We start from the raw sequence: 71,383 nt of genomic DNA on the forward strand, positions 1-71,383 counted from the left end.
GAAGAGCCATACCTTTAGTAGCAAAATCATCTTCATGCATGACAATCCACCGTCTCATGCTGCAAGGAGTACCACTGTGTCATTGGCTGCTATGGGCATAAAAGGGGAGAAACTCATGGTGTGAAACTCATCCTCCTCTGACCTCTGACCTCAACCCTATTGAGAACCTTTGGAGTTTCCTCAAGCAGAAGATCTGAGGGTGGAATGCAGTTCATATCAAAACAGAAGCTCTTGGAAGGTTTTCTGACATCCTGCAAAGAAATTCAAGCAGAAACTTTCCACAAACTCACAAGTTCAATGGATGCAAGAATTGTGCAGGTGATATCAAAGAATGTTAATATGTAACTCGGTCTGTTAAGATGTTTTTGATTGAAATAGCTTTTGATTTTAGTACACATGACCACTTAATGCTGCACATTCAAAGAATGACTGTTTGCAGTTCTATATAATCCATAAAATGTTTAGAAAATCTGCTGTGCATAATAATTTGGAGCAGTGCATTTTGAGTTTTTTATTTTTGAAAAAAATACTGGGGAGCTTTGTTCAGTAAAATTTGATTTATACTGTAATAGTTCATGACTTGAAAATTGTACTGACCGTCATTTGCATTGACCATTTAAAAAAATCTGAGAAAATATCACTTGCATAATAATTTGGAACACGGTGTACAGTATATCCAGTGTCTATTTTAGGAAGCAATGAACCGTCTAGTAAGTCATATATTCAGCTTAGAGTTTAATAGGTTGGCTAAAACTTTGGGTTTTCATTATGAGTTCTTCACCTGACTGAGAACCTGCATTAGTTTCCCAGTGGTAACTACAGATGCTCAACTGGAAGGTTGATGCAATATACAATGATGTGGATGATGGGCTGAGAGGAATCTAATTAGACAGCCATTCAGGCCATTTTAAAGGAGTTGTAAAGCAAGTTAGGACAGGAAATTGTATTCTAGGTTGGCTGCTCTGGCTTTCACCACATCCATCATGTTTATTTATGGAGATAATATTGTGTTTCCATCTAAAGGGTTTTGCATACAATGCTCAACGACTAGATGAAGCATTTTTGATAACTGAGAATGGACAAATTTTAGTGCTTATCTCATGTCATTATGCTACAGCATCTAAGATTTAGAGCTGGGGAAGGTAACTTTTAAAAAAAGTTTCTTACATATGTGTTAAAACTGTCACCATGTTGTGACAATACGAGACAGATGATGTGTGAAAACATCAAGTTCCTCCACCTCCTCCCTGAGCTACTACTGCCTTCAGTAGAAATTAACCGCTCCTGATCAAAACAACCAATCAGAGCCAAGAGGAGTGTCCTAGCGCTGTCAATCAAACTCATGCACATGCTGTTAAATGTGCTAATAGCAAAGAAACAACTGAAACATTGTTTATCTGCTGTCATTGGCCATGCTAACTAGCCATAGCATTAATAACAGGCTCTGCTGATGTGGAGAAGCTGCAGTGTAGCATGGAGGAGAGTGTGAGCAGCGTATACACAAGAGTGATCGTCAGCGCTAAGCCTCTCCTCCTGGCTCTGACTAGTTGTTTTTGATCAAACTCTCCACAGACATCATCTGTCTCATACTGTCACAACATGGTGACAGCTTTAGCAAATATATAAAAATATGTATTTTTTAAATACTGTAGCTTTAAATTTTGACTTTAAGACTTTAAAGTTGTTGGAGGATGGTGGCACAGCATGTTTGTTAATGACTTAAAACATTTTTAAATTATGTTTCTTATTTAATGGAAGCTGCAAATTCAAAATTGTGTTTTTTCAATCTACAAAGTTTTGCGCACATTTGCCATGGAAATGCAGCTAACAACTTTATTTTCTCATCTGTTGGGCATAATGTTTTGACTTTTGGTGTCGTTTAGCCTACTTCATGTTGTAACTTGAGTGCTTTTCTTTTTAGTCATTTTGATTTTAGAGGTCTGGCACAAATTTGAACTAGGTGTAACCAATGAAATTCAAAATCTTTTAAAAATATATAATTTATTCGAGCGGGGGCAGTTACTTTTCACTGTTTTTGTGGAATTTTTTATTTAGAAATAAAATCCTCCTTTGAAAACTGCCTTGTGTGTAGTTTGTTTGGATATCAAATATTTAAATGTGACAAAAAGAAAAACTTGATAAAACTGTAAGCTGGTAAACATTTTTTCACAGCCTTACATTCAGACTTAAACTTTGTCCTATATAACAGGGAAATTTCTTAATACATCCGGCTTGTTATATAGCTATATTCTTTATTGCAGTGATATTTTTCTCATCTTTTGTTGCTGCAGCCAACCCAAGTCGTCCCTCTTTATTAAAGATAAAAAAGAGCATCATATTGGATTCCAGCTTGAGTTAAGCTGAAATGCTGGACGGTGCCGGAAGATGAAATGCTGCATAAACAGGGTGAAAAATATCAGCCTTCAGAAAAATAATAAATTAAAGGCTGACAAATTTGGACGGAAAATGGGATGTGATGCAGTCAGCCCTGCAGGCAGCCAACTGCGGATTACAATGAAATCTTTTGTGCTCCTAAAAAAAACATTGTAAACTGTGTCAATTTGCAAAACGATGGACTTAGCAGGTTCTCCATCCATTCAGCCATTCAGCTCACAGCAAACCAAGTTAAAAGTTTCCTTTCCAGTGATGTTTCCAGTGGAAAAACATCACTTAGAGCTTAGAGTTGAATCACAGGTCAAGTGTGAAGTAGCTACAGGACACTGCGAGTCGCCAACACAACTTGTCGCACATCTGCTTGCAGTTATGTGACAGACCCCCTGCTGGGGCCAAAACGGCCTCTGAAGTGTCTCAGCTCTGCCAGTGATGAGGGCTGCTGAAACCATAGAGAAGTAGATTTAAGGTAAGGTAATTATATTTATATTTTCATCAACAAAGCAATTCAAAGTGCTTTACATGAATTAGAGGAAATACAAATAAAACAACAAACCAAAAGAAATTAAAAAGGTAAAAGTATAGAACTACATATTGGTTCCTCGTGTTCAATAAGAATAAGAATAAATCATACATAAAGTAGTGGTCTCTGGATTCTTGTTCTGATAAAACTAACTGTTGGTTCTCCATGTTTGATTCTATTAGTAAATATAAACCTAAATGTTGGTTGTCCTTGATTCTTGTTCCGGGTTGTTAAGTAGACATTACTTTCTAAGTTTGTTCTAGATTTGTAAACTAGCAGGAGTTTCTCTAGATCTTGTTCTGACATTAAAAGTATAAAGATAAATTAATAAATACTCCACAATTTCTAAAATAATTAAGTTCTTGTCTTTTTATAATATACAATTCTTATCTTTTTGTCATGTATTAGTACTTATGTGATGTGCGAACCATCTGCTGTTTATGTTGTGTTTTCTCCACGTCGCATTTCACTGTACTGAGTGACAAATAAAACTAATCTAATTTAATCTTATCTACTATTTTTTTTCAATTTAAAATCTAGAAATAGAAATAAGATGGCGATCTTTAAAAAATGACAACAAATTTCCAATATTATAATTTGTATTTTTTTTTTAAAAGGTCATGTAACTTTAGTGTCTCTAACAAGTTTTATATTGCAGGTAAAAATTTGTCTTTGGATTTGAATCCATCCATCCAGCTTCTTTCTGACATTCTTCTGATTATGAATAAACTACACCGAGTTGAACAGGAATCCGGAGCTCTACTTGAATGACTTTAATGCTGTTTTAAAGAGCTCCTTCAGAGATGTTTATGTTCACCATCACTACTCAGTTTATGAGCCGTACAGCTGCATGTGACTGGAACTGATAGTTATGCACCTCTCAGTGATGCCCTGTAATTTCTCATTAGATCCAACAGACTCTGTGTCGCATGCTTGCCAAGTGAGTCGTGGGGGGCTCTCACCATGATGCTGGAAATTGCTTTTAATATACTATTAGAGGTCTGTCAGTCAAATGCGTACTATTTCACTCCTTTGAGCGCAGAAGTGGAGGGGACTCGGCGGTGGCGATGTTTCATTTTTCTTTTTCTCTTTCAGGTTAAGAGCCAGTTGACACCGGACATGAAATACAGCAGACTCAGAATATCCTCCACTTCACCTCTGCGAAAGGGAGTGTCAAACATTCCCTCAGAGGCCGTGTTCCCGGTTTGAAGTGCTGACACCTGAAGCAGGCTGTCATGTCCTCACTACTCAGAGCTTCTTATCGAGGACCTGCAGGCTGCTTTTTCACTCAGCAGACCTCAGTCCAGATCTGCTGTTTTCAGCTTCCAGAGAGACCAACTCTAGGTGTTTTATGCACTTTGAATGTGCAGAGGGATTTAATTCATCTTCACCGGCCAGGTGAGCTGCAGTGAGTGTATTAAAGGTGACCATGCTTCCGTGAACAGGTTAGGATTGGTCTATGAGCTTTTAAATCTTTTTGCACAAAATTATTCTTGGATAAAAAAAATTTCAGTCTGATCAGCTCTGGCCATTTATAACTCCTTTCAGAATGAGTTGTTTTAGGGCCTCTGTCACTTTAAATTGAGCTACGCTACTGCTGGCCATGCCCTCCAATATCAATGTTTACACTCGCACATAAAATTGGCTGCAAGCAATTTACAAAGCATAAGTAGAGCCTCCTGCACAACCAACAAGAATGCATTAAGACGTTTCAGGATGATAAGTCAACGACAAAACCCTTATCTTTTCCAGCAGCCATTGTACAGTAGTAAAACCAAGTGAACCACATGAACATATTGCCAAAATATGTCTGGGTGTTTCTTTTGTAAGTGCTAAGGGTGTTTTCAGAAGCAGTAAAAACCCAAATGGAAGTATAAAAACGTATAAAATGTGAATTTTGCATAATAGGTTGCCTTCATAATCACTTCTCAGCTGACTGGCTTACAAAAGGGATGCTGATATCTACTGCTAGGAATCTCCCTGTCATGAATGGGCTTATATTTGAGTTGCTGTAACATTTATTGCCCTTTGGGACTTGAATAAAGCCAAACTGGACTGAACTGTCTGTCTACTTTGACTCCAAGTCAAAACTAAATTGAGCTTACGTGTAGCCTAAATGTCAAAATCATGTCTGATGCTTAGTAGGGTGAGAAATATCTGTAAAAAACCCAAAGGAAATAAAAATCCAATATGTTAGAGCTGCATTGGTAGGAAACATTTAGAGAAATGTCTTTTTCCATATTTGTTGTAACTGTCACCATGTCGTCACATGCAAAAATAAATTATCTTCTCCACCTTCTCCTTAAGCTATTATTGCCGTATGAAGAAATGCGCCAAAAAACAGCCAATCAGAACCAGGAGGTGGGTCTTAGCGCTGTCAATCAACCATGTAAACGCTGCTAAATGTGCTAGTGGCAACAACAACTTACTATTACAGGAAAACATTTATTCGCCATCATAGGTGGCTATGCTAACTTGCCTAGCACGACAGGCTCTGCTGAAGGTGGGATTGATTGACAGCATTAAGTCCCGCCTCCTGGCTCTGATTGGCTGTTTCTAGTTAGCACCCTGAGAAGGCAGAGGAGCTCAATTTTGTCACATATTGTCAGTCTCATACTGTCAGAAAATAGTGACAGTTTAAAAAAACAAAAAAAAAAAAACTTTTATTTTATTTTATTTTATAAAAGCTACATATGGCAGCTTTAATAAAAAAAAGGGAACAATATAAAAAAACAAGCTTGAACCAACATTACATCCACTGCACAACATCTCTAACCTGGTGAGATAAAAATATTCACATTGGTTCAGATCAGAGAAGCAGAAATCAGCTCACAGTGATGTCCTCCTTTCAACTGCAACAATAACTGGTTTCCTGCCAGAGAGCCCAGTGAGCTGACATTCCCACCAACGCCTGCTGGCACATCAAGAAGCCGGTGGTAATTTCTAACTCGGTTAATAATAGAAGAGGAAGTGATCTGATCCCGAACTCTCAGATCCAAGCTTCATCTTTTTCACTTCAGCCCCCAACCCCCTCAGGTTCAGCCCTCAGTTAATGTTGCTTCTTGCTGTACACTCATCACATAATCATTGTGAAACTCTGGGGGATTCGCAGTCTTGATGGTTGGCAGAACATTTAGAAAACACTGAGAGTGCACGTCATTAAAATCATATTTTCTCTCAAGCAGCAAATCCGTATTTAGGCGGGGATATTCAGAGCTGCTGCTGATGTTGATTCCTGTCGTTTAGATCTGGCTCTGGGACAGACGTGATGATGCCAAATAGGACGAAAAAATCTACATCAAACAGGAAATTAATATATCTTTTTCTACATTTATATGTGATTTATTTGGGTGAGGGAACTGGAAAAAGTTGCAGTATCTAACTTTTATAAAAAATATATATTTTTTACATAATTTCTGAAACTATCACTACACTGTGAATGTATGTTATGAAACAGATAATCTATGAAAATATTTAGCTCCTCTGCCTTCTGCCAGTGTGCTCAATGTTAACTGGAAACAACCAATCAGAGCCAGGAGGCGGGTCTTAGCGCTGCCTATCACAATCTCCTGTGGCACTGCTCATGACCCTCCCTCATTTCCTCTCTGCTACAACAGCTAGCATACCTGTAACTATTGTAGTTACAGTTATGCTAGCTATTGCAGCATAACTGCAATATTAGTTAGTTAGTCTCCAAACACATGCTAGTGTTTGGAGACCAAACATGCCGGTCTGTGAATGCTAAGGCTAGTCAGCATAGCATTGTTAATGCTAAGGCTAGCTAGCATAGTATGAAATGACAGCAAATAAATGGCTTTCCAGTAACGGTAAGTTGTTTCTCCACCATTAGCGCAGTTAGTAGCCAGTACATGATATTGATTGACAGCGCTAAGACCCTCCCCGTGGCTCTGATTGGTTGTTTTTGGTTGGAAGCGATGGATTTCTTCAGATTCAATAGTTGGATAGATTATATGTCTCATAACAAACTGTCACTAACAAATATTCTTTATAAAAGTTACATACTAAGATAATAACACATAATGACAAAAATAAACATTTTAAACTGTCAATCTGTCAGATTCTTAAAACTGATTGATATGGAAAGTTTGTAGCACCAGTGGAGCAGGAGTTATAATCCATATCAGCCATCTTCTGTCTTCCCCAAACTCACCTGTGTATGAAATATTCAAGCTGGCCTCTCTGAGATCACACAGATTAGGACAGATTAGATTAAATCCATTATAATTTGATGTTTGCTCCTGGGTTTTAATGACCATGTTGTTTATAAGAGGCTCGCTGCTGTTAAATTATGATCTCAATCGCGGCAGCACAGCGCCATCATCTGGATGATTGAGTACCTGCACAGACATTCCTGGTATCCTGGTATGAATTGATAAAAAAATTAATCTTCTTTTAAAAATTCAATTAATTGATAAGAACTGTTTATTACCCAACCCCACGTTATACATTCAACACTTGTACTTATTCATATTTTCCTTTGTGTTAGATTTTATCCACTTTTCTTTCATATTTACTTTTCAAAAGTAAATTTTTTTATGCTGATTGCTCAGGCTTTGCCAAATTCATTATTACGAGTCAAACATTAACACTGCAGATGCTCCTATAGAAGAAGAGTTACAGGGAAATTTATGTATCTTTTATGCATGAAATAACCAAATACAATATTTTTAATAGTGATATTAAAAGGTTTTATTGGAGGTGTTCATATTCTCCACAGTTTCAATGGCCCACCATCATAAACTGTGCAGCCTTTATGCTTACATTTTTATATTTTATCTTCCTAAATTATATACTTACTACATTTATTACTATCTTCCTTACTATTTGCTTGTCCAGCAGGGTGACAAGTAATAGGAAGGACATAATATTTATAACACAGAAAAACAGGAACCATTCTTTTCTAATTAGGAGCTGAACATATGACCTCATAACAATAAAAAGTTAAATCACACATTAAGAAAATGCAGCTATTTAAGGGGTTTGGCTATAATTTTGTTGAAAACAATTATTACTCAATGTATATTTATGTTTATGTGCTTTTCATTTTCAGCTTTTTCCTGCAGTTTTAGACATTTTCCACATATTTTAAGATATATTCATCAAATAATAAGGTAAATCTTGTCAGATTAAGAGTAACAATGGAAGCACTTTTTGCAAAGGACCCTCACTAAGCCTAAACCTAATTTCTGTTGACTGACAGTCATCTGACTCAGATTTCCAGGAACTGCAGCAATCCTCATGCAGAATGTTGTCTGGTTCACTACAAACAGCACAGAGTTTCCAAACACAAGCTGCGGACTATTTTGGATTTTTAAGACAAAAATATCACATAATTTTATCTTGATAAAGCCAATTTATTGCTTCAATACAATCTGTAATTGATACCAGTCACATCAGACAATATAACATATCTGTATTCCTATTTTTCACATCTTTAAATTCACAATTTATTCCATTTAGAGGAAATTATCCAGTTATGTTTAAGGCTTGTATACAAACAACTGTTGCTTCAGCATAAGCTGTAAGTGTGACTCTGTCTGTTCTTTTTTAATTAAAACATGATTATGCGTGATTTCATTATGTAACAAGAGACGATAGAGTAGTCAGAAATTGAAGTCAAGTCAGAGTAAGAGTTCAAAATGATATTACTCAAATAGAGATGAAACATACAGTGCAGTAAAATTACTCATAAGTAATTTTTTTCTTTAAAAAGTTACTCAAGTAAATGCAACAAAATATAACTTGTTACTATCCACTTCTGGGAATAGCAAACCTTTGAATTTGAAGAAAGTAACAAAGAATAAACATCTCTTTCTGTTCTAGTTTTGGCATTTAGTAAATAAAAAATATTTTGTGAATTATGGCCTAAAAAGAAATGAGCCTGATGCCTGTGTCTTTAATACATTAAGTATTTGGTTGCAACTATAGTGTTACAAAACCATCATGTTAATGAAGACAACTCTGATAGAGACCACAAATACACTTTGGGACAAAGTTATACTCATTTCCATGTATTTTTAAGAGAAGTTTAGTATTTATGTGTTAATAAAAATACCAGATGAAAATACTGAATGCTATATAAATAAATAAGGCTGACACATTAAATAATATTTAAAAATGGATTGTGAAACTGCTAAGTCAACAATACTCTTCCTCATCATGCTTGAAAATGTGGCGGTCACCGCAGGTGTTACTGAAATTTTCTCAGTAAATGATTTGCCCAAAACTACTGCTGCAGATATCGACCAATCAGAGGCTCTGATGCTGTGATCTGACCAATCAGGAGAGGTGAGGGGCGTTTCCGGCCTCATTCTGGTCTGCTGCGTGAACCACAACAAACGCCGAGCATTTGCAGCGGATGGGAGACAGGTTCGGATAAAACCCATCAAAGGTAAGACGTTTGAAGAAAAATCCACCTGTGCAGTTTTTCTTTTATTTAGATTTAACGGTTTGGATTAGAGGCTAATCTCGCGCGACATGCGTCGTCGAGCAAACGTTTTAGTCGTGAAATGTAATTTTAAGCATCTTATTAACGCCCCCCAAAGAATATTCAGTTTCTTCTAAATGTGGAGGAATAAACTAAATAAAATATCAATCGCGTTTAGTGTTGAGATTAAAAGAAGTCTAGCTATTTTTTTGTTCACCGGCTGGTCGATAGGTTGTGTTGTTGGTTAGCTCCAGCGGCGGCAGCATGGCGGAGGCCTGGTGTGTTTTAATATTCAAACATTTTACTGACACGCCACGGCCTGTTTTCATCGCTCATCATTATGTATGTCCGGTTGAAATGAGTTAAAGCTCTCAGTTAATGAGGTCGACAAAGGTTGGTGTAGCCTAAAAATCAGCAGACGACAACAGGCTAAACCTATTAAACTATTAAGTGGACGGAGCCGTGGCTTTACAGCCAGATTTTCCACATAAAAATAACCAAAAGGCGCTTCTAGAAAAGTTTGTAACAATAATAATGGCACACCGAAATCAAAAACTGCATCAGAATTTTACAAGTTTTAATAAAATAGGTTGATATGGTGGATGCAATTAGAAATATTTATATTCCTTTTCCCTTGTAAATTTATGTTTAAACTGGCTCTGTATAAAAACATAAGCTAATTTTAAAACATAATTTTTTTAGCCCACTTAATTTTAAAGACTGCTCCTCCTAATGCTCCAGAATGTAACTTTTGTAAAGATTTTTTTTTTTACATATTTGTTAAAACTGGCACCATATCATGCCAGTATGTTGTGAAAAAATGTAGCTGTCTGAAGAAATGCAGCACAATCGAGTCATCCCAGCCAATCAGAGCCAGGAGGAGGGTCTTAATGCTCTCAATCAATTTAATGTATTCGCTACTTAATGTGCTAATTGTGAAGAAACAACTTACTTCTTCAGGAAGACTGTTTATTCGCTGTCGTTGGCGGACATGTTAACTAGCCTGGTAGGCTGTGCTAGCTGCAGCGCCACAGGAGGGGTTATTGACAGCGCTAAGACCCTCCTCCTGACTCTGATTGGTTGTTTTTAAATGGCACTAGAAGAAGCAGTGTGAATTTTTTTCCCCCACAGACTCTGTATTATAACATACTCTCACAACATAGTGACAATTTCAACAAATGCTTAAAAAATAATTTTTATAAATTTACATCCTGCAGCTTTAACTGTTGACAGTTGAAAACTAAAGTTTACATACATGAAATAAAAAGTTGCACACCTTTTAGCCTTGAAGTTAAATCAGACCAATTTTCTCTTATTTCGGCTCAGTTTTACAAAGATGATTTCTATTTGCTAATGACTCAAAAATAAGAGAGAGGGAGAGAATAGTGTACAATAAATATTAGAATATTGAAATAAGTTTAAGTTTACTGTTAATTATGGTGGTTTTCCATTTACGGATATTGAAAACATTTAAAATGAGAATATTGCATCAGACCAATAAAAAAACTTGATGAAAAGTATGTTTATAATATCTGCATAAACATTATTTTCAAAAGCCTGTTTTAATCTGAAAAATGAGTTATATTCTAAATTATTGAATATAAGTTGTTTTTTATATTAGATGCTTTCAGAATGAGAGGTTGTATTTTGAACTCTTTGACTTGGGTCAAATTTGTTGATTTCCCTTCAACTCCTGGAGTTCTGACCCATTCCTCCTGACAGAACCGGTGTAACCGAGTCGAGTCATTTCTGCCCACAACTTCTCTACAGGATTAAGATCAGGGCTTTGTCATGGCCAAGCCAAAATATTCATTAGAACATTTCAGCAGTTCAAAGTGCTTTACATGATAAAAATTTAACACAATGATGAAAAACAAGAAAGAAACATCACATTACAATGGGGAAAAGGCATATTAATGCCCAAATTATACAAATTTTGCACAAATTGAACCTTGTCTTCCTTCTTTGTATCACAAAAAATTGGCATTTTTTACTTTAGTTATATTCTAAATATTTTTATTATTGATTGTTTGCACATACTTTCCTAATAAAGCAAAATATGATTCTAATATAAATTAATTTATAAATAAAAGCTTGCAAATGTGCATGTCGGGTTAGAAAAGTGCCGTTTACAAAACTTTACATTTAAAATGATTGAATTGAACTGTTTATGTTGTTCTCATTCACAACAAATGACATCTAGAGAAACTTTACAAGAAAATGGGTCTAAGGCATATTATTTGTATCATAAAAATAAATGTGTTGGTCAAGACAACAAGCTTTGAGGACTGGAGGGAAATTCAGATTTGATTGCATGCAGCCAGGCCCATTTCATATTAGATATTAGTTTTTATAAAGACCCAGCTACCCGTCTTTAACACCTGAGAGTTGGATTGAGGTGTTTTTGGAGATCAGAAATAATTTTTCTCTAAACATTATGCTCTGGATTACAGCCAGACATTTATATTATGAGCTCATATTTTCAAAAAATACCGATCCTGAATTTTTTAAACCAAACACAGGGGCTTTTTTTTTTCCGACTTTTTTTTCAGCTTTTTAGTATTTTTCTAACAATTCTGTCATGAACTTTAATATTTAACATGCTAACTGAGGCTGAAATTGAGCTTCAGTTTGTTCAACATGACTTCAAGGTGAATTTGCTGGGACTTGCTGTTGAACAGTTAATGAAGTGCATTTTATTAGCAACACCTGGATGGGTTTTCTGGGTTTTTTCCATCTCCTGAATCTGGTAGAGCCAGTTTTGTTCTTATCTAATGCACGTTGACGGTGTGGAAACTGCTGTTTTGTACATTTATGGTTACATTTAAAGAAGTCCTGGAAAAAGAAGAGTGGGCTCTTCTATTCACTATGACGTCATTCAAATTTAATTATGCAAATCGTGTTATTGAAATACTAGAAAATACTGCTTCAGACTTGCCATCATTGTATGAATATGTTAAAAAACAAATGAAGCAGAAACATTTTTTGTCATTAATGAGACTCTGTCAGTAAAAACAAACTGATTCTGACTCAGGAGTTAATTTTGTTGCACTGTGATGAATTCACCTAAGAAATTGTCTGTTAAACTTTTGTTTTTGTGTTGGAACCAAAACATATTGATGAAACCAGCTGGAATGTAAGTGTTGAGAAAATATGTACCCACCACAAAGCCTACTATTGACAAAGGGCAGTTTTAAAGCTAATTAAGAAGTAATTATGCCTATTAAGCAGTTGGCAGCAAAATAACAAAAGTACTAGTACATCCAAGAAATATTTGATTTAATAATAAGCTTAGTGTTTAGTGTCACAAATCATCATTTCATTTGCACCAGCTGCAGCTTCTTCTCCTGGGAAGTATTTCCTGGAATCGGTCCAAGTTTCAATTTCACATCCAAATGGTTCCCTGGCATGTTAGTCAACCGTCATGCTCTTCTGTCTCACTTCCTCTCGCTCTGTTATCTTTTCTGTTTTCAGCAGCAGCAGCAGCCATGGGCATGCCACAGTCATACTTGGCCAAAAACAAAGACGAGAGTCAAGACGCGCTGACGGCTGCTGGCGAGTTCAGAGACGGTCAAACGGAGGACGATGGGAAGCATGGAGACGTGTCTCAGTTCCCGTACGTGGAGTTCACTGGACGGGACAGCGTCACGTGCCCGACATGCCAGGGTACTGGCAGAATCCCACGAGGTAAACGCTTCATTTTATACAAGGCTTGATTGTTTAGCAAGAAGGTCCTGACCAGCAACTGCTGAAGTGGATTTTGTGTAATTATGTAATGCAAAGTTTTGGTGTCTGCAGTGAGAATCTCAGATTGTCAAACATCTGGGATGCAAGCTAAGATTTACATGTTGGGTTTTGGGCAAAAACGATTAATTGTGATTAATTGATTTTTGAATTAATCATTAATTTTTTAACTGTCAGACAAGTTTATTTGGATAGCACATTTGAGCATACAGGCAGTTCAAAGTGCTTTACATCATAACAATACAAACCAGTAAACATTGCATTTTGTCAAGTGCCATCGTTACACATCAAAATGTTGACCGTTTCATTTACTATGGTTCACAGCAAATTAATCATATTAATCATTAACTGGAGCATAAAGACTCAAATAAGGCAATTTGCTGAAAAACTACTTTCCCAGAGCAGTAATTAAGCCAAAACTGCACAAAAATATATACATTTGCATTTACATAAATTAGGGGTCAAATGATTAATCGTGATTAATCGATTATTGAATTAATCATCAACTAATTTAGTAATTGATAAATTGTTAACTGGACTATACAGAAAAAGGACCTTTTTGCTAAAAGAACAATTATGGCAGTAATTAAACCAAAACTGTATAAAAAATACAAAAATTGAGAATTTAGTCTCAAAACAAATATTATCATTTATCGCAATAATTACAGGGGCAATTTATCGTCCAGCTAAATTTGCTATAGTGGCAGCCCTATTCTAAATATAATGTAAAAAAGAGTGATGTCACTCAGAGCATAGATGTAGAAAGAATAGAGCTGTTGTGATAGATCGGCACATTATCACAGATATCTAGAATTTTTTTAAAATACCGGGGCCAATGCAGATATTAATATCAGACTGGTGAATTAAAAACACTGAAACATTTAGCATTAAGTTCTGTTTACTGTAAAATGCTGTTATCTTGTTCCTTACTCAGTCTGCTGCAGGACACTTAGCTGTTTTGTTTTTCCAACAGGTCAGGAGAATCAACTTGTGGCTCTGATTCCATACAGTGACCAAAGGCTGCGGCCAAGCAGGACGTAAGTCTGCACTCTGACCCCGTTTTATGGATTAGCTGTTGTAGTTTTCCGTCTGATGAAATGAAACGCGCTCAGCAGCCAGAGTAGGAAGTGGTGCGAAACCATCAGCTGGTTTCAGGTTCTCACTACTTGTTTCTTTTCTCCCCCAGGAAGCTTTACGTCACCATATCTGTGGCTCTCTGCCTCCTGCTGTCCGGCCTCGCCGTTTTCTTCCTCTTCCCGCGCTCCATCGATGTCACGTACGTTGGAGTCAAGTCTGCCTACGTTTCCTATAATCAGGAGCAGCGAATTGTCTATCTCACCATTACAGTAAGAATTAACTTCATTTATTTTTGTCATTTTTAACATTTCCATGAACCAGGCTTTACTTGTGTTCCCATCGGGCTAAGCACTGCTCTTTTTTTTTTTTAATGTTTGCATTTTTTTAAGACTTTATAATTGGCAATGAGGTATTAACCTTCCAATTTTTTAATAACAAATAATTATCAACTGTTATTTTCAAATTTCCTGCCAAATTTTAACTCAAAAACATGACGGGCCACAGGATGAATGACTGTGGCGAGCCGCCCAACCGCCAGGCTCACCAGGTTTTCTGGGGGAAACCTTTGGTTTCCTGTGGTCAAAATGCTCACCACGTTAGATTAAAATGTCCAAATAGCCTGGTGATGTTGGGTGACAAATTCCACCAACCAAAGTTGGCTTTTTAAATGTTTGTACGAGTTTTGTGTGAGAATAATTTTATTTCCACTTGAATCTCTTCCCAACAGAACACTCTGAACATCACTAATAACAACTACTACGCCATATCTGTGACCAACATAACGGCACAGGTGCAGTTCTCCAAGACGGTGATTGGGAAAACCAAATTCAACAACACGACGGTGATCATGCCTCTGGATGAACGGCAGGTAGGCCCAACACCAATAACTACACGGGTCAATGGAAACAGCGTTTAAAAGATGGAGTAGCAGTCACCTGCTTTAATCTGAAGCAACTACAGTGAAGAAAATCCAATCAAATGTATAATGATGAAAAAGTTCTGGTTCCATTGACGGATAAATTGACTTATAAAATGGGAAAAATGTCTTTGCAAGTGAAATAATCTGCCAATGAAACTAGCACTTTTTCATCAATGTCATGGAATTATGTACTTGGAAAAAGCTCCTGTATCTCTCTGAAAAGTTGCTTTTAAGTTTGTTTTGTTTTATTTCAAGTGTACTGAGATATTTCCGCTAGACCAAAATACTTGGTGAGATGTTGTGTTTTTGCGGTGTAGGCCGAGTCTGAAAAGTTCTTGAAATCTAATTTTTAAAGCATCTCAAAGGATTCTGCTCTCAAAATTTGAGATGCACCAATATGATGTTAATGTTTGTATTGGTTCTGATATTTAACAAGTTACTGCTTCAGGTATCGTGACAATCCATTAGAGCAGATCTATTCAGTCTAATTCTATGCTTACCGGTCTGAGCGATGTAATGCTTTATTGTTTATTTTGCATCATATTGAGGATTCCTAATTGCACTTTCTGAGTCATTTCAAAGACAGTTTGTTGAAGTTTATTTTTACATTTCTTTTGCCAGTTTCAGTTTCTTCATTATTTATTTTTGATTGACTGTTTTACTCCTAACTGGACAAATTAATGTTTTTTACATGTTTAGTCAAGCTTGTGAAGTTATCGATGTGTTTAATTGTGCTGAGTTCTCTAAATGTCTTGTGTATTTTGCAGCTTGATTACACCGTTCCCACAACCATCGCTGATGAGATGAGCTACATGTTGTGAGTATCTGGGTTATCTTAAATATTAGTAAATTCTTTATATGTTTCATACTAAGTTGTTTCTTCTGTCCTTTAGTGATTACTGCACCTTACCAACTATTAAAGTCCACAACATAGTGGTCATGATGCAGTAAGTATGGCTTTAATTTGAAGTTCTTGTAACAGTGAGGTATTTCTTTGAGCCTCATTAGTTCTGAGTATTTTCCTGCTCCACCCTCACATTGTTGCACCCACACATGTTGAAGAACCGCCTGGAGCCGAAGCAGCCCAAGACTTCTGCTTCCTCCTCCATTCATCATCTTTATCAAAGCAAACATTTCTCCAGAGCTTAATTAGCTCACCTAATTTTATTTGCTCAGTCATGCAGCAGGTCTCTATCTTAATATGATCACACTGAAGTGCAGAAGCAGAGAAATCCAGAACGTCTCCGGCTGCTTTTCATTAGATTTGCAGCTAAACCTTGAAACATTTCATTTATCCGTCTTTAAATGTGATTTTTATGGCGTTAACAAGGGCAAAAAATGGATCTATCCATCCTTCAAGAAAAACTACTGTATTTAGATGTGAGAGATATGGAATTAGAATTTATCACAATATTTTGTAGCACTTTTATGATAATGATATATTTTTTTAAGTGATTGCATGACACAGTATTCATAGGCCCACAAACATAAATACTCCTCTTGGGAAACATATCTACTTTATTGGCTTCTTTAGAACACCAGTCACATAAAGAAGTATGATTTTTATATCACTAAACTATGATGGTATATTAGAGCCATTTTAGATACAACAAAGAGGAGTAAATTTCTACCAAAAAACTCAGAAATTTAGAAATTAATCTAAAAAAAATTCCTACGTTTTTTGGGGGAAATTTCTGAGTTGAATAGTTAAAAAATTGCTAAATATATATATATATATTTCTTTTTTTTAAATCTGAAATTTTGAGATTAATTTCAGGAATAAAAAAATTTCTACATTTCTTAATTTGAAGTCAAAAGTTCAGAAACGTTTAGATTAATTCCAGAATTTTTTGAGGATTTTTTTTGTTTGTACATTTCTGAATTTGAACAGTTGAAAATTTGCTACAAAATAAATTCTGAAATTTTCAGATTGATCTCAGAAATCTACTAGAAAAAAAAATTATGTAAAAAAAAATTTACTGAATAATTTAAAAACAAAAATTATGATAAAAATTGATAAAAAAATAAAAAATAAAAGTGGCCGCCCACTTTAAAAAAAGCACTGCATTGAGGCCAAACTTGAAAACCAGTCAGTGAGGAGTTGTGCATAAATCACTCACTTTTTTGTTTTTGTTTCAGGGTCACGGTAACGACGTCGTACTTCGGTCACGCGGAGCAGGTCTCTCAGGAAATGTACCAGTACGTGGACTGTGGCGGGAACACGACCTCCATGCACGGCCATGTTCAGGTCTACCAGTAGGAAGGAAAAAGTCTCCATCAGCAAAACTCCACGTGTAAACTCATTTCTCAGTAAAGATAGTTTCTCCTAAAATACTCATCTGGCCTAAAACGCTGACCTCCTCCACTGTATTTTGTGCTTTGAAATTGAACCCCTTTTAGACTGGAGTGTTCCTCACTGCAACAACACAAAACCTGACCAAGTATTGCTGCTCTAGTTTCCAGTTCAAATATCTTGGTAGACAAAATTAGCTTACAAGTAACTTTTCAGAAAGATATAGGAGCTTTTTTTTAAGTCAATAATTCCTTCTTACTGTGCCGTTACCTAGCAACCAGAGCCTAGCTCAGCCCGTTGCCTAGCAACGCAGTGTTAGTTCCACTCGCAGGTTATTTCACTTTAAGGTAAAATAATCTAGTACTTTTTCATCAATATTAAGGGCTTATTTACTTAAAGTAAGCTCCCATATCTTCCTGAAAAGTTACTTGTAAGTTAGTTTTGTCTTATTTTAAGTGAGCTAAGATATTTGCACTAGAATTTAGACCAAAAGTACGGGGTAATATTTTGTTTTTGCAGTGTTCCTCCATGTTAAATCTGTTGGAAAGCAATAGATTTGATGCACTTTAGAGCGTTTTAGTGGAAGTTGGATTGTTACAAACCTCTTTCCGCTGTCGGTAAGCTGAGACAGAAAACCACTGAACTACATTTCTACCCATACATAACCTTTATTTTATTATTTTATTTCATTTATGGTACTTTGATGTAAATTAGTGCAATATTAACAGCTATCTCATGTCACTTTTTCTTTTCTTTCTGTTATCATCAACCACAATTAAAGGCAAATGTGAAAAGTTTTAAAGTAAACTGATTTTATTTAGTGATTAAAAAGAAGAAAAATTGTGTGTAAAAGGGAAAATGTTGTTTTGATCCAAATCAGCACAGTACAAAATGCTAAAAATAGAGGAATGTGCAAATGTACTCTGTTTCTGGGTTGTTTTAATAAAAATGTAACTTCAATCAACTTTATTCCAACTGAACGGGAGCTTTGTACAGTTTGCTTTTCTTTTTTTATCCACTCTGCACTGTGTAACTTTTAATACTCAATCATGAGTTCACCTCCTGTTTGTTGCTTCCCTTTTTATTTTATTTTAATCCATTTAATGTGTTCCGAGACTATTAGTTTTTCCAACTAAACTTAAGTTTTTCCATCTAACTTGATTAGTAATAATCCGGGTTGATTAATGTTGAAACCTTAATGTGACTTTTCCTACCATTTTTACACTCTAAGCGCCGTCGTTATTATCATAACAGTATAGATGTGCATAGTTTTTAACATCAGCAGTTTGTTTTTTGTGGCTTTTGATGCATGAAGTGGAAAATAAAATTATAAGTCGATTCTGTAAGTTTCTGTGTTTCTATTGGGGAAACTGTTGGTTTTCCTTGTTGCCACTGGGTGGCGCCAAGTCCATGTTGCTTTATTAAAGAAAGGGATTCACGTTAGTGAATATTGAATCCTGTAAAAGTGCCAGATTTAGCCATTTATTTAAACTATGGCATTTCTGTTTCTACAGTAAAATGAAATGTTTACACATCTTGATAAATGTTCATATAACAGGTGAATTTGACACAGTACATTCAAAACTTGACATTTGCATTAATATTGTACAAATTGCCAAAAAACCTTGCAATAAGGCCTTTTAAAACTCATGTATATATGTATGACTAGACTTACAAAAATGATTTTATCCTGGATAGTCTGAGCAGACAAATGGTTCAGTATGGAGATAAAGAAGTGAAGTGAAATACTTTTCTTGTCTAAAGTGGTTTTTATCTGCAGGTTAGTGAAAGAACAGCAGCTAAACGACCAATGGTGCATCAAAAATATTCTTACTGAAAAATGTCTGGACCAGTAAATGTACTATGACGGCGTACTGGGGTCATTAAAATATTCTGCCAAAATGTCATAAATACTATAGAAATAATTGCAAGGAAATTTCTGAGCTTGAAAAGTTACAAATTTGCTACAAAAAACTAATTTTTTTCTTTTTTAGAGTAATCTTAGAAATTTTCTAGAAAAACTGAGAAATTTCCGTTTCAAAAATGTTACATTTTCAACTAGAAACTCACATTTTCAAATCAAGCTTGATAAATTTTCTTTTCTGTATACAATTTCTGAGGTTAATCGCAAACATTTTTCCTACCTTTCAGACTGGAAAATATTCTTGATTTTTCTAGACAAAAAAATCTGAAATGAATCTCAATTAGTTTTCTTTTTCAGCTAATTTTCAACTTTCTAACTCAGAAATGTCCTTGTTTTTTATAGACAATTTCCGGGATTAATCTGAACATTTCTGAGATTATTTTTTTTTGGCAGAATTTTTTTATCTTCAGTGGCACTACCGTCATATTGTACAGATCGGTTACATTGTGAGAGGATTTTGTATTTATTGTTAAATACATCAAGTCCATGTCTGAACACTATTTTAATGTTTTCAGCCTACTGTTTATATTCTGTGTCAGTGTATTAAATCCACTCAGGCTTCTTTAGCTTTCTAAAAATAAATCCTCCAGTGGGTCTTGGTATTCTCACATCTGCTAAAACCATCAGAACACCAGTTTGCCTGCTGTCTGCCTGTCAGTGGTCAGACCCAAAGCAACACCAGAATAAATGTGTCAAACTAAATATACAGAGAGAAATTATACACTTTTTAGGGTGAAATAAGTCTTTTATTCTGCGTTATGTTGCATTTTGATTACTTGTTTCCTCCATGTGGTGAAGTTTTAAAGATACATTAAGTTTGTTTATATAAATTAATATAAATTTTCCAAATAAAGCTTATTCCTCAGCAACAGCAACACAAAATCTATAAAAACAGAAAAATCCCTTCCTCCAGGATCCATTTAAACGTGATAAAACTTTCCAGAGTTTGTACCTAACGAGCCAAAGTGGCTTCCGGAGCAGACGGCTACATCCTCTCTCACGTCTGTTATTGTCGTTAAAGCAAACCTTCCTCCATAGTTCATCTATATGTCCAGCATTTTTCTTTAACAAGCTGAAAGGAAATGGCTTTTCCACATGTGCTCTCCAGCCATGTTTTGTTGGAAATCCACACAGGTGCCTTTTGTCTGAAACTAGCAACTCTGAATTTGAAGTTCAGATAAAGTTTATTTGAGGGCTAATCCAACCAAGTGATAAAATATCATATTTTATCAGTGATAAAATGTGATATCTTATCACTTGGTATCATATCACTCTACTAGCAAGTTTTTAAACTGAAAATGTTTCTTTTTTTCTGTTCCCAGGGTGAAGATTTACTGCAGCAGCATTAAAGCTTATCTCCTACTCCTTCCCATTAATATCCAATAAAAACCATCAACAACATATTTTTGACCATCCATCCATCCATCCATCCATCCATCCATCCATCCATACATCCATCCATCCATCCATCCATCTTCTTCCGCTTATCCGGGGTCGGGTCGCGGGGGTAGCAGCTTCAGAAGGGAGGCCCAGACTTCCCTCTCCCCGGCCACTTCTTCCAGCTCTTCCGGGGGAATCCCGAGGCGTTCCCAGGCCAGCCAAGAGACATAGTCCCTCCAGCGTGTCCTGGGTCTTCCCCGGGGCCTCCTCCCGGCGGGACGTGCCCGGAACACCTCACCAGGGAGGCGTCCAGGAGGCATCCTGGCCAGATGCCCCTCAACAGGCTCCTCTCGATGTGAAGGAGCAGCGGCTCTACTCTGAGTCCCTCCCGGATGACTGAGCTTCTCACCCTATCTCTAAGGGAGAGCCCAGCCACCCTACGGAGAAAACCTATTTCGGCCACTTGTATCCGCGATCTCGTTCTTTCGGTCACGACCCAAAGCTCATGACCATAGATGAGGGTGGGAACGTAGATCGACCGGTAAATCGAGAGCTTCGCTTTTTGGCTCAGCTCTCTCTTCACCACGGCGGACCGGTACAGCGACCGCTTGACGGCAGACGCTGCACCAATCCGCCTGTCGATCTCCCGCTCCCTTCTTCCCCCATTCGTGAACAAGATCCCGAGATACTTGAACTCCTCCCGGAAACGAGCCCGACTTACTGCCGGCAATGCGGACCAGACTCTGACACCTGTCATACAGGGACCTGACAGCCCGTATCAAAGGGCCCGGTACCCCATACTCCCGGAGAACCCCCCCCCAGGGCTCCCCGAGGGACACGGTCGAACGCCTTCTCCAAGTCCACAAAACACATGTAGACTGGTTGGGCGAACTCCCGTGCACCCTCCAGGACCCTGCAGGGTGTAGAGCTGGTCCAGTGTTCCACGACCAGGACGAAAACCACACTGCTCTTCCTGAATCCGAGGTTCGACTGTCCGACGGATAGTTTCCAGCAGGCGGGTCGGAGACACCGTCTTGGAAAGGATCTGTGAGACTCCTAGGAGCCTGTGGTGGTCACGGTCTTCTGATGTCCGTCCCTCCCGCTGGAAACCGCAGATTTCTGCCTCTGCTCTCAAGCTTCATCTTTGTCTTACCCTGCTTTTGTGGTTGTTATTTAGAAATTTTACTTTGAAATTAAAATATCCAGGGTGGCACCCAATATCTCAAAGTCCCTGATTGATACATTTTGATGAAAGTTCTCCCAACTGTCTGTAATATCGATGGTCTCTCTTCTTTAGGTTCTTCTTCTGGGGTCTGATTCTCTGTTTTGTCCATCTTTTCTTTATCTTGTAGCTCAGCCTTTGAATTTTCTTTCCCGCTTTTAATTCTGTCCATCTTTAATTTCAATCCAACAATTTCTTCAGTCAACTCATTGTTTGTCTTGCCAAGCCAGTCCAATTGCGCTGATGCTTCTTTCTTTGAATCCTCCAGTTTTTTCTGAATTGCAGCTTTTCGCTGTTCAAGTTCCATTTTATATTTTGACAGGCCATCTTTCTCTAATTGAAGTTTTTTAATAATCGCTTTAGCCTTCTGTGATTTAATATTCAAAGCCCTGATTTGCTGTTCCAAGCAATCATTTTCATTGGCCAACACTTCATTTTCTGCCTGCCAGTTGTTGTCATTTTTTCTGGCAGTGAGCTTCTCAATTTTCAGCCTCAGATTCTGAACAATTTGCTGAAGCTGCTTATTTTCTTCTTTCACCTTACAGAATTCGCTGCTGTTCTCCATAATTTCTTTGTTCTCCAATAGTAAATTCTGTCCTGCCATTGTTGCTTTCTGTAGAAGATTTAAGACTGCAAATGAATTTCTCTGTGGAATCTGGGAACACAAAGACAGGCGGCTGTGATGTCACAGACAGGATGAGTGACATCACAGCTTCACATCAAAGCCACAAGAAGTCTGTTGGGTGAGGGGGAGGGAGAGTGGGCGGATGTTGTTTTTTAAAACTTTATTTGCAGACACACTGTATAACAACAGAGTTATACCTCATTTGTTCTGCCTCAAGAATCGCCTTCTGCGATTTAACGGAAATATCGCAATTTCTAAATTGCTTTTTTTGAAAAGTTGAACATTTGCTAGAAAACCCCCCAAAATAAATTTAGATTAATCTTAAAAAATTTCTACAAAAAATCTTTCAAATTAAAAAAATTCCAAGATTTTCCTAATTTTACAAAAAAATTGCAAAGGTTGGAAATTTTCCACTTTTGAAACTCAGAAATATTCTTTACCCCCCTAAGATAATGTCTGCTTAATCTAAAAATTTTAACTTTTTTTTGTGTGCAAATTTTCAACTTTCGGAGCTCAGAAATTTCCACATTTTTTCCTATAAATTTTTTAAAAATTAATCTCAACATCTGTGACTTTTTTGTAGAAAAGTTTAGACTTTTGCAGCTTATAAAAAAATCATTTTTTTTAATTTTCAAGTTTCCAATTTGCCTAAAAAGTTGAAAATTGTTGACTTTTCAAACCCAGAAAGTTGTTTTCTAGAAAATGTCTGAGATTACATTTCTAAGTTTTTTCTCACAAATTTTTGACTTTCCCACTGGAAAATGTCCAAGATTATTTTCTAGAAAATCTATGAGCTGAATCTCAAAGTTTCTGATTTTCTTTCTTGCAAATTTTAAACTGAGTTTTTGGCAGAAATTTACTCCTACAAATTTTTTTGAGTTTCCAAAGTCAGATATTGTATTTTCAAGAAAAAATGTGAGTTTTTTCCCGATCTTCAATGCCCTAATCCCATGTAAAGTTTCTTCTAATCTTACCTCCAGCTCCGGTCGGCCAACCCCCCGGAAGGCGGCGCTCTCCCCGCCCAGGGCTCATCCTCCTTCGGCCCCGCTCCAACTGGAGCCTCGGTGTGGAAACTGGAGCAAACCCGCTCCGTTTCTTCCTTTCCAGCCGCCAAACAAAACGGAATAAACACCAACCATGAGCCGTTTTGTCCATAAACCAGCCGTTCCTCTCGCCATCTTCTTGCTCGCCGCTGTCGGTGTTTGCTCCGGAGGTTCGGACGCGCCGCGCGGGGTCGCGGTCGGGTTCGTCTTCGACCTCCAGGCGAGGTGCGACCCGCAGTGCAAACACGGAGGAGTCTGCATCCGAAACAACACCTGCCATTGCGCCAAGGGCTACGAAGGAGAGACGTGCCAGTACGGTGAGGACCTGACGATGCTAACTTTGGTTCCGACATGTTGGAAGAACAGTTCGGCTGTTGGTAAAGTTTCAGTATCTAGGAAAACACGACACTTTAATTCCTCCAGGTACTTTAACTGTTTGATAATGATAATTTATTTATTTCAGATTAGAGGCAATTAATAGTTTGCATTTCCGCCATTAATGGTGCGTTTAAAATTAAACTGGTTGACTCTAATTTGGTAACTTCACATAATTGCAGAGTTGGGTGGTAACTAGTTACATTTACTCAGTTACAGTTACTTGAGTAACTATTTTTTTTTTTTTTTGGAAAGAATGTACTTTTAGGAGTATTTTTAATATGCTGCACTTTTTACTTTTACTTGAGTAATTTCATTATGAAGTATTTTTACTCTTACTTGAGTAACATTTCTGGATTTTTTACCCACTGAATGAAAAACAAACATGTTTTAACCAAAAATTCACCAGACACAGACACACACCTGCGGTTTTGCTTTTTTATTGAAACTGATTTGGAGAAAAATAAATTTGCCTAATTTTGTTATTTTTGTTGAATTATTGTCATTTTCATCCTTAAAATACCAACATTTCCTCTTAACTTTATATTTCAGCCTGTCTGATTATTTATTTTTTAAATATTAAATGATAATTTGATCAGTTACTTGAGTAGACATTTTACCAAATACTTTTTTACTCTCACTTTAGTAATTTCTTGGGTGGCTACTTTTTCCTTGAAGTATTTCTACTTTTACTTGAGTACAATTTTTGGGTATTCTATCCACCTTTGTCTAATTGTTTGCACTTGATTGTATTTTGGGGTTTTAAAGTAAACTAAAATGGTTTGATTGAATGCACACCACACTGTCATACACTGAAAAAACACAAAATCTTACCAAGTATTCATAGTATGCCTACAATAAGACCAAACTGACTTTTAGTTAAGAGATATCAGCTTGTCTAAAGTAAATAATTCCTTAATAATGGTGAAAAAGTTCTAGTTCCACCTGTAGTTTATTTCACTTATTATAAGAGAAAATATAATCTGACAATGGAACTGTACTTTTTCATAATAATATTAAACAATTATTGACTTTTCTTGCTGAAAAATTACTTGTAAGTTAGTTTTGCCTTATTTCAAGTGAACTAGGATATTTTCAGTGGAAAATGAACCAAAATTACTTGGTGAGATTTTGTGTTTTTGCAGTGTATGAGCTCATTTATATTGAACTACCAATGAAAAAAGGTTTGTAAGGCAGGAAATAATGGTTTTTCACCAATATGCTGACTCTTAAAGAGCTGGTGGTAAACTTTTTGTGTGGTTGAACAATTGAAGGATTCTTAATATTTATTATTTGCTTGTTTCTCAACGACGTTGCTACATGTGTGCTGCTATTTTCACAATTCTGGCCCATTTAAAGCAAAGAAAAAAGGGATTTTTAACGAAGTGGGTTCATATTTAGTACAAAAACATATAATAGATTAGTATAATTAAATTACAGTGTTCATTATTCTTTTAGAAAGTCTGAAATTCAGAGTAGAGATATTGGAAAAGGATTAATAAGACATTATTGGTTCTGTTGCAGCAAACTGTTTCCCCAAATGTAAAAATGGCGGAGCTTGTCTGCGTCCAGGGAAATGCAGGTGCCAACCTGGATACGGAGGAAGATACTGTCACACAGGTCAGAAGGTCGACAAATAAATCAGTAGATTCATCAGTTTGTTATATTAATCAATAAATGTGGCGTTCCACAGTGTCGTGTGCGGGCGGATGCTGGAACGGAGGGGAATGCAACGCCGTCAACGGAGAGGCCAAATGCATCTGTCCGTCCAGCTGGAGCGGATCAAAATGCCAGAATGGTGAGTTTAATGGCTGCATCTGGTCATGTGATCATCACAGAAAGGTCAAAGGTGCCACATACGCTGCAAAAACGCAAAATACCACCAACGAATTTTGGTCTAGTTTCTAAGGCAAATATCTTAGTAAACTTGAAATAAGACAAAACTAGCTTATAAAAACTCTACAGTAAGTTATAGGATTATTTTAAATCAATAATTACTTAATACTGATGAAAAACGTCTAGTTCTATTGGCAGATTATTTCACTTATAACAAAGGAAATGTTGTAAGTGAAATAATTTGCCAGTTAAACTAGTCATTTTCACCAATATTAATGAATACTTTACTTAAAACAAGCTCCTATATCTTCCTGAAAAGTTACTTATGAGTTAGCTTTGTCTTATTTCAAGTTTACTAAGATATTTGCCTTAAAAACTAGACCAAAATTTGTTGGTGGTATTGTGTTTTTGCAGTGTGGAGCTGCTCTATCTGTCTTTCCAAGGCGTTCACACATCCATCCATCCATCCATCAACTGCTTTTGTCAGGACTGATTTATAAACAGGATGGTGGTGAAAATGTCATTGGAAGTAAAGTTTTAGTTATCTGAAAATGCTAAATTTGAAATTGCTGCAGAGCTTAAAGAAAGCTATAAAAGGTTTTTATCGAGTGTGAACAAAGTCTGGGTGTGTCTAAAGGAAACTATCAGAATGCAATACAGTTTGAAATCTGCACAAAGAACAAGACCTTAGAAAATAAATATATTGATCACAATTACGTCAAAAAAGATGGAAATACGCAAACATATAGCACTGAGTCTTCTACATCTTCTTTCCACATGAATGAAGCAGTACAATAAGTTTTTAGGGTCTATTTCAACTTTCTCATAAGACCATCTTATGGCAAAAACGAAGATTAAAGGGGCAGTATTCTGTAAAATGAAAAAATACAAATAATGAGCTTCACATCGTGTTATATTATCCCTTCATAAAAACCTACCTTTGGTTTTCCTTCATGAATGTTTGAGAAATAATTTTATTGCCACGGCAACCATTCAGCTGTGCTAAACGCCTGCGTGGACCTAGCTCCGCCTTCAACGATGCAGCTCCTCCTCTGAGCTGCCGTTTAGAAACATTCTAGCTTTCTTACTGTCCCACTCAAATCCTTCAGACTAGCCTGCAGCAATTAGCAAACACCTGGTGAAATTACGCATCTGTTGATCTTTTTATAACAATGCTGGCAAAAAGTGTCGTTAAAGGGTTAATAGAGGAGCCATGTTGTGATGACTTCCTGAAGGCGGAGTTTCAGAAAGCAGGAGTTTCTTAAAGAGACAGTGACCCAATTTCAAGGCATTAAGTTACAAAGTTACATTTAAGTCATATTTGATACATATATCATTTTTATAACAACTGTCCCTGACCTGGTTACTTGATTGTGCTATAAGATGGCGCTATGTGCCTGGAAAATACATTATGCTGCCCACTTTAGAAAGATTTGCAACTTTGTATATTTATGAATTTAAAAAAAAAGTCAGTAACTTTAGGACGCAACATTCACACAAAAACATCTCAACATCCTGGATGAACCGATGTGGGATTTTGTTCTCTTTGGATGGATTGATTAAATATTCAGTTTGTTTCCTTGTTTCCTTCTTCAACTATGAGCATTTGTTTGGTTTGTCCCCCAAACAGCGATCTGTCCCCAGGGCTGCAGGAACGGTGGCATCTGTGTGGCTCCAGGCATCTGCAGCTGTCCAGAGGGATGGCTGGGTGGAGCGTGCCACAACGGTGAGTTCAACACTTTTACCTTTTTATCGTCTTTTCTGCTCAGATTTGATGTTTTTCTGCCTTTTTGTGAGTCCAGCTGCAGTTTATGAAGTCAGCCTGTTGGGATTTCGCAGAAAAAACTAACACCTCTTGGTTTCCTTTGTGTCGGGTTCAGCGGTCTGCAGTCAGCCCTGCCTGAACGGAGGGAAGTGCATCTCTCCAAACAAATGCCGCTGTCGGCCGCCTTTCTCCGGTCCTCGCTGCGAGGAGAGGAAAAAATCCCACTAATCATTTCCAGACTCCAAAATAAGGATTATTCTCTTGTAGCTCAAACATTGTTCTGGATAACATGTATCACCTTTTTAAATAAATGAAACATTTGTACTTGTGCTTGTTTTTTTTAAATACTGTAATTTGTCAATAAATAATAAAGGATGTTGTGTCAAACATTTATTTACAAAACAGACAAAAGAAGTAAATTTATTTGCATCATAATTGCAAAACATTGATGTTTATATAGGCTTTCAACAATATCTGGGTTAGATGTAAATAAATACATTATATAAGTGTTTTTATATTAATGTAAAAAATAAACATCAGTTTGATAAAACAGACTATAATTTATTTTTATGGCAGAATCATAAAACTGAAATTGTAATTAATTTTTGCCATCAAATATATGATGAAAGTTAATGTTTGTAAAATAAATACGAGTTAAAATATAACTAAAATATAATAATATAATAAAACAGTTAAACAATAACACACTCCTGTTGTGATTTTATAAAATGAAAACTTGATAAATCTTTAATGTTACATGTATTTTTTTATAATTCAACTGGAAAACAAGAAAATCTGTTTTGCGGTGAGGCGTTTTTGTCACAATCTGGAGAATCTTTGCAAGAACAAATGTTCTCAAATCAAGATGTTTGACAAAACTGAATGATGCATTTCAATTAAAAATTTATAATTTGAAGAAACTGAAGTAAGGTTTTGTTTTCCTGATAGATTATACGAGTTATAACAATAACATTAAAGAAAATGCTGGGAAAAAATATTTTTTATCATGGTTTTGGTTTTTAAAATACAAAAACTTGACTCTTGACATGTTCATCCACTGCTTACAGAGTCGTATATATTTAAAATACTTTAAATGAATTCAACATATTTTACTTTTAGCCTTGAGGTAGTGAAATGCAGGGACAAAAAACACAAGTGCAATAAATCATCTCCCTCAGCTAAAATGTGCAGAAATGAGCACATTTTGTTCTCCATCATACATTCAGACACTAAAACACATCTGGTTGTTTTATGCTTTTTGCAGTAATTCTCTTCATCTTCTCATGCATGTGAAGCCTGTGAAGAAGAAGAAGTTTTCTTAAACTCTGTAAACCAGGTTTACACAGAACATTTATTACATATAAAAGGTACAAAATCCTCTCCTGTGTTTCTGTAAACTCCTCTAAGACCATAAAGTAGTTCAGTTTTTAAGAATCGTGACCTCATGCCTCACCTTTACGGCGCAGGTGAGGCCTTTGAAGCCTCTCCGGCAGTGGCAGTAGTCGGGCAGCACGCACCGCCCGCCGTTGAGGCACGGCCGCCTGCAGGAGGCTGAGCAGAAACACACCGTCAATAAAAATATTCCTGCAGAAGTGAGTCTGATGAAATTTATTCAAATTCACATATATAAAAAGTCTAACTGACAGTTAACAACTGAGAAAATAAACGTTTCAGTTAAAATGAATTGGATTTATCTTCTCAAAATCGTAAAAAAAACGAAAATGTTTGTTTAGAATGTTTGGACATTTTTAAAAACAATAGTGTGTGTGGAAGTATTCACAGCTTTTCCTGAATATTTCATTTAAAAAACCTAAAGAATAAAAAAGCAAACATAAGACATGGATGGAGAGGTGCCTGATTTTTATTAGATCACATTATTATTGAAACAATCTACAAGTGGAACCAGCACTTTTTCATTATTTTTTATTCAAATTTTCTTTATTTACAAACATGAAGAAAACGTGCTTCATCTGTTCACAAAGAGTGCTATAATCTTTTACAGTCCTCTTTTCAGCTCGTCTTTTTCATTAATTTTAAGGAATTATTGATTTAAAATAAAACCAAACTAACTTTTCAGCAAGAAATAAAACCTTATTTTAAGTTTTTTAAGATATCTGCATTAGAAACTAGCAGTTAGCCACATAAAACCTGGGTAGACAGGTGCCAGATGTGTTATTAAGGTATATTATTACATTATTAGTGAAACAAACTGCCAGTGGAACTTGCAATCCTTCATAAATTTTGAGAGTTTATTGACTTAAAATGCGGCTTTATTTCCTGATGAAGATGTAACATCCCTGAGTCCTCTATTGTGTGTAAAATGTTGATGAAAACATGAATTTATTCCACTTGCAGTAAGTAAAATCTTTTTCCAGTATCGTCTGGGAGGCCCGGCGTGATTTATCGACTCACGTGTTTGACAGTGCAGCCCTTCCCAGCCGACAGGACAGTGACACGTGTTCGCTCCCACGCACTTGCCGCCATTTTTACACTTCTGTAAACAAACGGCTGCAACGGAAACAGACAGAGTCAAGTCTCTCAGAACTTATTTACACATTACAAACACAATGTTTGATATTACGGATGCACAGATTGTAGGAGTAGAAATTTACGCAACGATGTGCATCAAAGTGCCATAACAGATTAGTTAAAACAAAACATTGAAACAAGATTTATAAACGATTTAATGAAAATAAGTAAATCTTCATGTGATGGGTCTCCACATCGCACAGATTTGACATTTTATGTTATTATGTCATACAAGATCATAAAATAGATGCATTTATACCTGAAACTGTACCTCAATAGAGCTTTTTAAACCTTATTTTAAAGTTTTGTTGTGTACTAATGAGACGTTATCCTCTGAAACAAATGATTACATCTTCAAATCCTGACAATATGATTGTTACTTTTGATGTACAAATCTCAAAATAAGATTGAAATGATACTTTGGTTAGTTAATTGTCTAATTAATATAATCAGCATTTGATTATATTCATTACACATCAAAAGGTTTGGGAGATATAGACTCTTGTTTTCTGTCTTCTCTGCAGGGTAGAAGTAAAATAAACTCATCATTACATGTAGACTTTTTAAAGGATTCTTGTTCATTGTTTTCATAAATTATTGCAGAATAAACTCAAATATCTCTTGATTATTTTTTATTCCTTCTGTATAATCGGTGATTAGAAAAAACCTCACGCATGTTGCATCTTTTCCCGCTCCAGCCTGAAGAACAGGAGCACGTGTTCGGTCCGACACACTTTCCTCCGTTCATGCACGTCGGCTCACAGACACCTGGAACAAAAAACATTTTTTAATTCTTAAAAAACCTTAATTTTTTTCTTAGTTTACTCCTAAGAAGCCGCATAATCCCGTTATCATTTAAAATGTTGTTGACTGATAATTATTCAGTTGTTCAGAAAGTCTTTTCTTGGAACTTTATCTGATTTTTAAACCAATTTTCTGTCCAATATTTGGACCTGAGTTTATATTGTGCAGAAGGACAAAAGAAGAAAAATATTATCAAATTTTCTTAATTTATCGTGTTATATCATGTTATTAAAGTTTCCTTAGTTCAGCTGCTGTTGGTGGAAAAGCAGCAGAAGTCCAAAGAAAATTTGTATCAGAATCAGTCTTATTTACAAAGTTTCTACACAAAAATAAGGAATTTGACTTAAAAATAAATATATAAGAAGGGAAATAAAAATAAAAATTTTCTTTTTTTTTGTTGCAAAAATTTGGTTTTAAAAAATAGGGACAAAATATTAAAATAGTGAAAAACTGATGTGCATCAGAGACAGCCTTTGTAGTGGCTCGTTTTTGCAAATAATGCTCTGTTGCGCCAACATGAAGGTAAAACTATTTGTGTCCAGAATTTGTGGGGTCTGCAGAAAAGCTAGCAGCCCTTTTCCTGATGCTACGGCTATACAGGTAGGTCAACCGTCTGTCTTCAAAAGATTGCAGAAAGTTTGATGACCTTTGCACTAAACTGAAGTTGCAATACAGGCTCAATAAAAAAAACACACTGATTACTTACTTTTTTGGCATCTTTTTCCTGTGTAGCCCTCTGGGCAGGAGCAGACGTTGTTTCTGATACACTGACCCCCGTTTTTACAGGGCGGACTGCAAACAGCTAAAACAAAACAAAACCTAAAAAACTAACTTCTTCAACAATAAGATGATTTTTTTATGCAACAACCATCTTAGAAGTAACAGAATTTGGTAGTAAACAAGTTATATTTACTCAATTACATTTACTGGAGTAACTTTTTTGAAAAATTTACTTTTAGGAGTATTTTTACTACGCTGTACTTTTAATTTTTACTTGAGTAATTTTATTTGGAAGTATTTCTACTCTTACTTGCGTAAAATTTCAGTGGATTTTCAACTCAGTGAATGAAAAACAAACAAGTTTTAACCAAAAATTCACACACCTGAAGTTTTTTCATCGAATGAAACTGATTTGGATACATTTTATTTTGGCTGATTTTGTTATTTTTTTGTTACTTATATGAATTATTTTCATCTTCGTATTTAAAAAAAAAACTCCACTTAACTTTACATATTGGTCCGTCTCATTATGTACTTTTTAAATATTAAACGATTGATAATTTGATCAGATTATTAACCAAATACCTTTTTACTCTTACTTGGGTAATTTTTTCAAAGACTAGTTTTTACCGTTACTTGAGATAAAATATGTTGAAGTAGGTCTACTCTTACTTCAGCACAAATTTTGGGTATTTTACAACCTCTGCAAATAAGCACACTGCAAAAACACAAACTCTTAATTATTTTTGTCTAGATTTTAGTGCAAATATTTTGGTACACTTGAAATAAGACAAAAGTTAACTTTTCAACAAGCTTGTTTTAAGTCAATGATTCCATAATATTGATGAAAAAGTTCTAGTTCTAACTGAAATAATCTGCCAGTGGAACTAGTACTTTTTCATGAATATTAAGGAATTATTGAGTTTTTGCAGTGCAAGGAGACACGTGTCTTCCAAATGCTTTAAATATTACCAATTTGGCACTGAGAGCCAAAGAAGCCAGTGGGACAGGCGCAGACATTTGGCCTCATACACGATCCTCCGTTCATGCAGACGGGGTTACACTGAGCTGCAGGGGAAACAGTTGTTAGCTTAGCTTACGCTCTGTCTCTGAGGTGAAACCTGACTGTGGGATTTCCTTCCCTACCTGAGCCGCATGTTGGTCCGTACCAGCCGTGTTTACATCTGCAGACGTCTGGAGAAACACACTCGCCTCCGTTTTCACAGTGCCTGCTACACACCACTGGGAGAAACAAATCAGCGCAGTTAGCCCTGATGAATGGAAATATTAGCATAGAGCTGATGAACTGGACCACGTTCTGTCAGGATGAACTGCAGACGTGTTGCTGACTGGACGACAACTTGGAGATGTGTGAGAACTTCACTGCAAAAACACAAAATCTTGACAAGTATTTTTGGTCTGGTTTCTAGTGAAATTTGGCACTGATATGAGTACATTTGAAATAAGACAAAACTAACTTAAAAGTAACTTTTCAGCAAGACATACGATCTTGTTTTAAGTCAGTAATTCCTAAATACTGATGAAGAAGTACTAGTTCCACTGACAGATTATCTCACTTATAACAAAACATTTCCATATCTTATTGTGAAATAATATGCCAGCGGAACTAGTACTGGGTTGCTAGGTAACGGGCGTGGCTGGGGTTGCTAGGTAACAGCAAAGACATTCTCCCCATGTTACAATTTCCTAAAAAGTTGTAAGTATTCTGTATTTTTTTAAAACTATACCAACACATAGCATGTTGTCAGTAAAAGAATGTAAACAGTTCAACCTGTATTTTTACTTTTACTAGAATACTTTTTCATACAAGTATCTGTACTTCTATTTAAGTAGAAAATGTGAGTACTTTTGGCACATCTGTAATAATGGAGTTGCGCCAACAAAATGAACATAAAAAAGATGTAAAGTCAGCAGACTTGCTGAAAAAACTGGTTAAAAAGTTAAGGTGCATCTCACTAATTTCGCATCTGGGCCCCACGTAGCCGTAGGCGCAGGTACAAAGGTTTCTGGCCAGACACGTGCCTCCATGTTGACACGGCGGCTCGCAGCTCGCTGCACAACAAACACAAAAACACCCAGCAGTAATTAGTGAGACGTGTGTCTCTCAGCAGGTTCGATTCAACTCAGGATCTGCTCAGATTACCTTCCTCACAGGACGGCCCACTGTAGCCCACAGGACATTCACACACGTCGGGTTTCACACACCTGCCCTGGTTCTGGCAGTCAGGCCGACACACGGCTGAGAGGCGGGGTGAACACACACAATCAGACGCTGAGATAAACGGGACGGATCTGGAGAGGTGCTGATGTGTTAACGATCTTGTTTTCCTGCGCAAATAAACAAAGTGAGAAAGCTCCGTCACTCACCTGTGTGACAGTTGTATCCGGTGTAACCTTCTCTGCAGGTGCAGGTGTTGGGCAGAGAGCACTCCATGTTCTGCCCACACGGATATCTGCAAACAGCTGAAACAGAAAATACATTTTAAACAAAAACAAGGGAGAAAAATTCAGGTCCAGGTCTGTCGCCATAACAAATTAACCTGGACAATAAATTGTCCCAGAAGTTATCATGATAAACAATAATGGTTTTGTAATATGTTTTCAAGTAATATGTTGATAATGACATAATAATGCAAGAACACATTATCAAAGATCAACAAACCAGTAAACAGAAACAACAAATCAAATTAATTATGAAGTATCTGTAAACAAAACAGTTTTCAAAAAAAGAGGGAAACCAAAACACCACGCCCCCCAACTCTACGTTTACACTCGCACATGAAAATGTTTACAAACAGATGCGAAATTACACAACCATACATTTTTGAAAAGCAGAAGTGTAGCCTCCTGCACCACAAACAAGAATGCAGAAACTGTGTGTGTGTGTTTATCTGTGTACTGTGATTAGAAAGAAACTTACACTGTTACAGTTTATGTTTTATTTTATTTTTGTATTGTATATATCTTGTATCTTGTCAAGAGACTGCAGATGCAAGTTAGCTTATGGTATAATGTGGTACATAAAGTTAAATGGTGACATTTATGTTTGAGCTGTACATTGTCCCTGTCTAAATAATGATTAGTATTATTAAGTGGTTTCTGAATGGTAAGTCAATAACAAAAACTTTTTTTTTTAAACCAGCAGCCATTCTACAGGGCACGCAATGGTAAAACCACGTGACCAAACGACCTGAAGTTCAGCACTCGGTTGGGGTTGCTAGGTAACGGTAGTGTTGTAAAATTTGACTTAATGAAACGGCTCATTTTCCAGACACCCAGAACATTAACTTATTGCCAGAAAACATCCGAATGTTTTTTAAGATCTTGTTTTTTTTATTTTATTTTTAGAATCAGTTGGAAGTACAAAAACATATAAAAAGTGAATTCTGCATAATAAGTAATATTTAAATTTAAAACTGTTCTTCATCTTGATTTTATTTGCAATTGGCAGACAATTATTGGTGGGCATTAAATTGTACATATTAATAACCTACACCAGCCGATCACAGTTTACAACAGCCGTTTGTCCGAAACTAAAATGGCGGAGTTGCGCTGTTCTAAATGTAGTAGTTTGACGTCATAAATCAGCGTCATACTGAAGGATTAAAGTACTCATCATCACCTTTACATACGAGTCCATCCCCGGTGTAGCCGAGCGGGCAGCGTCCACACCTGAGGGATCCTGAGCGCGTCGGTTCACAGGTAACACCGGGGAAGCAGGGAGAATCGGAGCAGGTCACATGACCAGTATCCGAGGACAGCGCCACTGTGCTATGCTGCCCCCTGTGGACGGAGGGAGAAAATATTCGAGCTGCTGTTTTGTTCTGAGGAGAACCAGTGGGCTGTTTATCCTTAAAGGAAGTTCTCCTAGCGTCTGGTCTCCACTTCCTGTCTGGTGGTTGGTTGTTTGAGGCAGGAGAAGAAGAAGAAGAAGACGAGGAGGAGGAAGAGGAAGAGTGGGTCCTTTCATCGGTGGAATTAGACACAGGAGTCCCAACATATGCTCCACTGGTGAGTGTTTCCTGACCTGCAAGACACTTAAAGTTAGAGAAAGTGACTTTTAAGTCGTCAAAAACATCGCCTTGATTTTATACATTACAGTGAAATAAAACTCAGATGTTTGGTTTTATTTACTTTTTGTTATTTCTTGTTTGGAATTAAGAGAGAAGGATTTGTTTTAAAAAACAAAAATCAGGATGAACATTAAAAATATTTGCGGAATAATTGTGAGGAAATAAAGCTATGTTTTTCAATCTTTAAATACAAAATATAAAAATCATTAACACAACAACAAGCTTTTTTAGGATTTCTTTTTTGAGTTTGTTTAGATATTTAACTGGAATTTCATGATATGTTAAATATTCTTTATCTAGTTCTGTACTTGTGTTTTATCCTTTTTCAACTTGTGTATGGAAAAGTTTAAAAAATGACCAAAAAATAAATGAATATTAAATATTACATTTAAATATATCTTTTTTGAACTAGTGTGTTTTTTTCTGAACAATGTACTTGGTGTGTATAATTTTAATGCCAAAATAAAGGCTTTTGCAAATCACAGTCTTTCTTTAATGTCATTTTAAAGCATATTTTTAAATCAGAAACCTAATATTCCCATTACCAGGATGCAATCTGAGACTTTAATTGCTATTAAACATCTTTGGTTAAAGTGGTATTTTGGTCCAGATGCTTCTAATTTTGAATCTTTAGTTCATAAAACCTGTTATGACTTATCTTAACTCAAGTTTGACATGATTTTCAACTTTCTTTCATTCTTTAAAACCAGACAGCCACCAAGGAGATAACGCTAAAGATTAATTAGATGAAGGATCATGGACCTCCCTGGTCCAAAATCCCATCTTTTCTGAATTTCTTTTCCCTCCTGTGAATAAAAAGATAAGATAGAATAAAATAACTGGGCTGAAATGTAAAAAAAAATCAGCCAATACTTTCAAAAGCCATCAGAAGGCAGAACAACATTTGATCCAAAGCATGTTAAAACATTCAGAGAAAATTCAAAGTTTATTTCACCATATTGGATCAAACTGCTTAAACTCTCACCCATTTTTGTGCACATTTGTCCGTTTCCTTGGAAACCGGGAGGACAGGGTCCACAGGCGAACCCGGCTGAAACATGGATGCTCTCGAAGCACAGAACCCCCGTGTAACACGGCGCCCTGCTGCACGGCGAAGGACCCGACGGTTTGGCTCTCTGAGAAACCTGCGGCGCTCTCACTGGAGAACCTGCGATGTTTTCCTCTGTTAGGGCACAAAGTTCAGAACAATAAGCTAAAAACTGGTCATGTTTAGCGAGGGAAACATTAACATTGTGCGTACCTTGACACATTTTCCCATCACCTGTGAATCCTGGTGGACAGGATCCACAGATGAAGGAGCCCAGAGTGTTGCTGCAGCTCACAGCAGGGAAGCACGGCTGGGACAGACACTCGTCTACATCATCCCTGCATGTTCGTCCTGACAACGAATGAAACGTTACAGAGACTAATAACGTTCAAAACCACCAAGCATACATGCACCCTATTCACTTATCAATATCCTAAAACCAAATCCTCTTTAACTAGTAAACACTTTCTTTAAATTATTTTTATTTCAAGTAGTTCAATGTGTTTCACATTTGTTTAGATAAATAAGTATCTAACTGATGTAAAATAAGAATATGTTTTATTGTAAATTAAAATAAAAGTCAACTTGTGTCTAAAAATGCTAAAGTTTTGTATGAAACCTGGACAGTAAACTGACCTATTCTTTGGTGATCTATTAGGTAGAGATGTTTGTTTATTCTAAGTGTGTTGTTTTCATGTTTTGAATGTTTTTTATTATTAAAAAATTAACAAGTTTACTGTGAAAAATGCAAATGTTTGATTTTTTAAAATATGTCAACCATTTTACATGTATTTAATAATATTTTAATATTTTCTAATACTATACAAACAAATATGAATAGAGAAAGCACTTCTTCCTTTTATCACTACTTAATTTGAGTTAGGGATGAATCAATTATTGAAATAATTGTCAACTAATTTAGTAATTGAGTATTCACTGACTCAAAAAAAGGCCATTAGCTTAAAGAACAACACACTTACAGCTGTAAAAATATTAACATTTTGCATACAAGATAAAAAAAACCAAAACATTTAGCCTGGTGATCTTGGGGGCCCCCTGGTGGCATGAAGACCCTAACCAACAGCTTAACCAGCATATGCTTTGGGCCGGCTCTGTTTGCTACAAATGATGAAGCGTTCACTAAAGGAATGCTATGTTACTGCATTTTAGGCAATAACATGTTAATTTTCTTCTAGATGATATGAATTGATTTGTTTATTTGCACAAATTTGATGTACTTCTAATATTGCATACAAAGGCTTAAATGAAAAATCTGCAGAATCTGATCATTATTTTTTATCTGTTTAATTGATTAATTGTTAGAATAATTGATAACTAAAATAACAAGCCCAGCTCCTCTTACCCATCATTCCACGAGGGCAGATGCAGGAAAAGGAGTTGGGTCGGTCCACGCAGCGGCCCAGCCTGCAGGGGTTCGGCTTGCAGTCGTCTACGTCCACCTCACACCGCCGACCCGTGAACCCGTCAGGACAGACGCAGACGTATTCGCCGCTTCCGGCGGGGGAGTTCACGTTGGTGATGCAGGACGCTGCGTTGAAACAATCGCAGGAATGCACAGAAACCTGAGGGCAGGATAAAATATATTTTCTTTGCATGTCTGCTACTGGATTAGATATTTTCATCCATCTGTGACAAACTTGGTCCTACAAATGCAAGAAGAGAAGAAAAACTATTTTAAAAAATCATTTTACCCATGAGTTTCAATTAATACAGAGAAATATTGGTTATGTCTGACAAAATCATACATTTATTTAATTTATTTAACAATAAATAAACAATTTGACCACTTATGTTCAGATAACCTTTTTTTTTCTTACTATGAAAAGCAGTGTAGTGTTCAATTATAATTTTTTTAAAAATTTATATTTGGCGAGGAATATAAATGCAGAAAAATAACTGACATAAATTATAGCACATCTATATTTAAAAATATATAGATGTGCTACATCTATATTTTAATATGATTTTATAGAAATTATTAAATAAGACTGCAAAGTGTAGAATTTTAAAGCTAAATTTAGTTGTACATTTATTTTAAATAATACAGATTTTCTCATTTGACTTTGAAATTTTGTAAATTTTAACATATCTGGATCTAAATTTATTTATTTATTTATTTTTTACTTTTTGGCTTTTTTTGCCACAACTTTTCACAATTAATTATCACTGTTAAGAGTCTGATATGTAGGCTCTGCCAAAAATATATATATATATTTTTATGTGCAGTTAAAAAAAAAATTTGCAAATCCTTATTTTCTCTGGTTTTGATTTGTTAATTTTTTTTGGGTGGGCTTTCTGTATCTCCTTAAAATAATATAAAATTAAATTATGTACTGTTAACACCCTCTAGTGGTAGGAAGTTGAAACAATTCTTAGGGAATATTTGTTTAATTTAGGTCTAATTTAGTAAAACATTTATTATGTTCCAGCTTTTCTTCAAGAGCTGAAACATATTTTTCAAACTTTAAATGTTAGATTAGTTTGAAACTCTTCACAGCTCATTTTGATAATTATTTTTTACAACTGTCTAAATTACAAGTGTCTAAAGAACAAAATAGTTTGTCGATCTGCCTGCAGGACGATCTCACCTGGACAGAGGTGAGCGTCTCCGCAGTGCAGGCATCAGTGACAGTAAACTGGAACGTGTGGGTGTCTGTGGGTTCAGAGGTCGCCGTCCACATCAGCAGTCCAGCTGAAGTGAGCGAAGCCCCTTTTGGACCCGATACCAGGCTGAAAAGAACCTTGGAGCCTTCAGGGTCCCGAGCCTGCAGCTGGTAGGTGAAACTTTCCTCCTGGAAGGAGCGGAGAGGAATCTGTGGCGGCTGGAACAATGGGGGCTTGTTTTCTGGATGAAAAACAAGAAACAGCTCAAATATATAGGGTGACTTTTAAAAGAATCATAATTGTGAGGCAGTCAAGTTAAAAATATAAGATAATATCTCATAAATAGATGAGATCTAAGTCCTAAGTGTGAGATACAAGTTTATTTATTTTATTTCATCAGAGTGGTGGAAATGTCTTCCATAAACTCTGCCATCTGCAGATTATTCAGTAACTCCTGTGAGATTTTGACATGTTTCTAAGCCCTGGCTGACCTAGTTTGAGCTTCAGAGGTAAAAGTTAGCCAAAAAGTGTAACAATGAGATCTGCAGCCTTAACATCAGCGCCGAAGGACAGATGTGACTTCAATCAGCTCTGAGCTGCTGACAAATCATCCAAACTGCCTCCAGTGAGCAGCAGCCGTCTGATGGAGGACACGGCTGAGCTGAGAGGTGTTCAGGTGTGATTGGAGACACGGTCCAATCGCTCTGAGAGGAAGACAAGGTAGGACTCTGGATTTTCATACACACTGTGTTTTATATGCGGTTTTCTGCTTGTCAAAATCCAGGCCAGGCTTTTAAAAAAAAAGTTCCTTTACTTTTCCCCCGTTTCACTCCTCCCAATCCACTAGGGGGCTCTACAGTGTATTTACGTTAGTTCAAGTGACTTGAAGTAAAACCGGAAGTGACATGACGGCGGACCGGAAGTGTTTTAAATCGCCGTTAGATGCAACTAGTGAGCCAAATTAGCCTTGAAACTGCTTCTTACTTGCGTTTTTGAGTATTCCTCAACGCAGTGAGTTAATGTTGAATGTAGCAAGCTTTAGGGAAATATGTTTGTTTCGTTCTTAATATCGGCTTTGGAAAATTAGCTTTAAGCTAATGGAAGTGCTAGCGGTTCCATGGGTTATTTTGTCCATTAGCAGCTAATTAGTTCAATGTTAGTTATTGTTTATTGGACAGTGGGGGTTAATGTTAATGTTTTATTATTATTTTGTAAAGTGTTCATGCTGTAAACTACATGCCTTATAACATATTAGTTAAATCAAGCATAATATGTGTTAATATGCTGCTTATATGGTTTACATTAAATGTCTAAATCTGTGTTTTAAGTTTGTGTCTATTTGAATATTATACAAACTAATCAATGCAATTTTTTTTTTACTTTGCTTATTGTTTGCACCAGGATAAAAAATGACAAAAAGAACAAGGACTAACATATATCTGTTGTAACACAGGTAACATTATTTTTGCATGTTTTTTGTACATGATTAATTTTTAATCATGTACAAAGCATATTTAACCTAAAACAATAACACTCAAATTGTAAAACCATCCGCAAATTTACAAGATACAAAATCTTTTAAACATTATTTAAGGTCCCGTCTATCTAAGAACTTTCTCTGCTTTCATGCATCATTATGCATGAAAACTATTCTCCATTCTTAAAGTCTATTTACACTGATTCAAACAGGTGTAAGTTATTAAACATTAGTTTCTTGCACATACTCTCAGCTTTGGACCATGTGTTTTTGGAGAGGTCTGGACGGCAAGTGAAGCAAGGATTGCTGGGATTGGACTCCCCTTCATTGTAGCACAAATCCCCAATGATGCAGGTCTTCTCCTGGTGAATAATCATTTAAATTATCATCATCAAAACATAATTTGTTGAGGATGCCACAGAAACATTGAAGTGCATCGCATTTTTAGTATGTCTGGATTACAAAAGTCTGGTTTCAAACAGCTATCTTTTGAAGGACAATTTTGTTAAGAGACTTGATTAGTTTAGTTTCTCAGTTTAATCTTAAGTACAAAATAAACTCAGTGAAAATAATATTTGATTGTCTCCAACTTTCTGCTCCAGCTCTGTTACGCTACATCCTTAAAAACCCTCCATCACCGACCGAAACAGACCCGAGGAGATTAAAGCTGCAGCTGCGTCATGGTTAAAGGATTAGGAAGAAAGATGTCTCACCTTGAGGGTGCACATGATTTCTGTGTCGAGGCTGCAGATCTGACAGTCTCCGTCATACAGAGTCAGGATCTTGGTGTTGCTGTAGCTGTAGCCGTCGTTTGAAACCTGCCATCAGCAGAAGTTTGATTACTGCGGCCCAAACACACACAGTCATGGAAAAGTTGTAGTCACCATGTCAGAGCTGTATTTACAACATCCAGATACAGTAACAGGGCATGTTTTGCTTTAACACATAAACTGATGATTTTACTGAAGATTTACCAATTTATTTTTGAACAGAGTGCTTCAGTTGTGACTAACTTTGATCTGCCAGCGCGTAACGGCTTGGTTTGTCACCGTGTCTGCAGGACCCTGGTTGTCCTCCAAGGGGAGCCGGCACTCAAGACCTGTTTCATTCAGAAAAGCGGCCTGAACAAACCAAGGAGCAACCGTGACCGACTCCCCGTCTTCAATCTTGATAAGAGATTAAAACAGAAAAGCAGGAAAATAAGAAGGGACATAAAAAAGGACAATAAAAGCCAGAGTTTAATAGTTTAATTAATGTAATAAATGGAAAACAAGGACAGACAAGGCGAAGTACCTTTTCTTTAACAAACTCACACTTGAGCTGGCTGGAGTCCCTGAAATCATGACCATAGACCTGGATGGTGGAGCAGTCTTCCTGACGGACGTTGCACAGACCTTCCTTCCTCAACTTGGTGATCTCTGGAATCTGGTCTTTACAAAATTAGCATATGGTCAGTTAAGGCTTAAAAACTGGTTAAGAGCAGAGTATCCACTGCTTTAACTGTTACTGTATCCTCGGAAATTTACATTCATAAAAACATATCTGGTTTCATAGATGTTAAAGGGAATCTATTATTCAAAATTCACATCTTGCATGTTCTTGTCCTTCCGTTAAGATCTCAACTGCTTGTCCCTGTCACTTTTGTGAATGAGCACCTGATTAATTGTTGTGCTTTCTCCTTGCAGTTGATTGGTTGGAAGGGGTTTTAAAGGATCAAGTCCCACCCACCAGGCGAGCGAGGGAGTTTGGATGAGCACCTGCCCGCTCCTGTGTTAAGTAGATGTCATTTTCTGTTCTTAAACCACCTATCTGTTAAATTGTCTGGTCTGGGAATCGTAGGCTAATCTGGGTTTTCCGGTTTTTGGTTGTAGGGTGAGAGATCCTGACACAAGGTGAGGGGAGCAGCCCGAATCCGACGGCCAACTGCTGGCTGGTGTGTGACTTCTCCCACTCTTTTGTTTATGTTCTCTCGACTCCCAGGACCTCTGTGTCCAGATTTGGGTTTAATAAAACCTCTCCGCTATATGTAAATGGGTCTGGACTCCATATGTTGTGTGTCCTGTGTGGACCCCTTCTAAAAACAGTCCAAGCTAAAGAAGAAGAAAAAAAAAAAAAAAAAAGCTACCCACCTATTTATTGGCAACAAGTTAAAATAGGGCTGGACATATGTTAGAAAGACGTACCTCTGTATCGATAATTATTGATAATTTTTATGTTTAAAATATCTGAAAATACTGCCAAACTGTTGATGTGACCTTTCCTGTTGTATCAATTTTCTCTCAAAGTCAGTTTCTTTCACTCTACGCCATTTTTATTTTTCACCATATTTTTCACCATAGCAGCTGAGGCGCTATGGTGAAACATGCTGCTACTAGGTTGTTGCTAGGCAACCAAAGAGTGAGTGAGTTGCTAGGCAACCAAAGAGTGAGTTAGTTGATTCCACCAACCTTGCCTAGCTGGCTGTGAGAGTCTTTCCTCTGCCTACATCTCCCAGAATGCTTTGTGGTTCTGGATAGATGTTGAGTAAAATTACTGAATATTCTAACTAATTAATATTGATCAAGTGTCAATCACCATATAGGTTTTTATTGATTTATTGCCAGAGACATACTGGAAAATTAGCCTTTTCAAAAACCTCCTGATTGTTTAATCCCATTTAACGGGCAATGCACCGTTACTTAGCAACCCCAACGAAACCCACACTGTAAAACACAAAAACTTACCAAGTATTTTGGTCTAGTTTTTAGTGAAAATCTATTAATACACTTAAAATAAGACAAATTAACTTAAAAGTAACCTCTCAGCAAGATGTAGAAGCTTGTTTTAAGTAAATAATTCATTAATACTGAACAAAAAGTACTTGTTCTATAAATTAAGTTATATCCTGGTAAAAATGTCTACTAATGGAACTAGTACTTTTTTAAAATCAATATTAAGACATCATTTACTTAAAATAAGCTTATATACCTTACAAAAAGTTACTTATAAGTTAGTTTTGTCTTATTTCAAGTTTGCTAACATATTTGCACTCGGAACTAGACCAAAAAAACTTGGTAAGATTTTGTGTTTTTCAGTGCAGTCCGTCACCTAGCAACCCAACCAGAGATCCAGCAAGTTTGGTCAGCTGGGGGGCGTAACTTGCGAAGATGTACGGTTGTGGGGCGTGCTGTGGTGGCGCAGGGGGTTAGCACGCCCCATGTTTGGAGGCCTTAGTCCTCGACGCGGACGTCGCGGGTTCGACTCCCGGTCCCGACGACCTTTGCCGCATGTCTTCCCCCTCCTCTCCTCACCCTCCTTCCTGTCTGCCTACTGTAGAAAAAATATGAGCCACTAGCGCCGCAAAAACTCTTCAGAGAAAAAAAAAAAAAAAGAAGACGTACGGTTGTATAATTGTGCATCTGTTTGCAGCCCTTTTCAAGTAAGACTAAGAGGCTCTAAAACAGCTCATTCTGAAAGGAGCCCACAATAAAATCTCTTTCTCTAGGAATGATTTTGTGCAAAAATCATAGACCTCTCCTAACCCGTTCAAGGAAGCCTAATAGTTCACCTTTAAAATCTGAGTTTTTTGGTATAATCTCTCGGGTTTTGTATCTGTTGTGTGTTTTACCCATCAGCTCGCTGCAGTCATGTGAACCGAACCCAGGGAAGCAGACGCAGCCCGACTCGGAGCACTGGCCGTTCCCATTGCACAGGTCCGGACACCTCAGGATGGATGCCGCGTCCCGGTGCTCCTCCCATCTCCTCCGCTCTTCCACCAGCTTTCGCTCGCACTCATTCTCCAGCAGCGGCAAGGTGGCGTTCAGCCACGACGGTTCGTCTTTCAGTTGCAGGTCGGCGACGCACATGGCCACCGCTCGGCTGATTGTTGAACCTGCTAACAGGAGCCGGCAGCCGACGGCGACACTCGAGTTTCCCACTGTGCGCTCACACTGAGCCTGAGCCTGCTGCTGAGTTAGACCAGCAGGAGTCGGCCATCTTGGGAGTCCGTCTGGCTGAACTGAGAACTCATAATCCTCTGGGAAGAAGTATGAGAGGCTGTCCGGATGTGGGGAACTTTCACTGCGACCAGAAGTGAGCTCTGGTTTTTTATTTTCTTTCTGTAGCTCCACTGAACTTATATATTTAGCTGTGACATCCAGAGTGGGGATAAAACTCAGAAAATTAAAAAGTCTGTGATTGGAGCAGCTGGATTCAGATCTGAGAGATGGCTTCAGGTGATCTGCTTGACAGTTGCAGTATGTGTGGATGTTTGTTGTGTTCACATCGGCTGGCATGGAGTCAAACAAGCTGCTGCCTGCAGGGAGTCTGAAAGAAACACAGAAGAAGTCAAAGAGTTTAATCCAGAAACTACGGGAACAGAAATTATTTTTCTGCTTGATTCAAGAAAATATTACAACTTTCAAGACAAGAAGCTGTTTTTTCTAAACATCTCAAGCTATAAAAAGCAGAAGATGTATACTAACCTACTTTACTGTGGATAATTAGCTTTCTCTAATTTGAATTTTCATGTTTTTCTTGTTTATAGTTGCAGAAAACTCATTTTAGTTTTGCAAGAATTGAGTTTGCAAATTAGCAATTGGCCAGAAAACCTACTTTTACATCTATTATTTTCAAATAATAAATGTGCTGCCCTTGAATAAATACATTTGAATTGAATTATATTAAATTGTAAAACAAAACATGTTTCATCAGCAGACTTACAACCAGTCCCTCCAGAATTTTGAATTATTTTTCCTCAACTAAAACCCTTCCAAAATTTGCACATAGAAAAAAAAGATACAAAAAAACAAGTGGACAGATTGGATATTAATTAACATTTTAATTATTTGAAGAATTTAAATTGCTGGATTTTTGTTACTTGTCATATATAACAGGAAAGTAGAACATATTTCACCAAATATGGACTTTTTAATATTTTTGAGCTGAATTTTGGAACATTTTCAGTCCAAAATCTTTAAAATAATTTTAAAATAGTCCTCCATGTTGTGGAAACAGAATCTGAGGCTAACGTCAGTATCATAGGCTAGTTGCAGCAGACGGCCATATTTGATTCCAATGCTTCTTCTTCACAATGCTCACTTTGTCAGCGTTGTGTTTTCACCAGATATCCCAATGCTTTGATGACCGCAAGTGATTTAAAGGTGGTGCAGGGTAGTGGATGGTTCTTCAGTGATATTTACCTTCAGAAAAGCTGAAATAGCCATTTAAAATCTCACACATACAGAATGAAGGAGAACTTACTCACCTAATGAAAACTATGTGCTCCTGAGCTTAGTTTAGCTTAATCTGTGGATCAGTTAACAGAAATTATGATTCTTAAAACACAGCTAAAACCCACCGACCTCCACTCAGATATGAAATCCTGCAACTGCTCCAGCACAGCGCCCCCTGCTGAGTGGAAGTCATTGTCCGGCCATCCATCGTACGTCCCACACAGACCCAATGTGTGATTCTGGTCTGAACTGGGAGCCCTCAGAGTCAGACTCATTCCCCAATTTGAGACATCTGCACGAACAAATGCTCCAGAGGAAAACGTGATCTGCGAAGAGTGTCAGAGGATAAGTTTGTATTCAAAACCTGCAGATATTAAAGATGACCTGTTATCTTGAACAGGTTAAAAGTATTTTCATTACATTTTTTGCACAAAATCATTCTTAGATAATTCTGTTTTATTCTGCTCAATTGAGCTCCTTTCAGAAAAAGCTGTTTTAGGGCGTATTGTCACTTTAAATCCAAATAAGCTGCTTCTGGCCACGCACCCAACTCAATGTTTACACTCATATGTGCAATTATACAACTGTACATCTTTGAAAAGCAGACATAGAGCCTAATGCACAACCAAAAAGAATGCAACAAGTGGTTTCTGGCTGATAAGTCAACAACAAAACATTTGCCATCGTACAGTGGTATCCAGGTAAAACGAGCTAGCCAAATGTTCAGTAGCTCTGTTTGGGTTGCTAGGTAACAAGGTGCTTCTTGACTGTGGATGCTAGGTAACAGTCCAGTCCCTGTTGAATATGACTTAGCAATCGGGTCATTCTCCAGGCCACAAAAACACTGACTTATTGCCAAAAAACAAGTGGGTGTTTTTTTTGTTGTTGTTTTTTTAAAATACTTGGACTTTCTTTTTTTTTGCAACCAGGAGACCAAAATGGAAGGACAAAAACTTACAAAATGTGATTTTTGCATAATAGGTCCCCTTTAAATACCTAATACTGAAGGCTTAAAACATTCTTCACTTTTACACACAAGTCCTGGCACTCAGCTTGGGTTGCTAGGTAACAGACTGGGCTTCCATGGGGTTGCTAGGTTACAGTGCCTGCTGATTTGTGATGTTACATTTGGAGGGTTTTTGAAATGACTCATTTTCCAGGCACCAAAAAACATGAACTTATTTTTTAAAAAGTGGTTAGATATTTTTTTAAGAACTGGTGTTGTTTTGCGAAGCTGTAGAAACCCAGATGAAAGTACAAAAACTTGCAAAATGTCAATATTGCACAATAGGCTCCCTTCTAAACATGTTAGAAATTATACAGATGCAGATTTCCAGTATTATTCATGATGAAATGCGGCTGCTGTTGACTCACAGTGACTTTGCGTCCTTGGTAGGACTCACTGATCCGAAAGCCGTTCTTTACTCGTTGAGAGTTTCTGCTCTTCACAGACAGACGGGGCTTCGTCTCGCCCATCTCGCCGTCACACATGTCGAACGCGATAACGTCGCCGGCGTCCCACGCCGCAAATCCACACACACAGGAGGCGGCGTGGATCAGGCTGCCACATTCCCACTGACGGACATGGACCTCAAAGGGCCAAAGGTCACTCTTGTAGAAAACAAAGGTGCCTATTTGATAATTCTCGTAATATCTGGGAAAACAACAAGATTTGTTTTCAGCATACTCTGAACTAACAATACAAACAACAATACTATTAAATCATTATAATTATTACAATAGATGATTACAATTAAGTACCTGCCGTCAAACGTGATCATGTGGGGGTCTGTGAAGGAGTAGCAATAAGCCGGGGTAACATCAGTAATGGTTATCTGGGAATGAAGAGTTATTTTTATTCCTTCCTTCATAGATTATTTGTTTAATTATTTAATTTGACCTTTATTTTTATGGTTTATCTCACTGAAATTCAAGGTCTAATTTGAATTGGGTTGCTAGGTAACCGGTTAAATGCTAAAAAACATTAACTTATATTTAAGAAAATGACTAAATGTTTTTTAAGTCACTCTTCTAATTTGAATTAGTTCTTGAATTTCAAATATAATTCAAATGAGTTCTGATTAAACTTGTTAAACAAACAAGTAAATTTACAAACACTGCAACAGAAATTTGACTCAATATGATGAATATAACGATTAAGATAAGATAATAATAAATAAGTAATAATAATCTGCCTTTTAAGTAAGAAATGCAAACCAAATGGAAACTAATTCAAATTGCGATGTGCTTACCTGAACAGGTTCTGGTGAGTATCCGTTCCAGAGAAAGTTCTGCGTGACGACGGGTTTCACAGAGATGTTACTGGTCCGTACACCGTCTTTGATGAAGTCCGTGTTGGGACTGAAGTGGACCAGAACCCGGCTACAGACCCCGCCACTGCAGCGACCCCGAGATAAATCCACTTTACAAGAAGACAGAGACAAATCTGCACCCAACAAATCCTCATCTGTGGAAAAAGGATGCAATGTTGGTTTTAAAAGTTTTAAAAGGCTTAAAACTGTGCAGTTTGTTTAAGAAAGATCAAATTCTGCAACTGTAATTGTGTTAGGGTGAACATTGAAAGAAATCAGATTTTCCTAAACTGTGAAAATGTGCACAAACATTTTACTTCTTCAACTAAAAAAAGCAGATGTTAAAGAATTAAAATGCATTTGCACCTCTGGTACGGAGGCACAAAAGGCTAGAGAATACAGTGAATGGTTCTTTTTTTATAGTAGCGCGAAAAAGATTCGTTAGCATCAGCTAATTTAAGTTAATTTATTTAGTGAGTTTAAAATAATCTCATGCTAAGAACTGAAGCCTTTTTCAAATTCACTGCACTTATTTAAGTTGATCAAATTGTCCACAAATATTTAATTGATATTTTTCCTGGGGAATAAATATAACATGAAGCAGAGCTCATTTTATCTTTTCCACTCTTCAAAATGGAAAAGAGAGGAGCACATATTGTTCATATACAAGGTGAGGGCTCGTCTTTGTAAGTCAGAAAATGGCATGTGCCAAAATAAATAAATCAATTTACATAAAAATTGTGGTTCTAATTTATTACAATTCAGAATCGATATAAAATGTCCCAAAATTGATTTTGAAAAATAAAACAAATCCACTGAACCTTCATAAATTCATAAATCTGTTGCTTTACCTTACTGCACATGTGTAAAAGTGATATATTTCACCAGCTTCTTGCAAATAATTGTGGAAATTCATGCAAAAATCAACCAACCCCCGCACTTTTTTGCACTAATAATTGGGAGTTTATTGCACATTTTTCTCAAATTTTTTTAGAAACTTTCTTACTTGAACTAAACAGCTGCCTCAGTCTTAATTGATGTCAGATTATAGTCCATTATCTATAGAGCGAGTAATAAAAAGTCACATTTACCTTCATAAATAAGCACAAATATCGCAAATATTTCCAAATAATACCACAAACACTTTGATTTTTACTGCAAAAAATCACAAAATCCTGGAGGGACTGAAAAGATGCCCAATATTTAATTTTAAGGATTCATTGATACTTTAACAGTTTGTGAACAGGTTTTATCAATACATTCTGGCACAACCGACCCTTTAAGACCATTCAGGATCTTGACTTTGCCCAAAACGAAAATGAGTTTGACACCCTGACCTATAACCATTAATTTTTTTTTTATCTTTACCTTCACTGCTTGTGCTGAGATGCAGAGATAAAACACACTTTTCTGCAGAAGAGAAAGAACCGTCCGGACATGGAACCGGAATCGAGCTCTCAACCAGAAGCCGATGCCGCCTCCCGTTCTCAGACACTCGGCTAACTTCTGGTTTTAACTGCACAAAGGAGTTTTTAAAGAAAGAGTAGAGGCTCTTCACTGATCAGCATAAAAATACCAACAGGAGTTTTTAAAATTATGTTACATATCATCACCTTTGTAAAATAATGGTGTAAGTCATTTTTTTGCCAAAAGAGATTTTAGCAAAAATTGACTTGGGCCATTATTTTAGAAAGATGACTAAATGAGGTTAATAAATTATGTAGATAAAATATACTTTGGATTCGGATTCATCATTTTATATATGAACATACGTAGTAAGAGACATATACCTTTATTCCTGCAAAAAACTCCTGACTTTCCACGGGAGTGCTTTGAATATCTGGTGATTCCAACAAGAAACTGGAGCTGGAGCAGTAAATCTAACAAACAGGCAGATACACAGTCATTTTAGTAAAATGTATTTTCTTAAGCATCTTAATCATATTAGCACCATTCGTGTTTTTTTGGCGCTGATTAGCTGGACACCCAACAAGAGAAGATAAGGAAGATAAATTCACCAGTAGTGCCAAAATAGGTTCCACTTACTAAGGAATATTTGGTGAACTATTTCAGCCATAGGTGATGAAGATGGAGGAAAAGCAGCCCAGAGTCTCACCCTGTCCCCCAGTCGGAGGTTGAATCCGTCCAGCTCAATGAGGGCGGAGGTGTGGATGGTGGTCTCCTTCCTGAGCTCCTCCTTCCTGCCCTCAGGTGAGAGGCGCGACCAGGCCACCACAAACCCCACAGAGCTGCTGGAGCTGCTGTCAAAGCTGCACCTCAGGTACACGGTGTGACCTTTCACCTCTGAGACAATCATAGGCACAGAGGGAGCGGGAGGTGGCTCAGCTGGGAACAGAGAGAAACAAGAAAATTACAGGGAGTAACAGTACAAACTGTACAGTTAATGAGTACAGTACAGTAATCAGTAACTGTACAGTTGGATCCAACTATGTATCCATCTATGTATCGTTGGATACATAGATGCAATGGACATCAGTATCCATTCATTAGTTGTAACTAATGGATACTATTAGTATCCATGGATACTAATAGTATCCAACTAATTGATACTATTAGTATCCATTAGTTGGATACTAATACTATGGATACTATGGATACATTCAACTATGTATTCATAGTTGAATAAATAGTATCCAACTATGGATACATTAGTTGTACTTTGGATCCAACTATGTATCATATTTGTACCCAAGTAACCAAAGTCGGATCCAACTTTGTAATTTTTTTCAGTGTTTGGTAATGCACATCTAAAAAGTTGGATACATGTCTCAGACTTTGGAGATATGTTGCCATAATTTTACCGTACAAATACAGTAAAATTCTGGCAACCACAGGTGCCCGTATTTTACCGTAAATTAAAAATGTTTTTTTTACACTGTAGTTTTTAGAGCACATATATTAGTTCATTTGAAATAAGACAAAACTACCATACATGGAGTCTTCAAGAAGATATAGCAGCCTGTGCAAATAATTTATTAATATTTATACCCTCTACCTCATTCGAGGGGCTTTATTGAAGCATCACTTCCTGCTCTTTAAATTTCTAAGGACAAATATGTAAAAATATAATTTTCCACATTGAGATCTATGAACAGAATTTAAGTGTTTCTGCTGTGATGAGAGAACTGACATAACTAGAAGTTAAACGTTTGTTTGCATTTAACAAACATGTTTATAAAAATGTTCCTTCAACCAAATATGAAGCTCTGCAGACTTAAGCTCTTTCAGATTTTAATAGTGAGACGTGAAAGTCGCCTTTGTAAGATCTACAACACTGTAAAACATTGGAAGGTGGTTTAACTTGAAAATGAAAGTCCACCTGCTGCCTTGAAAATGCAACTCACCTGGTTAAAGAGCAAACATTTCTCTATTATTTTACTCACAATATCAGGTTTAAATAATTATTTATTTTACTTTAGAATAATTTAAAATCTTGCTTCAAATTGCATAGATTTTATTAAACATCACAATGAATTCAGCTCAGAAACATTTAGTTTGAACAAAACATAAAAATAAACATTTGCCTTAAAACAAATCAATGCAACGCACTTAAATCTCAGTGTACAAAAACATGCTGCAAAGCATTTTGGGAAATAGTTCCCACTCCTGTCTTTTTCTTTTTCATTATTTTTTAACCTAAAAACTCTAGTTTACTCAACTCTAACATAAAGTTAACAACTTATTGCTGTGAGTTTATCTCTCACAAACTCTCACATTTAGGTTCAGAATCTAAACCTCACTAAATTTATTTGACTTAAATAGTAAAAGATAGTAGACACAACTAAATGTGGCTTAAATGTTTTACAGTGAACCAGGCTTCCTCTCATTCAGAAACTGACAGAGATTCAAATTTTGACAATTTCTACAACCTTAAGTAAGCAAACAATATATAAAACAACTTAAAAAAGAGAGAAAACACAGAATCTACTTCCTGTATGTTTTTACCTTGTGCACAGTAGCCCATGCATCCCGGTGTGGGCTGCAGCAGGTACACATAGAAATCTCCACAGCTCCGGATGGTGACCGGGACGCGGAACATGCAGCAGTCTTTGCTTCCGCTCTGAAAGATCTTCCAGGCAGCGCAGGCTGTCAGCTGCTTGACCTCCAGCGACCCCGGGAGCGTCTCACCGTCTCCCAGAGACAACCACACCGGAGCCTGGGTCCCACAGTGGTTCACCTGGATCACACAGGTGTGAAGAAATACATCTTTACAATACAGCTACAGAGCGTACATTTTAAGCAACATGCTAGCCTGCTGGTTATAAATCAACTTACTAATGGGTTCATTTCCTGTGTATAAAAACAATAGCAGCAATATTTAATATTTTTTATAATTTTTCAAGAGTAAGTTTCACACTTCTGTGGGTAATGTACATTGAAAACTATTTAAATGCAGGTTGAAAAGCTACATTTAATGTATATTTAACAAAATTGAACAAATTGTTTCATGTATGTTTAACAAAACTCAAGGAGCATGAAGAGACTCCCACTTGATTAAAGGGAAACTATTATACAAAATTCACATTTCTAACATTTTTGTGCTCCCATTTGGGTTTCTAGCCGTCAATCATAATGAGTGGCAGCGCTCAGTATAACCCAGGATTTGCAGCGAAGACTTTTTACAAAGTACAAAGACTAACGTTCATAATTATACTTTATAATTATTATTAGAGAGATATCAAATATCGCATTATGGAGAAGGTAACCGTTAGTAACCATGGAGACAGTGCTGCACCGTCATGTATGGAAAAAACTGGTTAGCGTCTCGTCTTTGGTATGTTTTTAATGCTGCTCCGGTTAAAGGGAAATACTGTTTATGACACAGTGACGTAAATCGTGGTGTGAAATCAGGTGAAGTCTGTAATTTGATGAACACCTCGTGGGGGAGGAAGTATGGGTCGGTTTCTAAGCTAGCCATTTCCAACTTCTGTAAATCCCGTCGTCTGTGAGCTCCTTCCAGGTGAGTTACGTTCACAGATAAATGAGCTCGACTCCAACAAGTAGAAGCCATGAATAAACTGGCAAACACAACTTTGGAAAACAATTTCAGTCGCTCTGTTCAGTACTCCTGTCTCTCACTTCCAACATCCAAGTGTCAACACACACAATATAATTCCTTCCTAAACATCCATAAAAAACCAAAAAACATTTACCTCCACACACTGTGTGGGCATTCTGGCACGCTTGTCAAAAATCTGAAACTGGTACCAGCCTGGAGTGAGTGAGTGGTCGCAGATGATGTCCTGCGGTTCTGACTGCTGCAGGCTGCTGGAGCTGAAGGTGGTGCTGCGGTGGGGGTTCTGGAGAACCATGTGGCCGCCAGGCAAACACTCCGGTGGGAGCACTGCAACGACAGCCAGAGACTCCCTGTAAACACTGGAGGTCTACGACTGCCAGAACATATGATAAAGTATTTATGGAAAGATTCTGACAGCCCAAATATTGAGCTGTAAAGTTACATATGGGGAAGTTTTAATGCACTGAGAAATAAAACATTACAGACAAAATGTGATACTGTCTTCTCTAATGGGGCTTAAATAGCTATGTGTGAATATTCCTAGCTCATATAAAAAGAGGAACATTTGCTGGTAAAAGTTGTTTTGTGACTGATCGTCCAAACAATACAGCTGAAATGAACTTGCTTCTTTGCAAAAAGAAAAAAAAAAAAAAACTTAAACAAAATAAATGATTTTCTAAGATTGACGTAAATTGGTCATGTTAAATTCTATTAGTTGAATTCTATACACAATTGAATAAATAAACAAAACAGAAACAACAAATAAATGTTAATTACTGGAAATTAAACAAAATAATTCACAATGTGCAAGAATAAACTGCTCTCACCTAGTCATTTTCATTCACATTATGAAGTTAAGATAACAACTTATTTTACTTTAGAATAATTTTAATTCTTGTTTCAAATTGCATCAACAAAATTTCTGATCTGATAATTAAATTTATTAAACATCACAATGAATTCTGTTCAAAACATTTAGTGTGAACAGGACATTAAAATAAACATTTGTCAGATCAATGTAACAGGATACAGAAACATGCCGCTAAGCATTCTGGGAAATATTTCCCACTCCTGCCTTTTTCTTGTTTCAAATTATTAGGCGCTAACCTAAAAACTCCAGTTTATTTAACTTTAATAAAAAGTTAACACAACTTACTGCTGTAAGTTTATCTTTCACATACTCACACATTTAGGTTCAAAATCTAAAACTCGCTGAATTTACTTGACTTAAAGATTAGAAGAAAGTAGACACAAAAAGCAGATCCAATGTTTTACATTGAACCAGCAACAGGAAGTCTGAGAGACTACTTCCTGAAGGCTTTCTGACAGTGAAGGAGGACCAAAATAATTGGCTTCATCATAGATTGACGATGGGAGGGATTAAGGTGTAATGAAATGCTAAATAAATACATATTATTTAAATATAAGTATATATTTTAAATCAGCTGCTAAGTTTAGTAGTCTGTTAAATACGGAGGCATTCAGAAAACTACACTTTAAACACTAAAACAAGACAAAGCAGCTCATAAGTAACTTTTCAGTAAGATATAACAGTTTGTTTAGAATCAGTAATTACTAGTTGGCAAATTATTTGACTTATGACATGGAAAAATGTTTTGTTATAATTCAAATAATCTCCCGAAAGAACTAGCAATTTCCCCACCAATATTAAGGCATTATTGAGTCAAAACAAGTTCCTTGGTTTTGCTGAAAAGTTATATGTAAGCTAGTTTTGTCTTATTTGCACTGTAAACTAAACATAAAATCACTTGATAAGATTTTGTGTTTTTACAGAGAAGAAGTGAGAACCTACCTGTTGGAGCCTGCATTGCGTTTGGTAGTGAAAATACGGCGTAGAGAAAAAGTCTGATGAGAAAACGCAGCTTCGTCATTCTGTCACCGCGTGACTTTACCACCGATCAGCGCCAGCTCCGTGTTTGGATCTATAAAGTCACGAACTGCGCCGTGTTTTCTCCCCCACGATGTTTGTCTCCTGCGTCTGTTTCAGTTGGTTTGAATCGATTTAGTCCTGGAGAGCAGAAGCTGTCCGATAATTCGAGCAGGAGGACTGCGCATTAGGAGGAGCGTTGGTCCGCTCCCTGGAACAGATAAACAGTTGGCACACACACGCACACACACACACACACACACACACACACACACACACACACACACACACACACACACACACACACACACACACACACACACACACACACACACACACACACGCACACACACCCACACGCACACACACACACAGAGTCATTCTCACATTTTCTCACACGTATTTGTAAAACCTTTTATTTAAAACCTGTAAAATTAAGAATGTTTCCCATTTTTTCTGTCATTTAGACCTAAATTTGTATCTAATATTCACCAAAAATATTAGATTTTTAGCAGATTTTTTCATTCTGTAAACTACAACAATCTGCAAGTTAATGTGAAAAAGTTCTTCGGACTTTAAGGATTTTTGGTTTTCCAGTTTCTCTTCGTCTGGTTCTTTCATTTGCACAACCAATGAAGCATTTCTTAAAACAAATACTACAAATCAGAAATGTAGCAAACCTGCAAAAGTGATTCAGAACTAATTCAGAATGAATGGCTCGTTCCTGTAAAGCGGATCTTCATATCAGTGAACGTGTCATCATAATGAAAAGTCCTGATGTAACGACAATAACATCAGGGAATGCTGAGAGAAACTGATCAGAGACACAAACGTTTCCAAAAACAATCAATAAAGGCAAAAATAATGAGATTTTGAAAACTAGTTAAGCATTTATTGCATGCCATTAAAATACTTTGTTAGCAACTACTAAATATTAAGTTGACTAATTATTTATCTAACAAATAATATTTAGCTTGCAAACTAATGAGCCCAAAGCTAAATGTTTAGCTTCCTCAGATCTTCTCCAAAAACAGAAAAGGTTTGAGTGTTTGTACATTTAATGTTTCTAAAGTTTAAGTTATTAGAAAATGTTCAAAACTGTCAAAAATTACCAGAATACATTGTTGCATATTTTGCTTTGTTGTGCACAGCTCTTTGGTCTTCTTGGAGTTTAAAGTTCTCTAGAAGTAAATCAGGAATAGTAACTCCAGAGCTGCAGAGTTTAGATGCTGCATGTTCATTTCTGATATCAGACAAAAACTGAATAAATAAATTACTTCTGGGTTCCTCTTTATGTCATTTAAAACTCATGTCACATTTTCAGACTCAGTTCAGGGAAAATATCAACTTAACAAACTGAACCATGAATATAAAGACGATCAGCCAGGAAATGTTTATTTTTCATGCATTTATTGATTCATTTTTCATTTCTGAGACAGAGAAAGATCCATTAGGGAGATCAAGGTTAGATGAGAAAAAACAAAACTATTGATTTATTCTAATTCTACAAACATGTGGATCAAACTGATCAAGATACAATAATGAAATTATATCTGAGAGGAAATTTGATGAGAATTATATTTCATGACAGTTTATGTTTTATTTTTCGCTAAGTGTTGCTCTTATCCACTCCATGTATTCACACACATCCACGATTGAAGCTGCGCTCTCACATGCATAGCGTGGTACACCTGGAGAAATCACACCATACATCTTGCCGTTGAACACCGCTGCTGAACCAGCGTCACCCTGTAGAAAAATCATTTATGTTGTAAAACAGAAAAGCAGTCAAATCACTAGAGAGATACAGTGAACCCTCGCTATATGGCGGTTCACCTTTCGCGGTCCCGCTGCTTCACGGATTTGCATTGTGCATTGTGTTCTGCATTCTGATTGGCTAAACAGTCTCTCCGCTTCTTCTCTGTGTGTCAATAACGTTGCAGTTTAATATGTACACGTACGTAAAACAGCTTGCCAAATTATGTTTGCAAATTCTCTTGCAATTTCAAGAATCTTTCTGCCCAGAAGAAAAAAGAGTGACAACAGCTACCGATAACTATGTTCTTCTCTCGAAAAAACACACCTGCGCCGCAGGCTTTAGAAGAAAAACCTGCTACAGAGCGGAGTCAGGATGCAGCGGCTCAGTCAGAAGAGCAGTGAAATACACACGAGTCACTATTTGTCCTACTGTACTTTGTATTTTTTTTCATAATCATTTTTCATTTTCTCTTATTCTAGTCCAATGACTCAGGTTGCGGTGGGGCGGCGCTGATCTCCTCAATTTGAAGTCTTCAGTTCGTATTGATGATTAAAATTATTTTACAGTACAGTAGTTATTTAAAAAAAAACAAAAACAACAACAAAAAAACAAAACAAACGTTTATACAGTACTTTTATTTGTTAAACAAATGCTTGGGCCTGTAAAAAGGTTCTGTTTTTTGGTTTCAATGTATTAAGGATTATTTCATTGAATGATAATTGTAAAAAAAATAAAGGTTACTACTTCACGGATTTCGCCCATCAGGTTCATTTTGGAAAGTAACTCCAGCGAAAAACGAGGGTTCACTGTACTGAAGAAAGAAACTTACAAAACACACATCCTTGTTCTGTGCTTTAGCAGAGAATACATGTCCATATGTTGGCAGGAAATGGGTAGCCTCAACAACTTGCATATCGACACACTGAAGTTGTGTTGCAGCAACAGCATTGGATACTGTAGAGAATCATAAACATGTTGTTCACTCAAACGTCTCTGTAGAGACAGAAACAAAGATTTTATTCTCATAACTTCAAACTTTCTCTCACATTGCTCATTATTGGGGCCGGTTGTCATTGCTCCCTCTCCTGCCAGCTGAACAATATCGTCCCTAAAATACAAGTATAAAATTTAAAAATACAAGATAACAATGTAGAAAATTAATTGTTACAAAGAACAATTAAAGAACAGAAAATAAATCCATGAAGGACTTCATCCACTGACACAGGAGTTTCCACCTCCAGTCCCCAGTGACGTTGTACTGCGTCCTTTAAATGTGTCTCTGAGCTAAACTGGTGGCCTGATTACCTGACTCAGGTGTGCTGAAGCAGAGGCAGCAGGACTGGAGACAGAAAATCTGAAGTCATGTTGTTGATCAGAGAAAGACTTACTTTTTAGGGCGATTACTGCAGTCTGGTAGCGGAGCAAATTGGACATTTGTTACTGGTATTTGAATCTTCAGCAACGTGATGTCATGACGCCAGCCTTCGGGATGATAAAGCCCAATGTCGCCTTGGATTCTGGGAAACTTCACTCTGGCATTCCGTGGATGAACTTTTAACATTGCATCGTTAGTCCTGCAGGAAAGGTTAGATTATAATGAACACACAGAAAACCTGATCATCTGCAGATAAAACTGTGTTAATGCCTCTTTCTTACCACCCTCTCTCCGTCTTCCAGCAGGTATCTGCAGTCAGGATCCACTTTCGGCCGATCAGAGATCCTCCACACAGGTTCGTATGAGTACCATTGGAGCCCTCCAGCCGAACATGATATTGACGCTCCGTGTCAGCACAGTTATGACCTCCAATGATTCTCTTCTGCAGAGAAACAGCTGAGTTCACTGAAACACCTGAAGAAGAAAAAGGACGACTTTACTCAGAAACCAGGTGCAAACATGGCTGCTGGAACAGAAAAAGGATAAACAGTTACAGATTAAAAACCATCACAGTTCATATGCAAAGAAGTTTCAGTCTGACACAGAATCAGAGGGAAGTTTGAGAGTCACAGAGAGCAGCAGCCTCCCTGAAACCAGTGGAAGTGTGTCCAGTGTGTCCAGTTTCCCCAGTGTTTCTGACTCACCCAGCCCCAGCAGCAGCAGCAGAACCTTCAGCAGAGCCATTGCTGGTCCAGCTTCCTGTGAATGTCTGCAGTAATGCAGCAGCTTTTAAACTCTGTTCACAACTTCCTGCTGGAAATTAAGCCACCAATCACAGGACAGACACTGATCTATCCAATCACAGGACAGACACTGATCTGTCCAATAACAGGACAGATACTCAAGAAACCTGAAAATAGTTCTTCTTGCTCCATTGACAGATTATTTCACTAATATCCAAACATTTCCCCTCTTATAACATAAATAATAAGCCAATGAAACAAGAACTTTTCATGAATTTTAAGGAATTGATTTAAAACAAGCAGATCTTTTATTTGGCTGCAAAGTTACTTATAAGTTAGTTTTGCCTTATCTAGGGTGAACTGAGAGATTTACATTAGAAACTAGACAAAATAATCAGAAAGTTTTCTGCTTTTGCAGTGCACAAGCTTGCAGTGAGTTTTGCTCAAGTGAAAACTTGATTGTAAACTTGATGAAATAAAACAGATTTTCTGGAAAAAGAGCAACCCTTTCTTGTTTTCAGGTTGATGTTTTTTGAGAAAAATGTTTTGGTTTCCAATATACAAAAATTCACATCTGCCTTTGCTCCTGAAAGTAGAATCATTTTGTTATTGATGAGGTATGAAAATATCCCTTGTTGAGAATAAATTATTCTGTGTTTTCCTCTATCTCTTGTAGCTATTTACATGCTTGATTACACATACATTCATTCACATAGATCACATCCTCACAAAAGCTAAAGCTAATGGAGATGTCATCTTAGGAAACATCCTGAAAGCTAAGGCTAAAGGATGTAAAGGAACGCTCTGTTTAGGCCGTAGCTTAGATAGAGGCTAACAAAGGGAGCTACAAACTTGTTTTATGCTGAAGAGTAACAGTCTGTGATTTAACTAGAGATGTGATTACATCTTCATCTGATAATTAAAAAAATGCATTTGTTTTATGTTGCTAAAAGATAGTTTCATGTAAAGTGCCCATAAAGATAGCATGAACTATGGAACTATGGTCAAAGTGACACATTATGTTAGCAAAAGGCTCAAACCGTGTGTGACGGCCCCTGTTGTGCGGTCCTGTGTGTGAGTGCTATGTGGCAGGTAAACTGTTTGTCAATTAAGGTCCTTGATTGTGGGAGGTGCTTTTGATTACGTGGCCACCTGGATGATATATAAGGAGCGCCGTTCTACTCACGTGAGGCTGGCCGACGCAAGAACCAGGCTCAGACGACATCCGGACTCGGAGGCGGCGCCGGCAGATCGCTTGACACGTTGTGGGAGCTGAGACCTGTGGGGCCCAACAGGATCCATGACTGGGGAAACACCAGGCTGAGGGAGCGCTGGATTATCACGTCTTGGGCTTTCGCCCATTGCACCCCTAGACAATCGGTTGTTTTTAATAAATGCCTCTGAAGGGCCAAAAATGTTGCTGGTTGTCATGTCCTCCCTATTTTTTGTTGCGACCGTCTGAACCGGGCCGTAACACCGTGCCACAACATTTAAAATATTTTACAAAAACACGATATATTCCAATCAATCATTACATAATAAATGATAAAATACAAAACTTCATCTTCAGTGAAGCCCAGAGGTTTTCAGGGTGCGGGAGAGCTAGCCTCTGTGCTAGTCTCCATGCTACTCTTCATGCTAGTCTCTGTGCTAGCTTCCATGCTAGCCTCCATGCTAAATTGTATAGTGTATAATTATACAAAGTGTCTTTCTGTTTTGGTTATTACCTCATTGAAACACCTTTAAAAAACTCTGTCATTATTTAACTGTGTTGCTTTAAGACTGGAAGCCCCTCCTTTTTATTTCTTCTTCTGTGGTTTTGTCTTTAAATGGTTTTAAACCTTCCTTAGATCTTCCCCTTTTGTCATGTTGTCTGCGGGAGAGGTGTGTACTGTTTTTTTTCCCATCTAAATATATACAGTTTATTTATAGATCTATTAAGTTATTTTTTGTCATCACCGTTGCAATATTTGAATATGAATGAATAAATGAATCCATTCCATCCCATATTCTAACACCTTTGTCTCTAGTGGGGTCGGGAGGTGCTGGTGCCTCTCCAGCTAACGTTCCGGGTGAGAGGTGGGGTCACCCTGGACAGGTTGCCAGTCTGTCGCAGGTGGTGCTCGTCGGGTGTGGAGGCCTTCTCATGCAGCCTCGGTTATTCCTATGAGCTGAACATTGTGATCTATGGCTTCAGATTTACAGTACCAACATTTTTCATACCTGGGCAACATGATAAAATCATCATCGGTAGCAATGTGCCCCTTATTCAAAGAATGAAAACTGATTCAAGCTATTGGGAGATCATTACATCAGACGCTGCAAACCCAGAGTGTGAAGAGATTTTGCAGCTGCTGAGTTGTGTTTCTCAGTGGTCAACCTCTGCTTTACCTGAGAAGACTGGAACAGGTAAGCACAGACAGGCTGTCACCCTCCGTCCTTGCCAGGACTATGTGGTTTGGGGAAAGTTGCCGTCCACTGCACCACTGATATTAGAGGGCACTGTGATTGTCGAGCCGTCATCTGCTCGTTCCACTACCAAAAACATTTTAGTGAGTGGGGTAGTCACAACCATGTGAGAGGATTGTTGGGTCCCTATGAAGGTTCTCAACCCAACAGACAAATCTCTGATACTGAGCCGCAATGCTAAAATAGCTGACGTCTTCCCTTCATTGTTTTAATTGTTTTGCTTTAAGACTGGAAGCCCCTCCATTTTTATTTCTTTTACTGTGGTTTTGTCTTTAAATTGTTGCGTTTAGGCAGGTGAAACCTGAACAGTACTGCAACCATTGTACTGTTTCAACAAGCTCACCACATCACAGTTCTGATCCTGTACAGATGCTGAGAGACTGTGGTCTACATGACATCGACAGAGAGAGAGCTGTGAGGTGTCAGATGAGTTCAAGAGAAGGCTGGCTGAACTTGAGGTTTCTCCAGGATTTCCAGGATGTGTTCTTCAGGGGAAAACTGGATTGTGGTGAGGCTAAGGATTTTGTCCATCACATTCACTTGACTGATGACCAGCCATTTCGCTTGCCTTATCGATGCATACCACCAGCACATTATTAGTCATGGGAGGTCTTGTCTGAGATGGAGATGAAGAATATCATAAGGAAATCTATTAGTGAATATGCCTCTCTGCTTGTTAGGGTGTGGAAAAACTCTGTGGACATGAGGATATGCACTGACTTGTGTGTTACATTGTTGCAGTGAAAAATACTCTATTTTGTACTGGTACTCAATGTCTTGCACTTTTTTTCATTTTGTGCAATGGAACTAAAAGGCCTTAGTAAAAGAAACTATGAATCTTGTGATTTTATAGACAAGAAATGTTACAAGAAATTCTTAAAGATCAAAACTAAAATAATTTATGAATAACATAATTACAAAATCAGATTCTTTCAATATAAAACTTATGAAACTTGAACAGAAACTGCATCTGTGTGTTTGCGTCTGGTGAATTTTTGGTGAAAACATGTTTGTTTCTCATTCAGTGAGTAGAAAATCCAGAAAATGTACTTAAATAAGAGTAGCGATACTTCATAATAAAATTACTCAACAACAAAAAAGTACAACATGTTAAAAATGCTTTTAAAAACACAAGTTTTTCAAAACGGTACTGAAGTAAATGTAACTAGTGTAAAGGAAAATGATTATTTTGGTGTTTAATGCAGTTAATCTTCAAACATGTGTTAATCACTCGTATTTGAAAAAACAGGCTTTGTGTGACCCTTCGAAAGAGGCCCGAGGAGACAAGCAGACCCCTTCCACTGTTTGTTTAAGAGCATACAAAAGCTATAAAATTAGCATCTCCATGGAAACGGCAGCTGGAATGTGGGAGTCGGCGAGATTTATAGCAGGACTGGGGGGTTTTCCCTCCGGTTTGCTTCGACAAAAAACAGAGCACCTTCGAAGCTGAGCTCTAAGGGGGGCTGTAACAGGTCGCTGAGTGGTCGAAAAACAGACCGCCTTCTTTGCATATATTAAATAGGGAAACACCCTTTTGGTTTATAATTTCAGGTCCGTACCCGAGAGCTCAGAGTTTTTTCATCTTTTCTCCACGTGGGCGCCTTTGTCTGTCTCTGTGTTCGTTTGTCTTCCCTTGTGTGTTTTTATTTTCATGAGAAAATGCATATCTCTGTTCCTCTGCAGCTTTGTTGTCGATTGCTTTGTATGAGATTAAACTCCGTGATCTGTGACGTCAACACGTTTTGTTGTTGTTTCGTTTTAGCAGCACGCGGTTGCAGGACGCTCACGGAGAACCCCGCTCGAAGATCCCGGGCAAAATTAAAAGAGGAAGCAGGAGCCAAACGTTTTGTCCAAAGCTAGCATTAAATTGATCCTCTTTTTTAACACTAGTCACTACCAAACTCTGCTAATAGACTGCCACAATGAATATCTTTTAAAAAATCTGCTATTGCTAGAGTTTAGATTTTAGAACCAACTGACTTGGGTTGCTAAGTGATGGGCTGGGCTTAGCTTGGGTTGCTAGGTAACAGCTGGACTTTACTGGGATTGTTAGGTGAGGGCGGTACCTGCTGATATTTGACGTAATATTCTGGAGGTTTTTGAAACGAGTCAATTTTCAGACACCACAAAAAAATTTGCTTTCTGTCAGAAACTGACTAGGTGTTTTTTTTTAAGCTCTGTGGATGTTTTCAGGAGTAAAAATCCAATGCAAGTACAAAAACGCAGTAAAAATATTCTTAAAAGATTATTATTATTATTTTTTTTTAAAGTTACGCAAGTAAATGTAAGTAGTTACTACCCAACTCTGGACTCTATAAATCTCCTCTTTCATCTTTTTCCGTCAGGCGCCAACACAGTGAATCATCTCTGCATCCTCTTCCTTCACACCAACTAACTTCAACTCCTCTTTTACCACATCCATAAATCTCTCTTCCCCTCTCGGCCTTCTGGCCTGTGGCTCCAACCTCTGAATCCTCCTACCAATGTAATAATTTTCTCTTCTCTGAACATGTCCAAACCATCTCAATCATGTCCCTCTGACTTTATCTCTAAAACATCTAACATGAGCTGTCCCTCTGATGCACTCCTTCCTGATCCTGTACTCATCCCTTTCTCATTCCAACCTGCCTGAACACGCTTCACCTGTTTTCCACACTCTCCATTTCTCTGGACTTTTATTCCTAAATTCTTAAAGTCCTCTTCCTTCTTTACTTTTACGCTTATTCTCCTCTTATTTACACACTTACAATATTCTGTCTTGCTACAACTCATCTTCATTCCTCTCTTTTCTGGTATAAATGTCCACCTCTAGCTTTTCTTGTAACTCACTGCAGATCACAATGTCATCTGCAAACAGCATAGTCCATAGAGTCTGATCTGAACCTTCAGACACATATAAAGACAGTTACAAAGTCGGCCTTCTATCACCTGAAAATCATTTCCAGGATTAGAGGACTAATGTCTCAGCAAGATCTAAAGAAACTCATCCATGCATTTATCTTTAGTTGTATTGAGTACTGCAACAGTGTCTAAATAAATCAGTCCTCCAGCCTGGCCTCCATGATGAACAAGGCATCATCTGTCTCCTCCAAAGGTAGACACTGATCCAGAACGCTGCTGCTGGTGTTCTGACTAAAACCAGGAAGATAGAGCACATCACCCCAGTTCTAAAGTCCTTACACTGTAGCTCAGAGAATAGACTGTAAAACACTGTTGTTTATAAATCACTGCATGGTTTAGCACCACAGTACATTAAAGATCTGCTGTTGTTGTATCAACCTTTCAGACCTCTCAGGTCTTCTGGTTCTGGTCTGCTCTGAAGTACCAGAACCAGAACCAAACGAGGAGAAGCAGCATTCCCTTCTGCACCACAAAACTAGAAAACACTTCCAGAAAACTGCAAAACAGCCGAAAGGCCGAGTGCCTTTAAAAACCCACCTGTTTACAGTTGCTTTTGATTAAAAAGGAACATTGATCAACATTTTTAGTGTGGATGGAGAGCTGTTGACAAGATGTGATGTTTATATTTGTTTCACAATTCGTGACTCTGGGATGTATTTATGATGTAAAGCACTTTGAACTGCCTTGCTGATGAAATGTGCTGCACAAATAAACATGACTTGATGCAGAAACACTCGGCGAGGAGGACTTTCTGTAGAAAAGTAAAACAAGCAATTTCTATGACCAGGAATAAGACCAGTAAGTCAGGAATACTTTCTGTGCGAAAGAAAAACAACAACAAAAAAAACCAACTTCAAGAAACAAATAAAAGGAATTTCATCTATGAGGAAATGTCTGCAAGCACACCAGTTCCCTGAGTGAAGAGTTGTTTGTTTTGACTCAGACTTTATCAACCAGAATCCCTGCACCTCGCTGCAAAATCTTCAAAAATAGATCGTGTTCACTCCAGTCCGATTCAAAATATTTCTGTCTGATCTGATATGATTCAGATACAATAAGACCAACTCTTGTTTTTCTGTTTTGTTTACAAAAACCCAGCATATGGAAATGTTGTTTCCATTACTTTAAAGAAAAAAAAGAGCTGACGCATCCCCTCATATGAGCCTACAGTGATTTTTCAGACGAGTTTTGCAACATGCTTTTGCAACTGAATGGAGATCTTTATCAAGTGAAACCTAACCGCTGTTGTGTTCAACGTCTTGCAACATTGTGAAAAGTTTTGATCCGCAGGCTTGTCCTGCTTAATCCCTGAGCAAAATTACAAGTGTGGGATCTGATGTGAGGCTTTTTTGTGTTTTAGCGCGTCTAGCTGGAAAGCAAACCTGATAAAAATACAAAAAATTAATAGTACTTAACTGCTGAATCTCAGAGAGAGCAGCATATCTGGAATCAACCCATTTTCATTCCAATCATCTGCTTTGAAATAAACAAAAATCATTTGTTTTGTCGTTACATGTTGAGTTTTTAATGTTGTCAGCTAATTTAAAAGATTGGAAAATCAGCTTGTAGTCATAAATGTCTGATTTGTAGAATGAATTCCCATTTTCTCTTAAAAAATTAAGTTATAATTATTGATATTACAGTCATTATTTGTCTTAAATAAGATTTTTTTTTCAGATGTTACGTGAAGAATAGGCCCGTTAAAATTGAAAAAAGAAAAATATCAATTCATACAAAGGATGTTTGCTGTTTATTCAGTATTCATATTTTGTCATTTATTTTTCTATTTTTTAATAAATAGAAAAATAAATATTATATTTCTGAATATAATATTTCTTTTTATATTCAGAAATAAAAAGTAAAAAACAAATTAAATAAACCACAGATCTTACTGTAGAAATGATAAAAGCAAAAAACAGGCCCATCTGCTGAACCAAATCAGACTTTTTGTTCACTTATGGGTCAAGAAATAACAGATGTAGAAGGGAAAACCAATCAATCAACCAATCAATCTATATATTCTGATGCAGCCATGAATATATCATTACATCACTCTTCATCAGCCAGTCTCTATAACCACAGCTGTTTCTGATAATTGATTCTAGTAGTCAAAACTCAATGTGATCAGGACAGAAATCTTTAGAGATTTTTTAATTAGTTTGGTCTATCTAAAGCTGCTGGTTCATTCATAACATGTGGTGGCCCTCGGGGGCCAATTAATTTCAACATTGGGCCACTGTGATAGTTGTAAAGTCACCTGACACCACATTTAACAGTGCATGCTAAAAATAAAAAATACTAGATTTAAAATGGATCTATGAGAAAAATTTGCTCACATTGGAAACCAAAAACACTTAAAAATCTCCAATTTTGTTGCTGATTATGGTTAAAATTACAAATTTGTGAATTTCAAGGGCAGAATCTATGTTGAATAAATTAAAACTCATCATCACAACTGAGAAGTTTTAAGGCATTGAAATGTGCAATACCTATCAGTTATAAGAATATAAGATTATGAGAACATGAATCAGAGTGAAGTCGTCGATCTTATGGACATTTGTAGGCTTACATTTACTTATTCAAGTAGAATTATTGATAAATGCCAGAAATATGTCAAATAAATTTGTTGTTCATCATTCACTACTTTCCTCTAATCTAGAGGTTCATGTCAATTTCCTTAGTATTAAGTAAAGTTGTTTTTTACACTGTATGGCTTCGGTCAAACATTTTAGTTTTCTTCCACAAGTTACTCCCTTCAGCTTACTGGAATTTTGGCCCATTACTCCTCACAGAACTGGTTTAACTGGGTCAGGCTTGCAGGCCACTCTGCTCACACACGCACACACACCCTCCCACCCCCCCACACACACACGTACACACACACTCGCACACGTACCTTTTCAGCTCGGCCCATAAATTCTTCTCTTGTACTGAGATCAGGGATTTCTAAAGGCCACTCCAAAACATTGACTTTTTTTTTTGTCCCAACTAACTTGGGGGTATGTTAAGGGTGACTGTCGATCTGAAAGAGTCGTTTGTGCCCAAGCTTTTACTTGGCTGATGTCTTCAGATGCTAATTTCCTCATCAAGGGGACCAGCAGTTACTTTTGTTATTCGTTCTACTATCCGGTTATTTGTTTTGCAGACCAATACCCCTTTTTGCTTTTTATTTGTCTGTAATATTTTTTTGTATATACACTAATTGGTGAATAATAATAATAATAATAATAATAATAATAATAATAATAATAATAATAATAATAATAATAATAATAATAATAAAAACTTCTGACTTGACCTGAAATTCTTTTTGAGATAGGAGTTTCCAATATTGATGTATTCTATTCATCTCAAACTGATGGCTAATTTCAGGTGAAATAATTGCACAGCTTTATGGTGTCAAACAGCCTAAAGAAAAATTTAGATGTTATCTAAATACCATGTTGAAAATAAGGAAAAAAGGTGCAGATTTTTACCAAGATTGGCCTTAAATTAAAGTCATGAAGAAGTAAAATGATGTGATGCGTAACTAATTAGGTTTAAACTTAACAAGGTGAGAGAATCTATATAAAAAATATATATATTTAATTCCTGTGTTGTCATATGTCCCCGTGTGTTTCATGGCAGGGAGAAAAATTCCTCACAAAACCTGAGATCAAAGACGTGACTGAGATCAGAAACAAAAGTGGGCTGTGGGAGTGAAGGTGATAAGAGGCTTAACACTGGCTTAGAGGCTGTGCACACCTTGAACAGAGAATTTACTGCCACTGTCTACAAACTGCAGAACACGAAGGAGGTGAGGAGTGTTGTGCTGCAGAGTTTATCATGCTCTTTACGTTAAATATTGGAAATAAATAAAACCTTAGTTTTTGCAAAATGTGCAAAATACAAATAGGTGTTTTACACTAAACGAAGCATATGTTTTAGTAAAAAAAAGAAGATATTTCAGCACATATGAAGGCTTTCGCTTCAGTTGTAGAGTAACTTGTGGTTCAACTGTTTCCTAAAAACATTAGACACGAAATTCACATTTTGCATGTTTTTGTACTTCCATTTGGGTTTCCACTGCTTCTAAAAACATCTAAAGTACTTAAAAAACCCACCCAATTAGTTTCTGACTGTAAGTCATTTTTTTGTTGGTTTTTTTGGTGTTTGAAAAATGACTCGTTTCAAAAAACTTTGGAATATCAAGAATCAACACGCACTAACCATAACCCTGACCTAGCAACCCCAGCTTTGCTGTGAGAGGCCATTACCTAGCAACCGTTACCCAGCAACTCCAGCTAAGCCCAGCCCATCACCTAGCAACCCAAGTGGAGCTCCAACAGGTTTTGTCAGTTGGTTCTAAAATCTAAAATCTAGATACATGGGTACATGATTTTCTCTAAACTCATAAATAAAAGACTTTTATTGTGGCAGTCTGTGAGCACAGTTGGGTAGTAACTAGTTAAATTTATTTGAGTAACGTTTTGAAAGAATTTTACTTTTAAAAGCATTTTTGGTATGCTGTGCTTTTTACTTTTAATTAACTGAGTAATTTTACTATGAATTATTGCTCCTCTTACTTGAGTAAACTTTCTGGATACTTTGCCCAAGGTGAGCAACTTCACTGAATGAAGAACAAGTTTGTTTTAAACAGAAATTCACCAGATATTTTGGAAAACCTGCAGTTTTTGGTAAAGATTCATGAGTTTTATATTGAAAGAAATTGATTTGGATTCATTTTGTTAACATTTTTTTCATTTTTGATCTTTAAAATGACGGACCCAAAAAAATATATCTAAACTTCTACATAACTTTATATTTTGGTCCATCTAATGTTTAATATTGTTGAATATTAAATGACTGATGTTTTGATCTGTCACTCAATACTTGAGTTACTTGGTTCTTTCATAAATTTATTATGGGTCTGCTGAAAATGTCACCAAATCTGCTGGGTCAAAAATATACATACAGCAACATTAGTATTTGGTTGCATGTCCCTTTGCCATTTTCACGGCAACTAGGCGCTTTTGGTAGCCATCCACAAGCTCCTGGCAAGCTTCAGGTCGAATGTTTGACCACTCCTCTTGACAGAATTGGTGCAGTTCAGCTAAATGTGATGGTTTTCTTGCATGAACCTGTTTCTTTAGCACTGTCCACATGTTCTCAATGGGGTTTAAGTCAGGACTTTGGGAAGGCCATTCTAAAACCTTAATTCTAGCCTGGTTTAGCCATTCCTTTACCACTTTTGATGTGTGTTTTGGGTCATTGTCCTGTTGGAACACCCAACTGCGCCCAAGACCCAACCTTCGGGCTGATGGTTTTAAGTTTTCCTGCAGAATTTGGAGGTAATCCTCCTTCTTCATTATCCCATTTACTTTCTGCAAAGAACCAGTTCCACTGGCAGCAAAACAGCCCCAGAGCATAATACTACCACCACCATGCTTGACAGTAGGCATGGTGTTCCTGGGATTAAAGGCCTCACCGTTTCTCCTCCAAACATATTGCTGGGTGTTGTGGCCAAACAGCTCAATTTTTGTTTTGTCTGACCACAGAACTTTCCTCCAGAAGGTTTTATCTTTGTCCATGTGATCAGCAGCAAACTTCAGCCGAGTCTTAAGGTGCCTTTTCTGTAGCAAGGGCTTCTTTCTTGCACGGCAGCCTCTCAGTCCATGGCGATGTAAAACAAGCTTGACTGTGGAGACTAACACCTGTGCTCCATCAGCTTCCAAATCCTTGCAGACCTGGTTTTTGGTGATTCTTGGTTGACTCTTGACCATCCTGACCAATCTCCTCTCGGCAGCATGTGATAGCTTGCGTTTTCTTCCTGATCGTGGCAGTGACACAACTGTTCCATGCACTTTATACTTGCGAATAATTGTCTGCACAGTTGCTCTTGGGACCTGTAGCTGCGTTGAAATGGCTCCAAGTGACTTCCCTGACTTGTTCAAGTCAATAATTCGCTTTTTCAGATCCACACTGAGTTCCTTTGACTTTCCCATTGTAGCTTTTGTGGCTGAGTCTAATCACTGGGTCAAATGAGCCCTATTTAAATGGGCTCAGCTGTAGTCAATCAGAATCACTTGCAAGAAGTGAAGAGGCCATGACATGACGCTAATTTGATTGACACAACTCTCTACATCACCAAAATTGACAATTTATGTTGCTGTATGTATATTTTTGACCCAGCAGATTTGGTGACATTTTCAGCAGACCCATAATAAATTTATGAAAGATCCAAACGTTATGACTGTTGTTTGTGACAAACAGGTATGTGTTCCGATCACTCTATCACAGAAAAATAAGAGTTGTAGAACTTATTGGAAACTCAAGACAGCCATGACATTATGTTTTTTACAAGTGTATGTAAACTTTTGACCACAACTGTAGATCAGAGTAGTCTTCCCCCCCGGGTCCAGACACTGGTGGTGGAGCAGAGCCTGGAGGTGGAGGAGCGTGGAGAGAGTCTGGAGGATGTACGCCTGGATGAAGGTGGAGATGGGGAGGAGGTGGGTCAAAGCACGGCTGATGAGCAGGAAGACCCAAGGTAGCTTGTCCTTCTGAAGGAATCCTTGAACGATGATTGGCTGGAGCGGCGCGACGCTCCGGTCCTGGTTGGCTGCAGTGGGGGAGTGGTGATTAGATGATGAGGATAAGCTGGGTCGAGTGTCCCAGCTTCAATTTTCGCCTAGGCTTCATTTCAATCTGGGGAGACTCACACAGAGAAAGGTAGCAGTTAGAATAGTTTTAATGGTTCAATCTTTGGCGCTCGGACCCGGCAGAAGACTAATGAGCCAAGGATCACCGTGAGCCGGAGCTCGGCTCGGGCGTAGCTCAGAGT

General features: G+C 37.2%; 4 protein-coding genes across 6 annotated transcripts; 2 read left to right on the forward strand and 2 right to left on the reverse strand.

The window, feature by feature from the left end:
* Positions 1-9,233: 9,233 nt before the first annotated feature.
* On the forward strand, positions 9,234-18,733 carry LOC102234349 (transmembrane protein 106B-like). 2 transcript variants are annotated; one of them, XM_005799429.2, is made up of 8 exons: positions 9,234-9,326; positions 12,837-13,049; positions 14,080-14,143; positions 14,293-14,452; positions 14,911-15,051; positions 15,870-15,919; positions 15,996-16,049; positions 17,242-18,733. In XM_005799429.2, exons 2-8 carry the CDS (start codon positions 12,851-12,853, stop codon positions 17,360-17,362), a joined length of 789 nt encoding a protein of 262 aa, XP_005799486.1. In that variant the 5' UTR covers positions 9,234-9,326; positions 12,837-12,850; the 3' UTR covers positions 17,363-18,733. The 2 variants fall into 2 exon arrangements, with proteins under 2 accessions (XP_005799486.1, XP_023185782.1); XM_023330014.1 differs by having other exon boundaries at positions 12,840-13,049.
* A 4,840-nt stretch (positions 18,734-23,573) lies between these two features.
* On the forward strand, positions 23,574-27,889 carry LOC106699629 (von Willebrand factor D and EGF domain-containing protein-like). The gene is made up of 5 exons (XM_014468897.2): positions 23,574-23,906; positions 25,489-25,584; positions 25,658-25,762; positions 27,431-27,526; positions 27,681-27,889. Exons 1-5 carry the CDS (start codon positions 23,684-23,686, stop codon positions 27,791-27,793), a joined length of 633 nt encoding a protein of 210 aa, XP_014324383.1. The 5' UTR covers positions 23,574-23,683; the 3' UTR covers positions 27,794-27,889.
* Positions 27,890-28,291: 402 nt separating this feature from the next.
* Positions 28,292-55,517, reverse strand: vwde (von Willebrand factor D and EGF domains). Of its 2 annotated transcripts, XM_023331475.1 has the most exons (30): positions 55,239-55,517; positions 53,562-53,752; positions 52,354-52,585; positions 50,504-50,733; positions 50,178-50,267; positions 49,756-49,903; positions 48,328-48,542; positions 47,837-47,910; positions 47,450-47,729; positions 46,205-46,401; positions 44,470-45,167; positions 42,156-42,292; positions 41,876-42,028; positions 41,576-41,680; positions 41,110-41,224; positions 39,370-39,626; positions 38,124-38,343; positions 36,974-37,111; positions 36,698-36,895; positions 35,262-35,666; positions 34,007-34,102; positions 33,783-33,878; positions 33,596-33,691; positions 32,765-32,860; positions 32,591-32,686; positions 31,605-31,700; positions 30,767-30,862; positions 29,978-30,073; positions 29,019-29,116; positions 28,292-28,861 (listed from the first exon to the last, which is right to left on the reverse strand). In XM_023331475.1, the coding sequence occupies exons 1-30, from the start codon at positions 55,315-55,317 to the stop codon at positions 28,847-28,849; spliced, it is 5,043 nt and encodes a 1,680-aa protein (XP_023187243.1). In that variant the 5' UTR covers positions 55,318-55,517; the 3' UTR covers positions 28,292-28,846. The 2 variants fall into 2 exon arrangements, 1 of the variants encoding a protein (XP_023187243.1); XR_002752580.1 differs by lacking the exons at positions 28,292-28,861; positions 29,019-29,116; positions 29,978-30,073; ... (2 more) ...; positions 32,591-32,686; positions 32,765-32,860 and having other exon boundaries at positions 33,600-33,691; positions 33,783-33,931.
* A 1,199-nt stretch (positions 55,518-56,716) lies between these two features.
* LOC106699630 (anionic trypsin-2-like) lies at positions 56,717-59,191 on the reverse strand. Its single transcript, XM_023331477.1, has 6 exons — positions 59,152-59,191; positions 58,729-58,921; positions 58,461-58,646; positions 58,119-58,180; positions 57,902-58,026; positions 56,717-57,062 (listed from the first exon to the last, which is right to left on the reverse strand). Exons 1-6 carry the CDS (start codon positions 59,189-59,191, stop codon positions 56,913-56,915), a joined length of 756 nt encoding a protein of 251 aa, XP_023187245.1. The 3' UTR covers positions 56,717-56,912.
* Between the last annotated feature and the right edge of the window lie 12,192 nt (positions 59,192-71,383).

This window comes from Xiphophorus maculatus, chromosome 3 (assembly GCF_002775205.1).
Source record: "Xiphophorus maculatus strain JP 163 A chromosome 3, X_maculatus-5.0-male, whole genome shotgun sequence".
NCBI classification, from domain to species: domain Eukaryota; kingdom Metazoa; phylum Chordata; class Actinopteri; order Cyprinodontiformes; family Poeciliidae; genus Xiphophorus; species Xiphophorus maculatus.

Bases quoted from the DNA above. Each gene is read 5' to 3' on its own strand.
- LOC106699630 (XM_023331477.1), bottom strand. From the start codon at position 59,191: ATGGCTCTGCTGAAGGTTCTGCTGCTGCTGCTGGGGCTGG. The intron at 58,922-59,151 runs GTGAGTCAGAAA...TTTCTTCTTCAG, and splicing joins GCTGCTGCTGCTGGGGCTGG to GTGTTTCAGTGAACTCAGCT. The intron at 57,063-57,901 runs GTAAGTTTCTTT...ATTTTTCTACAG, and splicing joins AGAACAAGGATGTGTGTTTT to GGTGACGCTGGTTCAGCAGC.
- vwde (XM_023331475.1), bottom strand. From the start codon at position 55,317: ATGACGAAGCTGCGTTTTCTCATCAGACTTTTTCTCTACGCCGTATTT. The intron at 33,879-34,006 runs GTGAGTGACGGA...CCCGCCTCTCAG, and splicing joins CGGATACAACTGTCACACAG to CCGTGTGTCGGCCTGACTGC. The intron at 30,074-30,766 runs GTGAGGTTTTTT...TTTCCGTTGCAG, and splicing joins CGGGAAAAGATGCAACATGC to CCGTTTGTTTACAGAAGTGT.
- LOC106699629 (XM_014468897.2), top strand. From the start codon at position 23,684: ATGAGCCGTTTTGTCCATAAACCAGCCGTTCCTCTCGCCATCTTCTTG. The intron at 23,907-25,488 runs GTGAGGACCTGA...GTTCTGTTGCAG, and splicing joins AGGAGAGACGTGCCAGTACG to CAAACTGTTTCCCCAAATGT. The intron at 25,585-25,657 runs GTCAGAAGGTCG...GGCGTTCCACAG, and splicing joins AGGAAGATACTGTCACACAG to TGTCGTGTGCGGGCGGATGC.
- LOC102234349 (XM_005799429.2), top strand. From the start codon at position 12,851: ATGGGCATGCCACAGTCATACTTGGCCAAAAACAAAGACGAGAGTCAA. The intron at 14,144-14,292 runs GTAAGTCTGCAC...TTTCTCCCCCAG, and splicing joins AGGCTGCGGCCAAGCAGGAC to GAAGCTTTACGTCACCATAT. The intron at 16,050-17,241 runs GTAAGTATGGCT...TTTTTGTTTCAG, and splicing joins AACATAGTGGTCATGATGCA to GGTCACGGTAACGACGTCGT.